Source organism: Peromyscus eremicus, chromosome 3 (assembly GCF_949786415.1).
Source record: "Peromyscus eremicus chromosome 3, PerEre_H2_v1, whole genome shotgun sequence".
NCBI lineage: Eukaryota > Metazoa > Chordata > Mammalia > Rodentia > Cricetidae > Peromyscus > Peromyscus eremicus.
In genome coordinates, this window is record NC_081418.1 from 52,466,389 (window position 1) to 52,538,477 (window position 72,089).

The 72,089-nt window shown below is 39.0% G+C and overlaps 1 pseudogene and 4 gene segments (V, D, J or C); all 5 read left to right on the top strand.

Annotated features, from left to right (window-relative positions):
* The first annotated feature begins 1,505 nt into the window (after positions 1–1,505).
* Positions 1,506–2,095, top strand: LOC131906259 (probable non-functional T cell receptor beta variable 23-1). The segment is given in 2 exon segments: positions 1,506–1,554; positions 1,665–2,095. Coding segments are annotated over 2 exon segments (480 nt in total).
* A 2,117-nt stretch (positions 2,096–4,212) lies between these two features.
* Positions 4,213–4,739, top strand: LOC131906260 (probable non-functional T cell receptor beta variable 23-1; annotated as a pseudogene).
* Positions 4,740–6,147: 1,408 nt separating this feature from the next.
* On the top strand, positions 6,148–6,748 carry LOC131906262 (probable non-functional T cell receptor beta variable 23-1). The segment is given in 2 exon segments: positions 6,148–6,241; positions 6,357–6,748. Coding segments are annotated over 2 exon segments (486 nt in total).
* Positions 6,749–17,080: 10,332 nt separating this feature from the next.
* LOC131906263 (T-cell receptor beta chain V region 3H.25-like) lies at positions 17,081–17,687 on the top strand. The segment is given in 2 exon segments: positions 17,081–17,129; positions 17,251–17,687. Coding segments are annotated over 2 exon segments (486 nt in total).
* Positions 17,688–40,829: 23,142 nt separating this feature from the next.
* Positions 40,830–41,334, top strand: LOC131906264 (T cell receptor beta variable 27-like). The segment is given in 2 exon segments: positions 40,830–40,878; positions 41,012–41,334. Coding segments are annotated over 2 exon segments (372 nt in total).
* Positions 41,335–72,089: the final 30,755 nt, after the last annotated feature.

Here is a 72,089-nt window from a genome sequence, read left to right on the forward strand (position 1 = left end):
ATCATTGGATGGGATGTAGGTAGACTAGCTATCCATTTTGGAAATCAACTTGGCATTTTTCTTGTAAAGTTACAGATGTGCACATGCACCATCCATTGATCCTACCTCTGATAAATTATTTCCTCATATGTGAGAATAAGACAAGAAAACTCAGTTAACATTACTTATGACAACAAAGCATTATGAAAAAACTCAAATGCACATTGACTATACAATAGATAAATACATGATGATAATTTGCATACAGACATGAAATGAAAGTGAAAATTAATGAAAACTGGGCACATGAATATGATAGACTTTCACAAATTTGAATGAAAACTACAGTCAAGTGTCAAGAGAACCAAGGTCATCCTCAGCTTCATATTGTGTTTGAGTTTGAGGTCAGTCTGAGCCACAGGTGACACTATCTCACAAAACCAAAATTGAGAAAGGGCTGTTCTCAGCACAAAAACTTCAATGTTACTAGAAAACAGAGAGCATGGATGCAGGAAAAGAAACAAGAGCTTTCGAAAATCATGGTAACTATTTCTTAGCACAGATTAATTACTTAAGTGTTTACTTTGTTAGTGTATTATCAAACTGTGATCAATATATTCAATATCAATTTAGAATGTAGAGGAACTTTTAGTTGAATGAGTAAGGAAAAATTCATGGAAATACATACGTCAGACTGTTAACCTACTTTCCTAGAATGAAGATAGGAAGGGAGAGAAGAAAATAAAGACAAAAAAGTTATAAAATGATTGTACAACTTAAAATAAACAGTGATTGGAAACTCAGGCAATAAAAAGTGAGGTTAGCAAAAACAAACATAGTGAATAAACAAGCTGAAAGGCAAAAGAAAATAACCACAGTAATAACTATTTTCAAAGCGGTGGTCAGTAACAAAATTATAAAACAGCAGTGATAGTAGGAATCAGTTACATAAAGTTAATTAGATGATAAGTAGCCAGAAACAATGTCCATTTGTAAGATAGAAACCAATGTACAAGTTAATGAGAAAGGATATTAGGAGTCAATTGAGAACATAAGTTAAATTATACATAAAATGGATATACATTGACAAGGAAGGATAATAATTAGCTAAAGGGGATTATAAGAGAGCAATTAGAGATCATTTAGTAAAAAGTATTGTGTCTCAGTACATATATGTACATATGGAGATAAGCATGCTTATACACACATGTATATGCTTTTGGAAAGGGGGACTGAGACAGAGAACATCAGAGATTATCACTGGTGCATGAACAGTCTTGTCATTGTCTAGTAGTGGTAAGATGCTTTGTACTGTAACTTATTTTATTTTTTGCTGTCTAAAATATATATGAGTTGTTCATATTAGTAAAAAAAATTTATTCACTGTGTTAAAATTTTCCTTCTATACTGTGAATTGTGTCAGTAACATGTGTCTATAACATGACGACTATGAATCTGAAAAGGGATGATGTCATAGGAAGGTCACTGTCAAGGTCTGACGCCTCCTTCTGCTAGTCAATGCAACTATGAACACAAGGCTTCTCTGCTGTGTAGCCCTTTGTCTCCTGGGAGCAGGTGACTCCTGGTTGGGGGATTCCCGACAGTAGCTCCAAGCCTTGTTCCTTGTCAAGATTCCTCTTGGGCCACTTGGGCTTTTTCATACTTTTTGTTTTCCTATCTTTTAGGATCTTTGGATGGTCAAGTTATCCAGACTCCACAACATCTGTTCAAAGCAAAAGGACAGAAAGCAAAGATGAGCTGTAGCCCTGAAAGTGGACACACTTTTGTTTATTGGTACCAACAAAAGCAGAACAAAGAGTTACAGTTTTTGATTTCTTTTCAACGCCAAGAAGTTCGTGAAAGAACAGACTTGGTCAAGGAGCGATTCTTAGCCGAGTGTCCTTCAAACTCACCCTGCAGCCTGGAAATCCAGTCCTCTGAGGCAGGAGACTCAGCACTGTACCTCTGTGCCAGCAGTCTGTCCACAGCACTGAAATGTGCATTCTCCTTAGTGCACAAACCCTCCATGGAACCAACGCAGGAAGCAGGTGCTGCTCTGGGTTGGAAGGAAGTGACAGAAATGAACCGGAGCCAGTGTCAATCACGGCGAGGCTAGAAGGTGCCTAGCAGAGGAGTGACAGCCTGACAGTTCTGAAAGACCGTGGGGCCAGAACTGGGGAGAATGATCTTCATACAGTGTGCTTCTCCTCTTTCCTCAGCTTTATCAGTTTCTGATGGTGTTCACTACCTGTCTCTTTTCATGTGGTACTCATGGTGAAAATAAGGTGGTCACCAAAGATCTCAAATTCTCTCTCAGCATTCCACCATGCTGATAAAGATCAGCCTGGCCCTTTCAAGCCTGGGCATAAAGATCTCAGAAGCATATGTGTGTGTGTGTGTGTGTGTGTGTGTGTGTGTGTGTGTGTGTGTGTGTCCAGAAATGTGATTATTGAGAAAAGAAGTATATATTTTATATATTTTCAGAATGTGAGAGGACTCTTGAGACTGACTCACTGTTGGGTCCACTCTTAATGTAGAAGTTCAAAGCCTTTCTCCCAAAACTCATATCTGCCCATAACGTTTCTCACTGGCCTAGGATGACCAGTCAAGCAGTGCCAAGCAGAGATTTCACAATCTCTTTCTCTCTCTCAAGATATTATCAGTTTTATCATAAAGTTGAAGAGGATGAATTCGGAAACATAGAGTCAGTACTTCAATAGAAAAGGGTGGAAGAAAGAAGAGAAGAGGTGCTGTGGTAGCTAGGGCCCGGGATCCAAGCAAGCAAGAAACAGGAGGAATCCAAGTGTGAGGCCAGTTATAGACTAATATAAGTTGAATTGCTTTGGTGGTACACGAAACAGTACTGTAACAACTGTGTTCGCAGTGGTCACTTCACTGGAAGGTTGCAGAAGAAGCCTGCAAACACCTCATCATTTAGTGGTTTCATGTGACTCTTTTTCTCTGTCTTTGTCTGCCTCTTGCTTTTGTCCCTCAGCTTACTTTCCTTCTCATTAATCCAATTTTCATGGGACGAATAAAACAGTCACCAAAGATGACAAGTTGTATTGACCTCCTTCCACCAGGCTAATCAAACATGAACATAGTGCTTTGTTAGCTTAGGCTTAAAAATCTCAAGAAAAAATGGATTTGGGTTTGTGAAGATCGAAGCACAATTGTGTCCCAGAAAGCCCATTGTAGACACATACATATCTATTTTAACCCCACATAAAGGTTATTTTATTAATGGTACAAATCTGATTCCCCTCCTCCCTAAGCTGAAAATGAGTGAGACACCCCATGTTTCTATGTACATATCCTACCTGTTTCTTCTCAAAGGTGCACAATACTCCCTCCATGTCACCTTTTCCAGGAAATAAACCAGTTTTCCTCCAGCTCACTGACAGTGTTGAAACCCCTGAGCTGAAGATGTCACGAACTTTTATAATCTCCCAATAGCACTGTAGAGTCAGAAACATGAGGTTTGAGTCAGGGACTACTGCATATGTGGCTCGCTTTATATATCTTGAAAGTTACTCTCTACCTCTGGTCCCACATAGCAGAGCACAGTATTTCTCCCAGTCCTCGTCTCTGCTCACAACCCAGTAGCTAGGTGAAGCCAGTCTAACATGACATTAAGTTTAGTAGATTGCACAGTCTTTGACTTTATCAGATTAGTTTTATGATAAAGATGCAAATGGTGATTTAAGAATGAATAAACAAAATTAATAATTCAACAGAAAAGTAAAAGGGGAAAGAGGAATGTACTTATGTATACAGAAGAGGAAACTCACTGGTGTGGTGGCTCAGGTCTATAATTGATAGGCTACATTGCTGATTTTGACAGAGAGAGAGAGAGAGAGAGAGAGAGAGAGAGAGAGAGAGAGAGAGAGAGCACTAAAATACTATATTATAAAGAATATTATTAATGAATTAATTGTTTAAACATATCTAACAGTAGCATGATATTTTAAATTTGATATTCTGTTTATTTTATAACTTCTTAAAATACAGATGTACTGTTATAACAGCAAAATCTATGTAATTCTTTTTAAATGAGTGAAACTTTAACAAATTATATTTACTGATTAAAGAAAGGCTCTTTTGGTAGCATAGACTGCTTTGGTGGTAACACAAAGCAGTAACATAAGGACTGAGTCAACCAAAGGATGATGTCACAGGAAGTTTAGTGATGAAGCATGAAAACACCACATCCTCTGCTGCTCCAGTGTGGCCATGGGTGCATGGCTCATCTGCTAGGTAGCACTTTGCCTCCTTCGGGCAGGTGAGACCTAAGCTCGTAAAATGAACTCTTGTTTACAGTTCACCAGCAACAGACCCAAATAGTTTTCCTTGTTAGAGTTGCTGCTGGCCTGTTTTCATATGTTCTGTTTTATTTTCTTCTAGGCTTTTTTGATGCTGCAGTTACTCAGACTCCAAGACATCTGACCAAAATGAAAGGACAGAAAGCAAAGATGACGTGTAGCCCTGAAAAGGGGCACACTGCTGTTTTTTGGTACCAACAGAGGCAGAACAAAGAGTTAAAGTTCCTGATTTACTTTCAGAACCAACAGCCTCTTGATCAAATAGACATGGTCAAGGAGCGATTCTCAGCTGAATGTTACTCAAATTCATCCTGCAACCTGGAAATCAAAACTTCGGAACTGGGAGACTCTGCACTGTACTTCTGTGCCAGCAGTCAGTCCACAGTGCTGAAATGTTCATTTCCCTCAGTTCACAAACCCACCGTGAAGCGAACTTAAGAAGCAGGTGATGCTCTGGGTTGGAAGGAAGGAAGAGAAATTAACCAAAGCCTGTGTCAAGCTCACAGACTTCATACAGGATCGAGAGAGTTCAGAAGAGAGAGTTCACAAACAGCATGTTCACACCAAGTCAGGGATGGCTGCCCTTCATGTTGCATTTCTCTCCTCATTTTGTCTGCTCTGTTCTTCTGACCCTGCGCAGTTCATTCCTGTGCTCTTCATGGGCAGAATCAGGTGATTACCAAGATCATAAAGTCGGTTGGCATCATTTTGCCACACTGATAAGTCTAGTTACTCCTGAGCCTATATTAAAAATCATAAGAGGAAATGGGTTTGTAATGTTTTAGTCATGGTTTTCCTGGTGAACTCTCAGCTCTACCTACATATGGAGTATCTTCAGATCAAATAATACAATATTGCTGCTTGGATTTCCCCCTGAGCTCAACTTAAATAAAACACTTCAGGTTTCTGTGTGTTTGTCTAGTCTGCCCCTTCTAAATGAAAGAAAATATTCAAAATCTACTTCTTTTCCAGAAAAGAAATAAACCACCAAAAGCTTCTTTCCAGCATTGAAATCCTTGTACATAACACATGATAACTTCATAGTACTACATGTCCTGGCATCTGAGTACTGGAACCACAGGGATATCCATGACTGATGTATGTTCTAGTCCCCCAGTGAAGCACACAACCCTTCTCCCGTCCTCATCTTTCCCACTGGTGTTATCCAGTGACCAGATCAAGCCTCTTCTAGCACTGACAGTGGCTTCACTGTATTCCACAACCCCTCTTGCTCTAGCCCATGACAGCATCAGTTTTATGATAAAGATGCAGATGGACACTTAAGAATAAGTGAATAATGTCAATAATTTAATAGGAAACAGTAAAGGGAGAGATTTTGGTGCATTAATATACACAGAGAGTGAGAGAAAGCTACCATGGTGATTTGAGCTTGTAATTACAGTAATGGCGTGGCTGAGAGAGAGAATCACTAATGTATTAGGAAAACAGAAGAGAGACTTGGGAAGAAAAATAGGTTCATTGAAGCGGCAGGAATATAATCAAAGTAACGTGTACACACATGCATATATGTACATAATGGTTACATATGTAATGAGTTGTCAAAGAATAAAACACAAAACACATAGTGTAAGCATTATCTAGCAGTAGCATATTTTAATCCTGATATTCCTATAATTTGATGACTTCATTGAATGAGAATGTAGTGTTAATAAATGGGAATTTATGTTAATAAAATACCCATAAACTGTTTTTGCATGATTAGTCAATGAGTTCTATTTATCAAGGTGGAAAAGCTTCTCTTCTGATACTAAGAACTTCCTCAGTGGTAGCATGAAGCAATAACAGAGTTGAGTCTACAGACGATCACGTCACAGGAAGGTTGCAGATGGACCGTGAAGACAGTGCACCCTCTGCCTCCCCTAGTGTGGCCATGGGTGCAAGGCTGTTCTTCTGTGTAGCAGTTTGTCTCCTTGAAGTTGGTGAGTACTGAGAAAAAAAAAAAAGCCCTGTCCTGACACTCCAAACTACAGAACCGAACCTCTTTTCTCCTCAGAGTTCCTTCCGGCTGTTCTCATTTTTTGTCTCTTCTTCCAGGATCTTTTGATGCCAAAGTAACCCAGACTCCAGAATATCTGGTCAGAGAGAAAGGACAGAAAGCAAAAATGAGCTGCACCCCTAAAAAAGGACATACTGCCTTTTACTGGTATCAACAGAACGAAAAAAGAGAACTTAAACTTTTGATTAACTTTCGAAATGAAGAAATTATTGATCAAACAGACTTGGTCAAGAAACGATTCTTAGCTGAGTGCCGCTCAAACTCACGCTGCAACCTGGAAATCCAGTCCTCAGAGGCAGGAGACTCAGCACTGTACCTCTGTGCCAGCAGTGAATACACAGCACTGAAATGTGCATTCCCCTCAGTGCACAAACCCCATTGTGGACAGACCTCAGGAAGCGGGTTAATACCAGACTCTAGAAGAAAGTAACAGAAATTTACCAGCTCTGATACCAAATGCAGCAGATTTCACACAAGGCTAGAGGGTGTTTAGAGGCACAGGAGCAACAGCCTGACATCTCGGAAACAGACCTCTAGGACAGGTCTGAGAGAGCTGCTCTTCATACCACATTACTCTCCTGTTTTTCCTGCCTCATGCTTGCCTGTACCTACCTGCCACCACTCTCCTTTCACACCGTGCTCATGGCTAAAATAAGATAATCACTGAAGATCACAACTTCCCTTTGGCATCCTATTATGCCTTTGATGTTGCTTAGTATCATTTTTTTTTTTTAATTTGTATTTGAGGTTTAGGCTTTTAAAAAGAAAAAAAAGTTAAGCGTGTGTGTGTGTGTGTGTGTGTGTGTGTGTGTGTGTGTATGCACAAATGCACACACGTGCACATTTGAGTGCAGACACCCATAGAGTCCAGAAGAGGGGGGTCATATCTCATGGAGCTTGAGTTACAGACAGTTCTGAGCCTCCTGATGAGAGTGATGGGCTCTGAATTTGTGCCCTTTCCCGGAAGCCAGATGCCCTTAACTGCTGATCATCTCTTGACCTTCCTGAATTTGTATTTATACCTCAAGAGAAAGAAACAAGTTTTGATGGTGCAGTCATCGTCTTCTTGATGAGAACCCTGCTCTAGCACATCTGTATGTGCTGGAAGTCATGCAAATATTTGCTTATTATGGATGCAGTTCTGGCACTCCATCTCTGTTTTAAGTCTAAAGTGAACAAAGTCCTGCTTCTGTGAGTTGTGCAGTCTCTCTCTTCTAATGACCCATAGCATTCTGTGACCTCTTCTGGAAAAGAAAACACATTTCCTCCAGTTTCTGCCAGCATTGAAAACACTCACATGGAGCAATTCATGCAGTTACCATGTGCCTTTATAATCACATCATTGTATTGCATTCCCAGAATCATGATTATTGATACTTGGAGGGCTACTTTATTTACTTTATTTTGTTTTATTTATTGGCATGGCACCAGAGAGTGCTTGAAAATTACTGTAAAATTTAAAATATCACTTTAAAGTACATCAGGGTCCCCCTTTAGCCTCATATCTCCTCATGAAATTATATAGTTATCTGTCGGGGACCAAACATGGACCATGGAAAAGTACTAGCTAGGCCAGAAAGCAAGCCCCTGCCCTAAACCAGATGCCCACAAAGATAAAGAACAGGTCAGGCAGGTCAGGTAGCATAGCAACAGAACAATGGGCCCTGACCAGTGACCTTACCACCTAGCAGCCTCATGACTTGCACGTAGTTCTTCACCTGCATGTCCCCCCCTTCACCTGCACGTAAGGCACATCGTGCACCCCTTCCCTCCTTCCCTCCCCCTCCCATGCTATATAAGCCTTGCTGAGGAGAATAAAATTTGCAGCTTGATCAGAACACACTATCTTGCTGTCTTCTCTCGTGTCTCCCATCCCTTTCATTCTCTCCCACAGGTGGGTCATCCCCATTGACACCCGGCTGGCTGGGGCAGTTATCCAAATCAAGCCAGTTTTGCACTGTCTGTATATTAAGGGATACCAGCCTTTTGTCCTTTCCCAAGACATCACTGGTTTTATCATAAAATGCAGGTGAGAACTTAAGAAGCAATAAATAAAATCAAGTTTTTAATAGAAAAAAATGTACAAATAAAAGAAAAAGAATGAAGTATGGTGTCCAAAGCCTGTAGTCCCTGCAATGGGCATGTGGAAGACAGATCACAGTCTGAAGTCTAGTATGGCTGACAGAAAGAGAGAGAGAGAGAGAGAGAGAGAGAGAGAGAGAGAGAGAGAGAGAACAAAGAGTATCACCAATGAAGACTTTGTTAATAGTATACTGTTTCGTTTTTATATTTGTTGTATTACTTAAAATATGAATTATTATACATTTTAGAAGTCAACAAAAGTATTTTGCAAAGTATACTATATGCAGCCATATATGCTAACTTCATATAGATGATCAGCTACACGACAATTATGAGTCTGTTGGGAGCACATCACAGGAAAGCTACTAATAAGGTGTGAGACCCTCAACCTTTTCTTAGCTCTAAGGCATCATAGCTGCAAGGCTTTGCTGCTGCACAGCCCGCTGGGTCCTGGGAGCAGATGAGTCATCGGGACATGTGCTGAGATTGCTTACTATCCATCCTTGACTTTCTTTGCCCTGATCCTTTTTGGTTTGCATTCTGTCTACTGTTTTCTTCTCTTCCAGGTTGTTTTGATGCCAAAGTTATGCAGATTCCAAGTCACCTGGCCCAGAGGAGAGAACAGAGAGAAAAGATAAGCTGTAAAAAAAGGACATATTACTGTTTTCAGGTATCAGCAGGACCAGAACAAAGAATATCAGTTTTTGGTGTACTTAGAGAATCAAGACATTCTTCAACAAACAGACATAGTGAATGGAGTGATTCTTAGCTGGATGTCCCCCAAACTCACCCTGTAGCTTGCAAACACAGTGCTCAGAAGCGATGGACTCCACGCTGTATTCTGTGCCAGCATTCGGTCCAGAGAACTGAAACGTGTGTTCTCCTTTGTGCACAAACCCTGTGTGGAGTCAACTCAGGAAGCAGGTGATGTTCCTGATTGGAAGGAAGTAACACAAGTTAACTGGAGCTAATGCAAGCGGCTGAGAGCTTTGTTTCACACAAGTCTGAGAAGTCAAGGACTGATAGGCTGAGAATTCTGAAATAGTTCTTACCCCACACCCAGGATCTGGTCTAGGATAGTTGTTTTCATATCACAATTTTCTCCTTCCTTGTGTCCCTTATTATTTTATCTTTCTACCTACAAACATTTTCTTATAATGCAGTACTCATGGTGATAATAAATTGTCATCAAGATCACAAATAAGCCACACACTACTCTACTCTACCATACTGATAAATATCAGGCTGTCCACAAAAAGAGACACAGAGACCAGTGAATGCAATAGAGCACCCAGAAATACACTCACCCATATATAACCTCCTGATCTTTGAAAAGACATGACAAGTATGAACAGAAAAAGAGATTACCCTTTTAGTAAACAATGCTTAGAAAACTGAATATCACATGTAAACGAATGAAACAACCCATGTCTCTTTACTCAAAAAATCAATTCAAAATTAATCAAAGACCTCAATGTAAGACCAGGAACACTTAAAATACTAGAGGAAAAGAGAAATAAAACATACAGGGAAGGCCTTTCTGAAAAGGATTCTAACAGCATAGGAAATAATCCCATGAATGTCATGGAATTTAGATCTTCTCACAGTAAAGGAAATAATCTCTAAAGAAAGAGAGTACACAACAGGAGAAAATCCTCTCTCCTGTGTATCTGAAGGAGATTTTTATCTATAATCTATGTAAAGTTTTGAAGGTTAAACATTGCCTCACATAAATTACCAAGTCAATAAATGAATCGAGTATACATTTTCAAAGGAATAAATACAAATGGCTAATATAAATTGAAAAAGTCTTCAAAACCCTTCACCATCAGGGAAATGCAAACTAAAACCACATCGAGGTGTGATCAGAGTGGCTATGGCCAAGAAGACAGGTGACAAGAGACACTTGCTGGTAAGGATGTGGGAGAAGAATCCTTCCATGTCACTGATGGGAACACAAACCGATATAGCCATACAATAATTGGTATGAACCCCACAGTTAAAACCCAAAGTATCATGATCCATTTACACCATACACTATGTGCATGAATCAGTTGGATTTAAACTAGCATGCCATAGAGAGATTTGTGCACCATTTTTTTTAACCTCACTGTTCACAATGGCAAAATAGAGAACTAGGTGAGAGTTCCATCAATAGATCAATGTGCTGCGTATATACAGTAGAATTTTGTTCATCTGTAAAGAATGAAAAAATGTAAAGAAGAAAGAAATGATTATGGCAAGAAAAATTATCCAGGCTCAGAAAGAAAATATCAAATATCATGTTTTAACTTACAAACAGAAAAGTACCATGTATTCTCTCATACGCAGAATCTAGGGTTAAAGTATCTATATGGCATGAAAGCAGTAAAGGGACTGTGAGGGGGAGGAAAGAACCTAGAGTCGAGGAAAGCATGGGAGGATAATGGAGAATGTGCAACAGGAAAACAAGAGGGAGTGGAGAAAGGAGGAGGATGAGGAAAGGGAGGAAAGAAAATGTCAGGGTAGTTTTTAAACACGTTTAATGATAGACATATATGAAAATGAAAAACTCATACTGAAACACTGATTTGTATACAAAATTTTTTTCTAAAGATAAGCTTGTCTCCTTCTAAGTCTGGCTTAAAATCTCAAGAACACAAATGCTTCATCATAATCCAACTGTAACTTTCTCAGTGAGCTCCAAATTCTAGCCATGTGAATAAGACTTAAAATCACATCAGTGTTACTCTATTGTGAATGAAATTCTACCTCTTAGAGTTTCCCTCCGAGCTCAAGTAAGTGAAACACTTTTGTTTTGCTCATGCTGTCTCTTCCTTCTAAATCATGTACAGTATCCCCTCCATATCCACATATTTCAGGAAAGAAACCAATTTTACTCCAGTCCCCTGCCAGCATTGAAACCCTTGAACAGAATGCTTCATGGAATGTTATAATCTCTTAATAGCATAGTATAGACAGAAACATGAGGGTCGAGATATGGTCTATCACAACATGTGTGTTTCATTTTATATAACTGAATATTAACAGAACATTCTTCAAAATTGCTTTTTGTCTCCATTTCCACCTAGAGGTGCACAAGCCTTTCTCCCATTCCTTCATCTTTCCCCCCGACACTCTCCACTAACTGGAATGAGCCAGTCTATCAGTGACAGTAGGTTCAATCTACTCCACAATGCAGTCCTCTGTCCCAAGACATCACCAGTTTTAGGATAAAGGAACAAGTGGTTTAAGAAGTAATAAAGACAATGATGTAATTAGAATAGAGAATGGAGAGAGAGTTAGAGATATGTTAATGGGAGAGAGGGGGGATGAATATTATTAAGAATAAGAAAGCAGGAAGGGGTCTTTTGGGGGGGAAAGGGGTTTTATGTGAGAGGAAAAAGGGGAATAGGGTCACAATGGGAGAGAATATCATCATATTGCATTGTATATGTGTAATAGAACAGGGAAAGAACAAAACAAAACAAAATAAATAAAGAACTTAAGCTTCTGAGGCTCCACCCTTTGCTGAGGAGCTACTGTTAGGACTGCCAGGTGAGAGAAAGTCTCTTTCCTTTGGTGGGTGGCCATTGGGAGGGTATTCATACCCTGGTGGATGACTTCATGCCCATACGTGTATGGATCTCACTAACTGAGCTCAGTGGATTATAATTAATTAATTAATGAAAATGGGAGGAATATGTGTTGGCAGGTCCTGGGAGGATGTTGAAAGTGAAAGGGGGAAAACACATTATCCACGAACATGAAATTTTCAAAGTATAAATTAAAATATTCTTTAAAAACAAATGGGTAAAAAGTAATTAAAAGAAAATATTATTGTAAGCATTATCTAGCAGTAATGCAATATTTCAACTCTAGTATTTGTTGATTTTAGGACTTCTCAAAATATAGCTATACTGTTTATGTTAGGGAAATAGTTGTAAAATACTTTTCTGTGGATAAACCATCAACAAATTGTAGTTACTGAGTAGGGCAAGTTCTCTTTCTGTTACCATGAACATTTTGAGCGTAACATGAAGCAGCAACATAACCATTGAGTCTGCCAAGGAAACATGTCACAGGAAGCTTGGTGACAAAATTGAACATATTTCATTCCTTCAATGCTCCAGTATGGCCATGGGTGCAAGGTCCCTTTGCTGGGTATCCTTTTGTCTCCTGGGGCCAGGCGAGACCTAAGCTTAAAGAAAACTTTCTGGTCAACTCTTTATCTTTGTCAATATCCATACTAGGCTGTGTTCCACTTCTCATTTCTTTCTCTTGCAGGCTCTTTTGATGCCAGTGTTGTCCAGACACCAACAGGTCTCCTCCAAGAGAAAGGAGAAAAAGCAAAGATGAGCTGCAGTTCTGCAAAGGGGCGCACTACTGTTTATTGGTACCAACAAAGGCGGAACAAAGAGCTAAGTTTCGTGGTTTACTTTGAGAGTCCACAAGTTATTGAACAAATAGACTTGGTCAAAGAAAGTTTCTCAGTGGAGTGTCCCTCAAACTCACCCAGCCCCCTGGAAGTCAAACCCTCTGAGACAGAAGATTCAGCACTGTACCTCTGCACCAGCAGTCAGTCCACAGTGCTGAATTGTGCACTCCCTCCAGTTCACAAACCCACCACGCAGGGAGCCAACTTAAGGAGCAGGTGACACACTGGGAAGGAAGTGCCAGGAATTAACTGGAGCCAGTGCAAGTCACAGCAGTGGCTAGAGGATGGTGAGAAGTGAAGGAATGACAGGCGGCAAGTGAAGCGTGGGAGCCTACTCTTCACATCACACATTTCTCTTTTGTCTGGCTCTTGCCCACCACCCCTCCACTCTCTTTCTTTTGCATCCAATTTTTATGGTAAGAACTAAATGGTCACCAAAGACCATATATCTCCATGGTGTCATTCTACCATGGAGATAAGCGTCAGTATGGATCTGTCTGAGCTAGAGTTTAAAAATCTCAAGAGAAAAAAAGTGATATGTGCCAATTCAGCAATGGGTTTGTCAAGGGACCCCCCAGTTCTGGCCACATATCAAAGTATTTTAAAGTCAGATAATTGTTACTCTATCAGTGATTCAAATCTTCCACTTACAGTTCATTCACCCCAAGCTCAAAGTAAGTGGAACACTGTATTTTGTATGTGTTTATCTAGTCCTTCCCTTCTAAATAATTCACATCATTATATTCTCTCATGTAACAATTTCAGCCTTGTGCCAACATTTAAAAACTTTGTGTAGACCTTCCCATACAGTGCTTCATATACTTTTACAACCATCTATAGTCCTATATATCAACTCAGAATCATGATTTTTAAGAGATAGAGGATGTGTACTTACGTTATTTTATGTGTTTTCCTAATCACTGTGGGGAGGGTCTTCAAAAATTCTAAAATTCCACTTGAAATTGTGTTAGACTTTCTCATTTTCCTTCCTATTTCATGAAATTATACTGTGATCGAGACTGAGGGAGTCTAGCAGTGTCAGTATACCATGACATTCCAGATGCTCACTTTCTCTAAAGAGTCATTTGAATATAAAATGCAGATGACAATTTAAGAAATAGTAAGTAAAATCAGATATGTAGTTGTAAAAGTAGCTTGCAAGAGTTAGGATGATAAGGATGGAAGATGAGAAATTTGAGTCCAACCTGGGCTAAATAGAAAATCACACAGACACACAGACACACAGACACACACACACACACACACACACATACAACACACACACACACACACACACACACACACACACACGAGAGAGAGAGAGAGAGAGAGAGAGAGAGAGAGAGAGAGAGAGAGAGAGAGAGAGAGAGGAGAATATGACCAAATGACTGATGATTATATTGTTAAGCAATATTATGAAATTTTTATTTTGTTATCTGCTTTATAGCTTTTTACAGTTTGGATTTTTATGATGTCAGTATAAAATATGTAAATTATCACCCAATCTATTTGATGGCTATCCTATTGACAACATAAAGTAGTTCAGTAAATAACGAGACAATTATGAGTCTTCAAAGGGATCGTGTCACTGGGAGGCTGCTGCTGAGGAGAGAACTGGGAGGCTGCTGCTGAGGAGAGAAACACCTCATCATTTTCCTAACTGTATGCTGCCATGGGTGGAAGACTCCTGTACTATGCAACAGTCTGTCTCCTGGAAGCAGGTAGGTCCTGAACACAGAAGGACAATCCTTGTCTGGAGACTGCCAACCGTAGAGCCAACCCTTTTTTGTCAGGATCCCTCCTGTGTTCACAACCTTCTTTTCCTCCTTTCCAGGTTCACTTCATGCAGACGTTCCTCAGACTCCGAGACCATCTGGTCTAAGAGACAGGACAGAAAGATGAGCTGTAATCCTGAAAAAGATCATAATTTTGTTTGCTGGTATCAACAGAAAGAACACAGAGTTAAGTATGTTAATCAGTTTCCAGAGTCAACAAGTTTTGGAACAAATAGACTGGGTCAAGGAGGGAGTCTCCAGAGTGTCCCTCAAACTCCCCCTGCAGACTGGAAATTCAGTCCTCAGGAGCAGGAAACTATGCACTGCACCTCTGAGCCAGCAGACTGTCTACACAGCTAAAATGTGCATTTTCCTCAGTGCACAAACCAGTCACAGACTCACCAGGAAGTAGGTGATAATGTGAATTGGAAATGAATAACTGCAGCCAGTGTGAGCTATCACCTGCTTCACAAAAAGCCAGAGTATGTTCAGAAGTCAAGGACTGACAGACTAATAGCTTGAAAACAGCCGGTGTGGGAAGGCTACTTTCCACACCACATATTTTTTTTCTTCTTTTGTCTGCAATGTGCTCTTCTCCATGCCCAGCATCTCTCTTCTTTCCTACAGTACTCACAGCAGGGATAAGACAGTGGCTAAAAGATTACAGATTCTGTTGGTATCATTTCACCAGCCTGATAAAGATCAGCCTGAGTCCTTCTCGGCCTGAATTTTAAATCTCTAAAGGCAGAATCAATGTGTAATGATCTTACGGTGGACTTCTCAGGGAACACCCAACTCTGGTGACATTTGTATGTGTTTTAAAGCCACAAAGAAGTTATTTGACTATGGATGCAACTCCCCCATGTAGTGTTCCCCTTAGATGCAAGGTGAGGGAAGCACTCCGCATTTCTCTGTGTGCACTCCTGTCCTGGTGCCTGGTTTTCCACATCCATTTCTTCCAGAAATGAAATGAATTGTCTATCAGTCTCCTGCCAACAGTAAAAACAGCTGTGCCAAAAATTTAATACAGTTCACCACATGCCTTTATAATCACTCCATATTATTACATTCCCAGAATTCTGACTATTAAGACATAGTGTGCCATTTATACTTTTTTTTTGTCTTATGTATTTCCCCATGTATCACTAAATGTCTATTCAATATTACTGGCAGTGTTGAGTTACTATAATGCTTATCACATTACAAGGAACTGAATTTAAAATCAAGAACCCACACTGAAAAAAAAAAAAAAAGCCAGACCCAGCGGTATATACTTACAGTCACAATGCTGGTGAGGTGAGGACAGGCGTATCTCGAGTACATGCTCTTTAGGTCTCTTAGCAGAATCAGTGAGCTCCTGATATAAGTGACACACTGTCTCGTTGCAACCTCCTTCCCCCTAAAATAAAAAAAAAGGTACAAGACAGGTGTCGTGGTTTAGTGTGTGAAGATGTTCCTTGCCACCAAGACTGAAAATCTAAGTTCCATTCCTGAAACCTTCATAGCAGGAGAAAAATGACTCTTGAAAGTTGGCCTCTGACTTTCTCACACATGCCATGGTGCATACATACCTCCAAGGCCAATACAAAATAAATATATAAATTCATGTAATTTTTAATTTAAATTAAAATAAGGTACAAGATTGAGAAAGATATTTGATATTGCCCTCTGCCCTGCACATGCATGCATACTCACATGCATATGTACACGTGAGCACATACAAACATATATGTGTGTATATATATATATATACATATACATATATATGTATATACACACATACATACACACACACAAACACACATACATATATATAGTTACTGGGTATAGCAAACTTCCTCCCTTATCCTTATAACTTTCCTTGACTTTATCCTGCAATCTAGATTGAGGCCATATAGTAAGAGGTAACAATGTTTTGCTTTCTCCCAAGGCACCATTGGTTTGCAGATGATAACTTAAGAAATAATAAGTGTGATAAAATTTGTAATCAGAAAAGTGATTTTGAAGCACAAACACTGAGGTGAAATAGAAGAACTTGGTTACCATTACTCATCCTGCAATTCCAACAATTGGGGTGTCAAGGACTGGGGAGGAGAACAACGAGTTTGGTTTGTATTTTGATGTTTTTATTGTGTTATATTTATAAATAACATTTATGAATATAGGATGCTGTTTATGCTATTAGAAATAGTTACAAAACACTTTTGGAAGTACTGCGGGTAGAACCTAGGGCCTCATACACTTAAGGCAAGCACTTTACCACTGAAATATATACAGTCTTAGCTCTATCAAATAAATTTAAACACAAAAAATGTCACGCAGCCTGTTTGCAGTCTTAGGGTAAAAGATTTCCTGATGTACCATGAATGGCACTGGGAAGTGACACGAATTAGGAACATGACAACTATGAGTCTACAGGGGTCACGTCACAGGAAGGCTACCTCTGAGGGATGAGAATACCTCATCCTTTTCCTGCCTCTCAGCCACCATGGCTACAAGGCTCCTCTGCTACACAGCCCTTTGTCTCCTGGGAACAGGTGAGTTTTGAGCACAAAAGGACAATCCTTGTCTTGAGATTGTCAACCCATACCCAAGTATTTTTCCTTGTCAAGGTCTTTTCTTGGCAGTGTTCACAACTCTGGTTTCCTTCTCTTCTAGGCTCTTTTAATGTCAAAGTCATCCAGACTCCAAGATACTTGGTCAAAGAGAAAGAGTGGAAAGCAAAGATGAGCTGTTACCCTGAAAAGGGGCATGCTGTTGTTTTCTGGTATCAACAGAATAAGAACAATGAGTTTACATTTTTGATTAGCTTTCAGAATCAAGAGGTTCTTCAACAAACAGACATGGTCAAGAAACGATTTTTAGCTGAGTGTCCTTCAAATTCACCCTGCAGCCTGGAAATCCAGTCCTCTGAGGCAGGAGACTCAGCACTGTACCTCTGTGCCAGCAGTCTGTCCACAGCGCTGAAATATGCATTCCCCTCAGAGCACAAACCCTTCACGGAGCCAACCCAGGAAGCAGGTGCTGCTCTGGGTTGGAAGGAAGTAACAGAAATGAACTGGAATGAGTGTCAATCACAGCAGATTTCATACTAAATGGGCATTTCACAGTCTAGGAGTGGTAGGCTGCCAGTTCTGAACTAGCTCCCTTTGGGTCAGGCCAGGATGGTTGCCTTACAGCTCTCCTTTTTCTTCTCTTTCATCTGCTTTGTGATTTTCTTATCCTGCACAGTTTCCTCCTTTCATCCAGTAGTCATGGCAAGGATAGTATTGTCACCAAATATCACACTTCCAGTTGGCACCATTCCACCGTGCAGATAATGAGAAGTATACTAGCAAAAACAGACTAGTCTTGTGTAAGAGAATAGAGGACTCAGACATAAAGTCACACAGCTATAGCCACCTAATCTTTTTAAAAGGTTACAAAAATACATTTTTGAAAAAAAGATAGCTTCTTCAAGAAATGATATTAGGAGAAGCTTCTCTGATGGCAACTGGGCTAGGCACCAATCTGGTCACAGGAGACGGCCAGGTCAGGCTATGTTTCTTCCATTTGCTAGGAGTCTAAGCTAGGGTCTTCCTTGTAGATTCCTGAGAGATTCTCTTGACCCAGGCTTTTACCTGACCCCAAAATCCCCTGCCCCTTTCCAGTAGTCTCTTTCAGTACTCTTCTCCTCAGCCCTTCCCCAACCTGATCACTCAGGTTCCTGTCCTGACCTGCCCTCAGTCCACTCATGGAATCTCTTCTATTTCCCTTTCCCAGGGAGATCTAGGTGTCCCTCCCTCCCCATGAACTCTTCTTGTTATCTAGTCTCTCTGGGGCTATGGATTGTAACATGGTTATCCTTTATTTTACAGCTAATATCCACTTGTGAGTGAGTACATACCATATTTGTCTTTCTTGGTCTGGATTATCTTTCTCAGGATGATTTTTCCCCCTATATTCTATCTTATACCTGTCAGAATGGCTAAGATAAAAAACAGAAGTGATAGCTTATGCTGAAGAAGACATGGAGTGTGGTGATATTTTATTTGTGCTTTAATAAATAAAGCTTGTCTGGAGATCAGAGGGAAAAAAACAGCCATTATAAGTAAACAAAGAAGTCAGGCAATGGTAGCACATGCCTTTAATCCTACCATTTGGCAGGCAGGGATCTGTCTGAAACTCTGTGAGTTCAAGGCCACACTGGGAACAGAGCCACGCATGGTGGCACATGCCTTAAATTCCAACACTAGTTAACTATGGAGGTCTGGAGGTCTGTACAAATAGGCAAGAAGTGACAGAGCTGGGCAGGAAGAGGAAGTGATGTAGCTGGACAGAGAGAACAAATCAGATGGCAGAACAGCAAGGCATATAGGTGTGGGTAGACAGGAAGTTGCTCGCATTTGGAAGCTGCCGAGTTGGTGAGGTAAGGTTAGCTGTGGCTGTTCCTATTCCTCTGATCTCTCTCAGATTTTCACCCCTATATCTGGCTCTGTGTTTTTTTATTTAATAAGACCATTTAGAAATTTACCTACAATGGATCAAGGGGAATGCTCCTCCATTGTTGGTGGGAGTGCAAACTTGTACAGCCACTTTGGAAGCCAGTGTGATGGTTCCTCAGAAAAGTGGGACTCAACTTACCACAAGACTCAGCTATACCATGCTTAGGCATATACCCAAAATATGCTCAATTATACCACAAGAACACTTGCTCATCTATGTTAATAGCAGCTTTATTTGTAATAGCCAGAACCTGGAAACAATTTAAATGTTCCTCAGCTGAGGAATGGATAAAGAAAATGTGGAATATTTACACAATGGGGTATTACTCAGCTGTTAAAAACAAGAACACCAGGAAATGTGAGAGCAAATGGATGAAACTAAACTGTGCATTTTTTTGGTAAAGTTCATTTAAACTATTTTCACTGTTTTTTTCCCTAATTCTATTCTACTCTCCTTTAGCAAGGGATCAACAAAGCCTCACACTTTTTCCCCCCGTAAAGACTCAGCTTTTGTCTGTACATTGTCCCTTCCATACTCCAATCCCATCTTCCAGCATTGCTAGTCTCAGTGATTTCTTGAGTGGCAGCTGATCCATTTTGGTTCCATGGATCCTTATGCAGTAGCTCTTACTGCATTAGAAAGACTGGAAAATCTCTAGCTGTCCTACATAGGCTGTCAGTCCATGTAAGAAAAGAGGGGCAAGCAAAAGGTGCCAGGAATAATGTACTTCAAATATGTCATGATGACAAAAGTATGAGTTTTCAATGAAAATCTGTCCCATTCTCTGTGAGAGAGATTTATCACTAGATAAAATAAAACAATGTCTTGAGGCCGAATCTCCTAGGGAAGGAAATAAAAACTGTTACCAATGTTCAGTCCACACTCTAGTTCTGAAATGAATAAAAGCATTCCCTGCTGTCAATGTCTTCACCAGATCAGATGACGAGGCACTCCCAGGGATGGATCTGTAACAGAGTCCACAACCACAGCCTTGCACATGTGCACAGCATGTGTACAGCTTGTAGATGCAGGCTTTGTTTGGACTGAGTCCTGTTCTAAGAAAGAATATTTAATTTATAACCATAAGTTGTTGATGGATGGTGGTTTCTTTGGCAAGTGTTTGTGGAAAATTGTGTAATTATGTTATCCAGCCACAAAGATTTGGAGATTGCCACAAAGTAAAAGTTACAGATTTCTAGAAGGGCATACTACAAGTTAGGTAAAAGCCCTCCCCGCACCCTGTGTGTGTGTATGTGTGTGTGTGTGTGTGTGTGTGTGTGTGTGTGTGTATGTGTGTGTGTGTGTGTGTTTCTATTATCTAGAACAATTGGTTCAGAAATACAGATTATTTTTCAGAATAGATTTCATATCAAAGAGATTCCTGCATCTAAATTGGCAATCTTGCTGACAATAATACATTCAGAAGACAGCAGAACTGCTATTCATGTCTCTTTAGATTTGGAGCACAATCTTAATGACCACATGAAAATACCAAAAAAAAAAAAAAAATGCATTATCTGGGGAAATTGTTCCAAAATAGTAGGATGTTCTGTCTGTTTCTCAACTGGCACAAAGCCTGGGGACTGTGGATCAGACGTGTGTGTATGTTTGAGTAAGCTAGATACTCACCTCATGGATTCAAACACCTCACATATTTCAGACGTCCATGCAAATTACTGAGGTTGTGTTTTCTCAGTTTGCCACTCCAAACAGGTAGAGCAGGCTATTGTTGTAGATATTAGCATAGTCTGAGATCTGAAATGCTATGCAGATATAGGGAAAACATTAAAACTCTCGTCCTTGGAGAAGTGTGGGTACCAAACACATCTGAAAATAACAGAAATAAACAATATTTTTGTTCATTCATTTGAAGCATCTTCTAAATCCTGTAAACATGCTGTTGAGGTTTGTGTTGCCCAACTATAGCTGACTATATCAAATGTCACTTTCATAGACTCTGAAACCTGAAGAAGCTTATGAGAGAAAACATGGATGCAGAAATGAAAGCCAATACCTAAGTTCCTTTGAAGGTCTTGATAAATATGAGACAGAAAGGAGAAAAGATAATTTTTTTTAAGATTAATCATTCACTGAGTAAATGATACTGTCTGGCTGAGAAATATATAGTCCTTCATATTTTTCACAATGCCAGTGGTGAAGAGATCCATTAGCCAGACACACTGAGATCATGCTGTACAGAGTCCAAGGCAGTCTGACAAATATAGCCTCTGTGGTCTATCACATATCTGCTTCTATATTTCAAGAGAATATGTCTAGTTCTAAACTTGAATAATTTGACTCTAAGAAAAGTATGAGATATGGTAAGAAATAGGAAAGTATAACCATACATAAGAACCCAAAATAATCAATAGAAAAACTACGAAATAACACAGAAGTTGGGAATTTCAGTCAATGAACCGTTGTCCACAGTAGTTAGAGGATAATATTCTCATAACCTGATCAACTGGTAACATTTGTTGACCCTGGACATCATGACAAGGCAGCAAAGATGCAAACTGCCATACCTATGAGGCAAGATGGAATTTCTTCATATCTGCAACAGACATGAAAATGATGATAGGGAGTCACAAACAAGTATGTGCCAGTTAATTCTGTGTAGAGGAAAGCATCATTGGAGAAACAGAACTTAAAAATAGACTCACATTGAGATCTATGAAGAACTATGTGTACAGGAAATGGAATTATTTATCAAAAGTAATTTCTTTTAAAGAAAACTATAAACGCAGATTCCTTTCTTGATGAACTCCATCACAACAGCTGAGGATATTTGCACAAGACCAAGCAAAACCAAACAAGTTACAACTCCAGCACAGACTGGGGAGGGACTGGTGAGACCTCTAACTGAAGAGATACAGTCAGTCGATGGTGGCTGGGGAACAGAGAGGGATTTTTCTTTGGGGGTTTGGCCACCGGTAGGTTTCTCATGAGCCAGTGGATGGCCCTACATATACACACCCATGCTGGAAGCACTAATTGGACACAGTGAGATGTGAAGAGGAAATAGAGGGGGAGTGGACCTGGGGGAGAGGGGAGGTGTTTGTCCAAGGTAAATGCCCTAAGAAAACCAGTCACAAACTCAAACTTTCTCAATCTGATGGAAGTTATTGACAAAAATTTGTAACTAGTATCATATTTAATAGTTATTGAAAACTTTCTTCATATAGTAGGGAATTCAGCATCATATTTTCTTGCTACTGTTAATCAAATTTTAACCAAAATGACAAGGCAACAAAAATGAAATTAAAAAAAAACATTTTGCAGATTTCAAAGTCCTTTAAATCTAAAAGCCCCAAGAATCAGTAAACAAGTAGAAACAATTAGTAAATTTAGTAAGATCATAGGGTATCAGATCAATATTTAAAAAATTAAATGTTGAATTTACTGTTTCAAAGACGTGGAAAATGGACTTCAGAAAATAACAATATCTAGAATAATATCAATGACAAATGACTTAGGAAGAAATTCAACAAAATACATCAAATAAAATCTGCAATACACTGCTAAGGAAAATTAAAGAAGACATCAAGAAGTGAAACCTATATTATGCTTCTCAATTGAAAGTTATAGTTCATTAAGATGGCTAGTCCTTAACAAATGATACAGGGACAACCAGACAAAAAATGGATTTGAACTGTCACTAACACCACAATGAAAATAAGTGAGATGTAGCATAGACATAACTGTAAAAGCCGCAACTCAAAGTTCTAGGAGAAAGCAGAGAAAGACACTTCTGTAAGTGAAGAGTAGGCATAATTTTCTTCTTTGGCATGCTGTGAACCAGAAGTTGTGTGTGTTATAAAGATAAATAATTCCCAAATGGGGAAAGAATGTTCAGCAATCATTTAAAAGCCAGGCAGGTGCAAGCAGTGTCATGTGTCATGTGTGAGTAAGTCTGAATTAAATGCACAATGCCTATTGTAGATGGAAAGTGGATTATAAGTATGAGTTAAAGGATGGGTGTGCCATTCAGGAGTAGGAAAAATATAGGCCCACACCATTAAGAACACTATAGGTTGTCTAGAAATTGGGTTGCCTTTTTAGTATCTTCTCCATTCATTTCTCTGATAATGTTTTCTCATTTATCTTTGGCTATAGATTCTCCTCCTGAGATGATTTATGCTTCTTTTCTTCTCACCACCCATTTAAAAATTTCTGTCAAGCATGGCTGAGCAGTGGCCTTGTAATTATGAAACCAGAGTCCTGTGTTCTCTACTAGTATGGCATCCCAAGACAGTTTATATTCTTCCCAATCTCACCTCTATCTAGTTGACTCTACAGCAAGGACAGCAGAAACAGCAAATCTACTTCAGAAATTTCACATCAGAGAAATGCTATTTTTTACTGATACTAAGGACAAACTCCAAAACAACAGCCTTAATTAATCAAGTACCCAGACAAGCAATTCACTGAAATAATTTATATTTTTCCTTGTGCTATAAATGGAGTATTTTAATGAAATTGAGAAAGAAGGGGGATACTTAAATAAGTTACATGGAAAAATGTATAATGGCAGTAAAGTGTTCTTGAATACTCTAGAATAAAGAAGAAACTAATCAAAGTAGTACAGCAGAAATAAAATGGTACTGGGGATAGATAAAGCAGAGAGTCCAAGAGTGGGTTTTAAAAAGCTAAGTAATTTGGTTAAATGTCCTGCTTTGAATATGTTCAAAATTTTCAAGTCATTTTATAAGTATTAAAAATGAAAATGTGAGGACATTGTGAGTGGAATGGTTTAAATAGAAAAGGGGTAGGCGGGTGGGAAAGAGGAGAGGAGAGGGGAAGAGAGATGTAATCTAAACTAAAGATATATTAAAAAGCCATATGGAAACCTACTAGTTTATAAGTTTATTGAAAATATAATTTAAGACAACAACAACAAAGATAGCAGATATGGCCTCCATGGATAAATAGTGTTCTCAGAAGCCATGGGTCTTGAAAATCCCACTGCCAGGTGGAGGATACTGCCCTATGAGTTAATGGTCAAATAGGCCCCAGAGACCCACAAAACAATACAAGCTATTGTAATTGCTCTTGATTTCCTAAGACCCTATTGCTGAAGACACCACATACAGTGGTCATAGGAAATAGATAATTAAAGCTACACTGATTTGTGACCTTTTTCTTCCAGACTATCTTTCTTATTCCAAAGTTTCCTCTGAAGAGTTATGAGGAAGAGGAGTCATAAAAAGTCTTACTAAGCTCTGAATCCTGTGAGCTCTAATAATGACTAGAAAGGCAAGGTATGTCCTCTAGTGTGATCATGACATGGCTGTTAAAGCATGGGCCAACTAGTTGCTTAGATTAAATTTGAGACCTGATCCACAGAAAATAACTCATACCTAGTTCTGTAAATTTCATGCCTGTGGTTATGGGGGTCATTGACCCCATGGAGAACTTAATAATGCTGCTTTGTTAATGGTTATGTTCTTAAATTACCTTCTAGGTACTCATGTTTACACCCATAGTTTATAGCCATAATCCTGTATACACCATAGCTATGTTCAGCTTCATCACAAGTGCTTCTTACTTCAGTATGATTAGTGCAGAAATCCATAGTTGTCCAAAGGGCTGACAATAAAAAACAATGGAATATTCAACTCTAAATGGGACTGTTATATCACCCCAAGGCTTAGGAATGTTGTGGAAGAGGAAACAGGAAGAATGTGAGAGCCAGAGGATGGAAAGATATGCAGCAAAAATACACTCTCTGAACGAGACACAGCCTTGCACTCACAAACTCCCTGCAGTGTGGGAGCTCGTTCTCGGGTTCCTCGTGGCTTTACCCAGCAGGTCCGCATAGAGGATGATTAGACCACGGGCCTAAGTGCAGGTGTCTGGGATGGTCTGCACTTGGCTGTGCTGGGGGAGGAGGTCTTTTGCTCCACCCCTTGGCGTCTCTATAAAAACCCTGGGGCAGAGACAGTCGGGGCCCGTTGGAATAGGTTCCAGGCCCTCTCGAGGCTATCCTTTATTTTCTATCTGTTTATCTCCGCGATATTCTCCGCAATAAATCCTTCTATCTAATATTTCTTGCTGCTCGCACTCAAGAAAACTCTGGGGAACTGTGGGGGTGGTTGGGTAAACGCCCCACACTGCAGTTCTGCTCATCTGCATGTGATTGGGCCATCAACCCTTCATTATGTATGGGGTAAGGGTTCATGAAGCATCACTCCTCCCTGATGGGTGGGAGTGTCATTTTATTTGGTGGTGAAGTTACTGATAAACTGCCCTTGTTTTAGTAAATAAGCTCCCACTGTGCTCAGACAAGTAACCCAAACTAAATTAAGTTATTCACACACACGAAGAAGTCATCAAAGTAAGAGCAGAACTTGGCAGAAAAGAGGGTTTCAAAGGAAGTAGGGAGATAACAGAGAGGAATGAAGGGTGAAAACAACCAGAACTCACTGTATAAATGTCATAGCTGTCAAAGAGTAAACATGTTTTAAAGGAACATGGTGATGAGAAGACATTGGTTAAGACACCATGAAAACTAGATAGGAAGAATACATTCCTGTGTGTTATGGCACAGCAAAATGATTATAGTTAAAATAAAAGATTTGATTGTACTCACCATTAGCAAATGATAAAGGCGAGGGTGATGGATAGGCTAATGACCTAATGTCTCTATAAAGCAGGATATTACCTGGAACTTCATAAATATGCTTGAAGATCATTTGTCAAACTTAATTCATTTCATTTAAAATATTAAAAATAAGCAAAGAATAAAGGAATGCTCCCAATTCAATTTGCAATGAGATTGATGAATATGTGATATGAGGACATATCTGTAGATACAGCAAAGCTAGAGGAAGCATAGGACCTGAAGAAGCAAGAAGCCAATTGATTGTTCTATCTGACTAGGTTTCACACAATAACTGTAGCTCCGAAGTACTTGAATTGAATTGCAAAACATTTTCTCTCAAAAGTTAGGAATATTTTGTTGTAATAAAATTATCATTTTAATAGATTATTTTCAGTTACCTGAAAATATGAGTGGATGTATTAAGCATTTCCTAGAAATGCAAACTCACTTCTTGTAATTAGTCAATATTTCTAGTAACTATCTCCACCTAGAAAATATTGACTAAAACTGCAGGCAGGAGTCATAAAGAAATGGGAAATTTGGGACCGTCAGTCTGTCAGTCAGTCATTATGTGCTCCTTGAAACAAATGAAAGTCTCTTTAGAGAGCGTATCCCATTTGCAAATTTCACCTAGAACTGAGCTGGAATTGATTTTTAAAAAAATGGAGAGAAAAGTTAGTCTCCTAACATGACAGTGAAAGTGGGTTCCTCAATTTGAAGGTATTCTGCTCCCCTAGATCAACATGGACTTTACTATGGATACACTTAAATACCTCAATAGCTTCAGTTATTTACATATTATAACTAGACATGTTGTCACATGACCTTTTTTTTTTTTTTTTTTTTGCAATACAATTCAGTTCTACATATCAGCCACGGATTCCCTTGTTCTCCCCACTTCCGCCCCCCTCACCTTCCCCCCAGCCCACCCCCAATTCCCACCTCCTCCAGGGCAAAGCCTCCCCCGAGGACTGAGATCAACCTGGTAGACTCAGTCCAGGCAGGTCCAGTCCCCTCCTCCCAGGCCAAGCCAAGCGATCCTGCATAGGCCTCAGATTTCAAACAGCCAACTCATGCAATGAGCACAGGACCCAGTCCCACTGCCTGGATGCCTCCCAAACAGATCAAGCCTATCAACTGTCTCACCCAGTCAGAGGGCCTGATCCTGTTGGGCACCCCTCAGCCATTGGTTCATAGTTCATGTGTTTCCATTTGTTTGGCTATTTGTCCCTGTGCTTTATCCAACCTTGGTCTCAACAATTCTCGCTCATATTAACCCTCCTCTTTCTCGCTAATTGGACTCCCGGAGCCCCACCTGGGGCCTAGCCATGGATCTCTGCATCCAAATCCCTCAGTCGTTGGATGGGGTTTCTTGCACGACAATTAGGGTGTTTGGCCATCCCATCACCAGAGTAGGTCAGTTCGGGCTGTCTCTCGACCATTGCCAGCAGTCTGTTGTGGGGGTATCTTTGTGGATTTCTGTGGGCCTCTCTAGTACTTTGCTTCTTCCTATTCTCATGTGTTACATGACTTTTTAAAGTAATATTTTTATTATTTATTTGACAGTTTTGTACCCCTTCCCTCAAGGTTTAGGAAGCTTTTTAGAAGATAAGTCAGAAAGAGTATAAGATCCAGAGGTGGTAGATACCTTCAAGGAAACAATATTTTCCAGACAGAAGATGGCAAAAGCACATATGAACTCACAGGAATTGTGACAATATGCACAAGGCCAAGCCAGCCAAAGCCAACATGGAAGAGAAGATGTGGGGCAAAGCCCCATCCTTAGCTGAGAAGCTTTGGAATTTGATTGCTGCTGGGGGAAAAGAGTCAATTTTCTCTAGTGGTGAGGAGTTCTGTAAGTTCTTCATGTCAAGAGGGTGGTGTTGTCATGTGTGGCTGAAATAGACCCTGGGAAGATGAAGAAAAACAACTCTCTGCTAACTATTAATGAAAGACAAAGAGGAAAGAATGGAGTGGATAGATCTCTGCTACCACCAAGAGCATTTATAATATACAAGCCAAAATGTCTACTTCTTCCTGAATCATACAGAGGTACAGAAAGGTTCTGGTATAGGGTTGTATCTCCAACCACCTATCAGCCCCAGTAAAGAGGAGGGATTTACCTTGAATGTGAATATTTTCCCTTTCCTGTTTCCATGTCCTCACTCTCCAAACGTTTAGAGCTAGAAACACCTTCATCCTGCCTCTTTTTGCCATGGGCTACATAATACTCTTGTGTGGGTTTTTTGTTTCCTTAGGACAAGTAAGTTTAGAAAATAAATGGAGAAATCTTTCATTTTTTCAGGGTGGGATTAAGCTTTTCCCTAGAGACCATAGAATACAAACCTTCTTCAGCTCTGTCTCCACTTCTCTCTTGTTTCTCCAGAAGGGTCTATGGATTCTGATATTACTCAGATCCCACAGAACAAGATCACAAAGATGGGGAAGAGCCTTGTTCTGGAATGTTCTCATGCTAAGAATCATGACTGAATGTATTGGTATCAACAAGACCCAGGACAAGGACTATGGCTGATCTACTAGTCCCTTTATACCAATGACATCAACAATGGAGAGGTCTCTGATGAGTACAGTATCTCTCAGAATGAGCAAGATAAATGTTTTCTGTCTCTAAATGATGCCGCTCCTAATAAAGCATCCCTTTACATTGGTGCCTGCAGTTATTTTCACAGAGCTTCTGAGACACCTGCTAACTGAACAAAAAGACAGACAAATGGGTAAGTAATTTTCTCAGAACTTAGAAGCTTTCCTTAATGTAAGATATGGGATAGCTAGAATTTTGAACAGTCCTAATTCATTGAGTCACATCTAAGTGTGACTTTAGGTCAATGTCTGTAGACAATGCTGTGATTCTGAAACCCCATTGCTTCCTTTCTGTCAGATGATAAGTTCCACAGTGAAACTCCAAAAAGAAGGGTAATCCAACAATAGTCTTTTAGAATAATCAACTCAAATATTTAACAATATTTAATGATTTTTTCAAATAATAAAATAAAATATAACAATACTTTAAAAAAAAAACTAACACATTGGAATTGAACAAAACAAGCAAACAGGAGGAAAAGAGCCCAAGAAAAGGCACATGAAACAGAGATTCATTCGAGAATCCCATGAAAACACTAAATTGGAAGCCAGAATAAATAAACAAAGGATCTTGTGCAAAACCATGCCAGCCCCATGCATGCTGCCTCAGTCTCTGTGAGTTCGTATGTGCATCGATCATGTTGATTTAGACAGCCTTGTTTCCTTGGTGTCCTCCACACCCTCTGGCTCTTACACTCCATCTGCTTTCTCTTTCATGGAGTTCCCTAGCCCTGTGGGGAGGGATTTGATGGAGACATCTCATTTATGGCTGAGTGTTCCAAGGTCTTTCAATTTGTAACGTCTCGCTGTGGTCTCCATATTTATTCCCACTTGCTTTAGGAAGAAGCTTCTCCAGTGATGAGCAAGGCACTGTTCTGCTTCCCTGGCCTGAGCAGTTTAGTGATTTTTCTTAATCATCTCAAATACACTGTGATTTTTAATAGTTTCTTCTATTGTTTCCATCTATTTTGCAACGCCTCCCACTGCACTATCTTCTGACTAACAGCCCCCATATTCTGTGTTCCATTTCTCTATCTCAGTTCCTCTAAGTTCAACCACATCCCTCAGCTGCATACCTGCTTGTCTGTATATTAAGAACAAACTGTCTTGAGTTTTAAATTTTAACTCTAAATAAATTTCATTATCATTGTACCTGAAGTTAGATACTAGAGAATTTGCTCTACAAAAAATCATTATTCATCTAGGGTCCCACACTTTGAGCTACATCAAGAACAATTTTAGTTTATAAGAGAAGATAGATCTTTGTTGTTCTCTACATTTGCTGAATTAAAACTATCATCCATCTTCCTATTGTGGGGATAAATAGGAGCATGGAGATGGCCTTTCAGAATTGTCACTGGATTAATCCCATGATTCCCTGGAGAGGGGACTCTTCTAGAAGCCATGAGGTTCAGTCACAATAGTGTTTGATCAAAGACTGCCAGAGCATAGAGCAGAAGTGTGCTTCAGAATCCAGTTAAGAGCTTCAGCATGTGCTTTGCCATCTTTCCCCATAAGTCTCAATCACACCAGCAAAAGAATTGGCTGAATTTTGTGGCTGTTCAGAAAGAAAGGATCCAGCTGGTTTTGTTTTCTACCTATTCTCATCTGAAAAGAATGCCACTGTCTTTTTCCATTCTCTCCCGTGTGCTCTACATCATTTAATTGATCTCTTTTAAAGAACTTTCTCATGAATTTTGTCCTTACTTTCTAGACAAACTTCAACAGTAGTTTGGTCTATAACTGAAATTCTCTCATGAGCTACTAACCATTCCATTTAATTATTCTCTGATTGTTACATGTTCCCATCAAGTTCTCCAACATTAGTCACCACATCTTCTTTCCATGCTCCTAGTTGACAAAATCAGCTGTAGAGTGAACAATGCATGCTGGCTTCCCCACAGGCAGCTCAAACTCAAGGACTTTATTCCTGCATTTATTCCGTTCTCCTCTAAACTCTAAATAAGTTTAATTATCATTGTACCTGGCTCAGAAGTTAGAAACTAGAGAATTTGCTCTACAAAAATCATTATTCATCTAGGGTCCCACACTTTGAGCTACATCAAGAACAATTTTAGTTTATAAGAGAAGATAGATTTTTGTTGTTCTCTACATTTGCTGAATTAAAACTATCATCCATCTTCCTATTGTGGGGATAAATAGGAGCATGGAGATGGCCCCACTTCCATTCTGGGTACACTGCATTTCCATCTCAATGATTGAAACAATGATTCTGGGCCCCTCTTTTCCTACATAAATCTATTAGTTCACTGTCACACCATGTCATAAGTTAAGTTCTCAGAATAAGGTCAATAGTTGCTGGAAATACCCTGGCAGTCAACATGGGTAAATGGGAAAGTAGGATATGTGTTTGAACAAGAAAGGAGCTGGGCTTGCTTCAGCAAAGGACTTTTCTGACTCTTCAAGGAACTCTGAAGCTAGACAGCATCTGGAATAATTCTAATGTGAAGGAGACAGGATTCATGCCTACTTTCCATGAAAATACATCACTGGACATGGCTACACTTAGACATTTTGCACCTGACAAGGAGAGGAAAGTCTTCTCTAGGTAAGACAATTCACCAAGGTGATAGCTAATGTCATGATTACCAGAGCAAATGTGTTCATCAGATTCAATTTCTTTTTTCCCTCACTCTTTCTGATCTATTGTAGACTTTCACTATTCACTTCTGAGAAAATAGCATGAAACTCTCATACCTGGTCCACCAGACTCGTAACTCATCTATTTGCTATGATACACACGGCCACCAGTGTATCTATGTTTAATATTCTTTATGCAGCACATGAAGCCTTTCTTCATAAATATTTTCTTGCAAGAAAAATCTTTCCAAATGTTCTAAGTTCCCTCCAGCACTTTGGATTTCAGCTTAGTCGAACATTTTGTAATTCCCCAAATAGATCATGTTGAATTGGGACATCTGTACCTTTTCAAAAGTTCTCTCCTGTATCTACTTCTTTACCTCCTACACATTCTCCCATTCTTCAGCAGAGAAGAGCTATCTACAAAAGCTTTCCTAGACTTTATAGAGAAAAGAACCAGCTTTTCTCTTCTGCAAAATGATTGCTTAACATTGTGGCTTTTTTTTAATTTAAGAAAAATTTCCACTCATTTTACATATCAACCACAGATCCTCCTCCCATTCCTCCTCCTGCTCCCTCTCCAACTTCTCCCCCTCAACCCACCCTCTATTCCCTCTTCCTAAAGGATAAGGGTTCCTGTGGGGAGTCAGAAAAGCCTGATACATTCAGATGAGGCAGGACCAGGCCCTGCCTCTTTCCCCTGCATCAAGGTTGAGCAAAGCATCCCACCATAGGGAATGGGCTCCAGAAAGCATGGCTTCATTTTTGTGACTCTTTAATTTCTGGTTCTTCCCAAGACTCTTTAGATTTGAAGTGATATCCTGCTAAGTTTACACCCCAGTTTCTGACTATAATTCCTGGAAGATGGCATGTGGAGAGGAAGCAAGAAGTGAGGAAGGGACAAAAGTAGGCTCCAGCACGTCTTCAAGTCGTTAGATCTTCAAGATTCTCTTCCAAGAACATATCTTCTGACTTCTGGTTAAGGTCTATTTAAATTCTCCACACCTCTTACGTCTAAGTCCCTTTAAAAATAAGACATGTTTGGTTCTAAGAATATTGGCTCAGAGAAGTTTAAAAATGGAAGCATGCTTCACTGGACCCAAAATGTACATGCATTTCTCACAATTCTATCTGATGGTGACATATGATTAACTGAGAATCAGGGAGAAGTAAATATGGAAAAAATGATGTTGGGAAAAAGAAGTTGTTTTCCTTAGTAGACTCTGGGTTTTGAAACAAAAGTTATGGAAAGAAAGGGGTATATATATATATATATATATATATATATATATATATATATATATATATGCATAGATACTCACCATGGTTTAATTTTGGCCAATATTACAAAATTATGTTCCAGGCAGAACTGCAGATTGGGATGTTCTGATATCTCAGTGTTTGAAACTACTGCTAAAAGAAAGATGAACTTAAAATAATCATAGGGAAAGTCTAATAAAGCCCTAACAAGTCAGTGGAATGGGGCTGAGATGTTTGAATGACAACCGCATAATCACTTCTATATTTTCTGAAAAATCAGTGATTGTCAGTTGTTGCTCCAGATCCTTCATGTCTGGTGTATAAATAGATGGTTGATTTACTGTTTACAGTTCTCCTGGTATTGGTCTGATGTAGCAACTCTGTTGATGGCTCTTTCTATTGAATAATCCTCTCTTTCAGCTTTGCAGAGTCCATTCCTGTTGGTCTTTCAGAACTCACACTACATTGCTTCCTTTCTAGCCTTCAAAATTTGGTCAAATCCTGTTATTACAGTCTTTGAAAGCTCTGCAGTATATTCATCCCCAAATTTTGTAAAACAGTTGTAATAGAAGGTTTCCTAAGACTAGGAAAGACTGTGGAAAAATAAACAGGGTGCCAAGCCTACTTTGGATAAGGAAAACAAACAAAAACATCTTTCCTTTGATGTGAAAAGTAATGTAGATGAAACTGTTGAATAGGATTGATGTAGGGACCAGAGCAATTGACAGGATTATGCCATGATACACTAACTTCCACAAGAACTCATCATATTGCCCTGGGACTAAAAGTTCCTGCTCTAGCCCAGCCTGCATCATGGCCTTTAGTCATCTGGGAGAAGGTAAGATGCAGAATTTCTAAACTCAGGAAGGAAATTTTTTTCTGTGTGGGTTTTATTCTTGCCATATTTTTAAACCCTATCCTGGACTCTGCTGCCAAATGCTCTAATTCTGTAGGCCTGTTGGTTGCTGGTATCTCTCAGACCCTAAAATACCGCATTCTAGAGATAGGAAAGAACATTACTCTAGGATGTTCTCAAGCCATGGATTGCGATAAAATTTACTGATATCAGAAGAGCCAAGAATAGACCTAGAGCTGATCCATTGCTCATATGACATTAGTAATACAGAGAAATTAGAGCTTTCCTTTGTCTCCAGGATAAGGAAAGTACATTCTGCCCTCACGCTGAAGTCTGCCAGACCCTTGCATAGTTCCTGGTACTCTGTGCCAGTAGTGAGGACACTGTGCCACACGAGCACATACACACTGCACAAAGAGGACAACCGCCTTTAGAATCCTCATCTTAAATGGAAGAAACCACTGGAAATCTTCCTAGACTCCTCATGCCCATGGTACAAGAATGGTTGAGTAATGATGTGGACTAGAAATGGTCCCTGGCTCATTTGCCACGTGGAGAAATGTCTAGCTCCACAGTCAGTGCTGAGCTTTTTTTGCATCTACTGCAAGTTCTGTTGAGGGCCTCCCACATTGTCTTTATTGTTGTTGTAAGAAACGGGATGTGATTCCTTTTATTTTCCCTGAAGCCTGGTTCATGGATCCTTCTTCATGTTAAATTAATTCCTTCATGCACAGAGCTCCACATTCCTGCCTCTTTCCAACCTAAATACTATTACCCCAGCCTCAACTCCTCCTTCTATGACTTTGATTTCTGAAAAGCTGAAGGACATAGACTGTGGTCCTTCTTAGACATCCTTGCAAGATACCTGTAAGGTTGACGAATCCTCCTTATGTGACCCTTGGCCTTAATTGCCTTGCCTTTTCCTGGCTGGGGAGATTTCTTCATGGTGGTAGCTCTTACTACACAGACACAAAGAACTGAATTAGGATCTCTGGAGCCTTTATATTAAGCTGGATATGGCTACGAACACCTATAACTCCAGTGCTGTGGGGAGGAGGGTTGGAAACAAAATGATCACTGGACCTTATTGGCCAGGCAGTCTGTGTTCTAAAATATTTCAATAATTTACTACAGTTTTAGTGTTGAAAGCTGTTGCAACCTGTGGACATGTCACCATTTTTCATCTACCCACTTGTCAAAGGTACATTTGATCCTTTTCAGTTTTTATGAATGAAGCAGTTGTGAACTTTTATGTACAAGTCTGTGAAGATATAGACTTTCTAGAAATGTATTTGCTCAGTCTTGGTGGAAGTATATATAAAATCTTTTAAGCATATAAACAAAAATCTTTGCAAAATGGTTTCTTAAATTTAACCAATTCTCGGTCTTATCTTCCTTCTGTTAGCTAAAATAATGACTCCAAAAATATTTATCTCTTCTTTCTCAGACATCATGAATGCATGTCTTTATACAGTAACAGAGAATGAAGTTTGCAGGTGCAATTATGTACTAATCTAACCTTATACAAGGAGATTATTTTGGATTATATAGCTGCGCTTTGTCTAAACATACAGGTCTTTAAAAGTGACTATTGTCAGTGTGATGTCATTGTCTTTGAAGATAAAGAAGAGGGACCAAGGAGTGAAGGAGGTCCCTAGGGATTGTAAAAGTGAAGAGAGGAGGACTCAAAAAGGAACACAGTCCATCCTGCATCTTGATGTAAACCCAGTGAGGACTATGCTTAATCTATAATATGTAGTATGCTACATGGTAGGTTTAATGTTTTATGACATGAATTTTGCAGTGATTTACTATAGCAGTCACAGAAAACCAAAAGAAGGCAAAGGCATTGTGGGAAGTAATTCAAGGACAGGCAAAGGGGCTGGTAAGGTTTCCATCAGGTGCTGCTACTTCTAAGAGCAAATGTCACTAATTTCTGCCTTTAGCCTGTTATGTTTCTGAAAACATCTCATTACAGCTTATGATCAGAGCGTCCCATAAAGCATCTTTCTAGTCATCTCTACCTCAGAGGGGGACTGTTCTCATAGGAAGAGTTCCTTCCTCCATTTTGTTTGGCAGTGGCCAGCAGAGAATGTGTTGGTCTTTGCTACATAGCTGCTGCCCAGACAAGAATGTTGTGACAGAGGACAGGAGCAACTCCTCAAACAGCAGATGATTAGAATGTGGTTGGTTCTTGCAACGATGAATCTCAAAAGAAAACACATTTCCTTCCACTGTCCCAAACAGAAAGGCATCTTGTATAAGAAAGTAGCACACCACTTCTCAGGAGTATCCCATGATGCTCCCATAGCAATCATTTAGTAAAATTAATGGTTAAAGGAAAAGATGAACAGTTACAAAATGTACACAAAGAGGATCAAGGTTCAGTAAATAGAAATGGGTATTTATTTCAATTTAGGGTGTCAATCTTACACAAAATATATTAGGTTGTCAGAAGAAAACAAAACAAAAACCCTGCTTAAAAAAAAATCTCACTTTAAAAAGCAAAACAAAGGAAGACTATCAAAATGAAAGACAGCAGGCACTTATTTCAAAGTTGTTTCTTCTGCTAACACAGGGATTACACTTTGCCTGTCAGCAGAGCCAACCTTGCTGGAGAGACCCACTCACCTCATCCATGGCTCACAAGGAGCAAGACAAAAATAACGTAGAACACATGAGTATGAAAAGTGACAAGAAATAAGGCATCAAAGGAGATATATTAGGTATGCTTTAGGTGTGAAAAACAGAGTCAATGTGGGAACAGTTTCTATAGGGAAAGTTAGAGAGGCCAAATTGTTTTCAAATCAGAGGATTTATTGTTCACCTAACCTAAACATGTAAGTAGAGATACTGAAATATTCAAAAGCTATGGTTGAGTGCAGCAGGATCCACAGTCAGGCAAAGCTGGTCACTTCACAGCTTTAGCAATGCAATTACCCCCATAAGGCTCCAATTTCACATCTATAAAATGAAGTAGCTAACATATGCATCTCAGAACCGAGGAGAAATTTCAGAGAAACAATATGTGAATAATTTAACGCTGAACCCTCACTGAAATAACACTTCAAAAGTGCTGTCATAGAAGCAGCAGTGAGCCGGCACTTTGAAAGCTGTCTGATTGACAAAGCCTTGACCTCTTTCTTCATTCGCTCATTTCATCATAATCACCTTAACAAACCTCTGAAGTCAGTATTATTTGTATTCACATGGCTACAGGATGAGATACATAGATGTGCCTATCTGCTGAATTTATATGATGAAGTCTCAAGCTAATGTTTCAGACTGTGTCTTACTTGGAGATAGTATCTTCAAAGTTGTAATTAATAAAATGAAGTCATTTAGGTGACACCCTATCCTATATGCAAAATGATCTGGACACAGATACAGGAAAGAAAGACCTTGAGAAGACACGGGGAAACTATGTCCATCTACAAATTAAGAAGAGAAGACTCTGAGGAGACTGGCTCGGTTGACACCTTGATCTTAATCTCCAAAACAGTGGAGGAATTAATCTCTGTATTTAAAGCAGTCTGGAGTACTTTGTCATAGTAATAATGCTAGTAAACTGGCAACACCCAGTTACAAAGAACTTGGCCACACATTGCATAAGTAAATTGCCCAAAGAATGGGATTCAAGTTTAAACACGTAAAAAATCTGTCTCTCTTACACAGTCATGATTATCTTAAAGAGTACACAGCTTGGCAGACAAAGATGTGCAAGAAAAGATGCACAGATATGAAGGGAAATGTGGAACGGGAGATGTTTTTCCCAGAATTGAACTGGCCTAAGGAATATGAACCTTGTTGAAGTTCTGTTAGGGGAAGAACTGGTTGGAAGGAAAGCATTGGGGACACTGGTCTGTGGGGCCTTAAGGGGGGCAGAAGTGGTCAACTCAGGTCCCAGTGTCTCCAGCTCTTAATTGTTGTCTTCATATAGGTTTTCTGGTGGGGTTTACATTTTGTTTCTAGACCTTTCCAACACAGGCCTCATAGACATCACCATAGGCCCTGAGAACCTAGCTCAGAGAAGCAATTAGAATGTCAGCCTGGACATTCAGATTAATAGATCCAGGATGAGGAATAAAGTTTATTCAATATTTCTCTGATATTAACATCTTTGAAAATGATGTCCTGGATGAAAATTGTCTTAGTTAGGGTTTCTCTTGCTTCGAAGAGACCCCATGACCACAGCAACTCTTATAAAGGAAAATATTTAATTGGAGCTGGCTTACAGTTCAGAGGTTCAGTCCATTATCATCATGGCAGAAAGCAAGGCAGCATGCAGGCAGACATGGTGCTGAAGAAGGAGCTGAGAGTTCTTACATCTTGACTCATAGGCAATAGGAAGTGGTCTGAGACACTGGGCATGAACTGAGCATATATGAGACTGCAAAGTCAGCCTCAGTAGTGACACACTTCCTCCAACAAGGCCATACCTACTCCAACAAAGCCACACCTTCTAATAGTGTCACCCCTTTGGGGCCTATTCTCTTTCAAACCTTCACAGATACATTTTTCACAAAAACAGTGAGGTCTTGGAGTGTAAGTCAGTGGTAAAGGACTTACCTAGCATGCATGAGGCTCTGGGTCCTATTTGTAGCATCACTACCACCACCACCACCACAACAACAACAACAACAAATAAAAAGAATTATTGCCCAGAATTTTTAATCTTTCAGCATTAATAAGGCACTTAGATATCTCTGTGCTAGTTTGTCAATGTAGCAACATCTTTTCTGTACAAAAATTATAAACCCAAGGTGCACAATGCCCATCGCTTAACTCACAGAAGCCACCCACATACAAGGACCGTCCCTGTCCTTAACTATTCTCCTTCCCTTTATTCTCCCCTTCCTAACCATATTCTACTGCAAGTTTACTTGCCTTTGTGATTGTACCAAGTTTTGTTGATACAATACAAATTAATATACAGCGTGAGTCTTAAAACAACCTAGTCCCTCCTGACTGAAATTTAGGTAGTAGGGGAGCTGTGTTCCTTTCTGAAGGATTGAGGGGAGAATCTCTTTGCCTGGTTGTTTCTTTCTTTCTGCTATCTTCAAAGCCAGCCACATTTCATCTATCTGACTCTCTTCTGTATAACTATGGCTCCCTCAAAACATAGCTAAGGGAGGTTCTATACTTTTAAGGACTGGTGTGATCAGATTTGGACCATCTGGATGGGAAGGATATTCTCCCTATACCAAGATATGCTGATAATAGCTTCAGTGACTTTTGCAACCTTAAGTCTCCTTTGCATATTTAATTAAGTATATTTATAGATTACAGAGTTTAGGCCTTAACTTGGTTCAAGTGATATTCACTGTGATATTCCACTAGAGGGCACTAACACATTCTGTAATACATACATCACATTTTAAACAATAACGTGAGAGTAAGTGTGACAAAGTTGAATGTGTATGCATAATTTTTAAAACACATTTTAAAAAAATATTTACATTCTCAAGGGTTGGTAGTAGATAACAAAGTGATATAAGGTAGAGCACACTTTTCTATGGATTGCCCAGAGTCCAGGGAAGACACTACATCTGGCATGGGATATCTGAGGGAAAAAAATCTACATACACTATGCTCTTATGTCTGTTAACTTTATTTCTCTGAGATGAAATCCTGTCTACATAGCTTCAGTTCCATGCTGACATTCAGTTCCTCTTTGTTCCCTCATTTACTGTCCTCTCATAGTCCTGCTAACAACTAAGCTCTTATGCTTCCAGCCTCATCTTTGTCCTCTGTTTCGTCGCCCTCCATCTCTACTTGCTCTCTAGTCCTGGCTCTAATGAACTCTACAAGAGTTCTGCCTTACCATCTACAAAACCTCTGTGTTCTTCCCTTCTCCCTAAGTCTTGTCTGTCTGTCTCTACAGAAAACACCTGTTTTTTTCCTCCTTTGACCACTCGGTTCTCTGCCTCCTCAGGAATGTTTCTCCACCCTACCTTCCACCTTGATATGTAAAAACTTAATTTTTCTCAGTCAAATGCTCTGGAGAGCCACTAGGCCTCAAGGCAAGGGGATTGTCTGAGCGTCATTTGCACAAGAAACAAAGCTATTCATCTACCACCTGCTTGGCTTTGCTTACATGACCTTATCCAAGTACTGGCTGGAGCAGAAAGTTCACACACACACATTCTATGGGAATTGTGAGCACAAGAAATTCATAACAAGGAACAGCTGAATATTAAGCTGTGTAACACCAAATAGTCCATGCTAGATGGCTTTCCACTTGACTGACCCTTGGTCTGGTCAAGATATAGCTTTAATACACAGCTGGACTCCTTATAACATATTCTATGGATCACCACACTTTTCAGAATTGAAATCACCTGAGCATAAAGTGAAATGGGACTAGAATTATAATGATAATTCTGTTAGCCCATATCTAGACTCAAAGTCATATAAAAGGAAAGATGGCTGTGTAGCTGAAGGGTAAAGCATGTGTTCTCATACAAGGGTTTAATAAATGGCTCCCCCACTGAGGATGAGACACAAGCATAGTGCTTTGTGAAGATACTTTACCGGGACAGGTAGATAAGAGATAAGGCCTAGGTTGTGCCTTGAAGGAGGAAGAAGATGGCAGATATAGATCATATTCTGCCCATATCCTCCTTTTTTTATAAATACATACAATATTACTCATTAGATATACTTTAATTTTTTTATTGTTTTATGTCTAGGTGTGTTTTCTGCTTGTATGTCTTTACCACACATGTGTACCTGGTGCCAATGGAGGGTAGAAGAGGACTTCAGATCCTCTAGAACTGGAGTTATACACAGTTGTGAGTTACTATGTGGGTGCTGAGAATCAAGCCTAAGTCCTCTAGAAGAACAAGTGTACTCTTGACCACTGAGCCATCTTTCCAGCTCCTATACTTTAATCTTCAAAAATTAGGAAGAAAAACAAATCCCAAATGTGCTATGTTTCTCACTGACTTCTCCTGGAGAAGAAGAGGAAAGAAGAAAGGCAAGAAACATGATATAACAAATACCAGGCAAGTGGGTGCTGGCTCTGTCAGCAACAAGGTCATCTCACTTCTAAAGAGCAAAGGATAGGTGTTCTAAGATTGTGAATGGGATATACAATGGCAAAATAATCTGTGGTGTGAATTTGACTGAGTTTTTACACCTTTGCATCTTTTTTTTCTTTTTCTTTTTTTTTTTTTTTTTTGGTTTTTTTTCCGAGACAGGGTTTCTCTGTGTAGCTTTGCGCCTTTCCTGGAACTCACTTGGTAGCCCAGGCTGGCCTCGAACTCACAGAGATCCGCCTGGCTCTGCCTCCGGAGTGCTGGGATTAAAGGCGTGCGCCACCACTGCCCGGCACCTTTGCATCTTTTAAAAGACAGTGTCTGGAAAAAAAAAAAAAAAAAAAAACACTAGAGGGTAGGCTAAGGAAGATGCTTGAAGTCTTTTCTGCAGAGTACAAATAGCTTCTAAAAATAAAATGCAGTTTTGATAGTAGAGTAAGCTTTCTGTTCTCACATTTCTAGGTGATAGTCACACGTTATTCCCGTTCAGATTGTGAGGATCTAAAATACATAAATATTTGACAGTTTTTACAAGAGTGTGCTAATACAAAAACACTGCACATGCATACAGACACACAGCCTCAAAGAAGCTGAGGAAATGACACGGATCATAAAGGCTGCTTTCGTGTCTATGTCACGGCAAACTGCTACCGAAAAGGGGAGGAGCTTTCCCCTCTCAACTGTTCCTGGCACCCACGTACTGAATGTGAGAAAAACATCACATAAACTAATGGTAACCTCAAAGCTAGCAAAGAACTGACTGAGGCAGGGGTTTTATTATGATATCGCCATGGTCACCAGTCTCCTAAGCTGTGTGGTCCTTTATCTCCTAGGAACAGGTGAGTCCTGGCACACAGGAGTAACCCATTGCTACATCTTGTAAACCAGGGCTCAGATCTTTTCCTGGAAGGCTACAGAATTAGCTCTTTTCACATAACTGACTGTCTCAATCTCTCTATTCTTCTTTCACAGGCTCCGCAGAGGCTCAAGTCACCCAGACTCCAAGATATCTCATCACAGAGACTGGGAAGAAGTTGATAATAAATTGCTCTCAGAATATGAATCATGACTCTATGTTCTGGTATAGACAAGACTTAGGTCTGGGTCTGAAGCTGATTTATTACTCAATTAATGTTGATATTATTGATAAAGGAGAAGTCTCTGATGGGTATATTGTCTCTAGAAAAGAAAAATCAACTTTTCCTCTGACACTGGAATCTACCATAATCAGCCAGACCTCCTTGTACTTCTGTGCCAGCAGCGAACACAGCACTGCACAGCCAGCTGTTCTCTGAACAAAAAGGACAGCCACATAAGCAAGAAGCCTCCTCCCTCAGGAGGCTCCCACTCCAGCCAAGAGAAAGTAACATCTTTTCCCAATGCCAACAGCCAAGGAAGCCCTCTATGACTCCTCAGCCTCAGGGCGTGCACTTCACTTAGTGAGTGACTTCCATGCTCTAGTTCTCAACTTCTTACACCACAGAGCTTTTCAAAACTCAGACAGAACAAGCTCCTTGTGTTAGGTCTAGAGTGCCAGGGCATCAGTGTTTCTTTCTCCCTGTTGGGCTTAAATCTCCAGATGCAATGGAGCTGCAGCCCAAGGCTAATGCTCCTAACAAGTTTGAATTTTCTCATATTACTGGCTTCATTATTGATGTTTTTGTGTGTGAGCAGGAATGCCATATTCTGTATTATTTACCAAATCAAACTTGGTCATCCACTAATGTGCAAGCTCACAATGTAGGAGTGATCTCACTGCCCTCTGCTGTCCTTCTACACCAAATCCATACCCATGTTTTGCATACCTCTAAATATTAAGTTCCTTGCAATTTTTACAAATTTTCTTCACCCACGCTGTTACTGTATAATCTCTCACCTGGATTCCTCTGACCATCATTTAACCAGCCACCCTGACTGCCAGCTTGTCAGCTGTTCCTGCTCACAAATCTCACTTGAGTTGACAAACTTCCAGTTTCTTTAATTAACTATCTGGTGTCAATTATTTTGTGTACTTGTATGTCTCCATACCTTTATGCTGTTGACTACTGGTCCACCTTTCTGATAGAGACTTATACTTTCCTTTAGCTACTCTGAACTGCCTGAATTATCAAACTGAAGTTTCCCAAAGTGTGCCCTATGCTAACTCACTCCTTATTCTTCATCTGCGATGCACCTCCACCAGTTCACCTCTCTAAGTAATTAGATTCCTCTTGGCATCCTGATGGGTTGAGTGCTCTTACAACAGCATGATGAGTTCTCTGCCATGTGCTCTTGTTACAGACTGAGCAGAGTTAAGAGAAATGTCTGGACCCCATCCGGAGCTTACCCACCATGGCCGTGGGACTCTCATTGTGTGGCCCTCCGTCTCTTTAAAATAGATAAGTCAGAGGCATACGTATGATGTTGAACTTGGTATGCCAGACCCTACAGTTACTAGTTCTTATGGAGATACATTACTGCCCTTCCTACATTATCTGTATTTTGTCCATAATATCTATGGGTCACAAGTTCACAGAAAAATCTGTTAGATCATCTCATCATCAGGACAGAAGATGAGTCTGCAATGTAACTGGAATATATACCTTGGCCTCCATGTGTGGATCTTGATATAGGACAGTTAAATACTAGTCATTTGTTTCCTGGAGTGCTAAGTAAACGCAATTCTTTAAGAGACAGAGTGTTTCTTTAAATAAGAATAAGTATTTCTCCCACACTCTAAATATGTAGATGCTCTGCCTTCTGCCATCAGTTAGACCACAACCCTGGAAATCACATCCTCTGTGCACAACAATGGTTGTCACAGGGAGGAGGTGACCCTTACTTCCTGAGCCCTACCCTTACTGGGAGAAAATACTGTTCCCACAGAAAAGAAGCACTTAGAAGCATTTCCCGTCTCCCCACACAGGAACACATCTGAAGTCCCAGGTGCCCTGGTGGTAGGAGTCACAAGGGACCACTTTGGCTTACAATCTGAGTGGTTTTCAACCTTCCGGCTGCTGACACCCTTTAAAGCAAGTTCCTCATGCTGTGGTGACTCCCAACCACAAAAATATATCGTTGCTTCTTCATAATTGCAATTTTGTTACTGTTAGGGATTGTAATGTAAACAGGTAACTAATATGCAACCCCTGTGGGGGCTGTGACCCATAGGTTGAGAACCACCGCAACTGTCAGTGTTTTCTTTCCACTTTTCTTTGTTGGCTCTTTCGATGGGGATTCTTCAGTCAGTCCTGGTAACAGAATTAGCCTTAGTCCACCCAGTATGCTTCACCCTACCTCCAGGGAAGATCTGCATTCTCCACAGTGATCCTCCAGGACTGACAAAAGCTTTCCTTTAATGTCTCACTCTGCATCAGAGATCATTTAAATATTAGTGTAACTCTTCTCACTTAAGCATGTCATGCTACACTGTGCATTTGCCGACTCTGTTAACATTTGCACAGATGTTGTATGGAGTCATCTATCACCAACATTGCTAGGAATTTCTGGCACAGGACAAAACCAGAAACATTTTAAGTATGTTTTTCAAGTTATTTGCTGAAAACTCACACTTCATTGCTTGCCCACATACCCACTCTTGGTGCACCATTGTCCCCATCAACCTTCTTGGTAAAACTTTAGGTGATATTTACACCATTGCTGTCACTATCACCAGTGAAACTTGAAGAGGACAAGATACTTTGTGAGGGGAACTAGTCTATTGCATATTGAAAACCTCAACTCCAGTTACCTCCATCCATAAATACAGCTCAGCAACAATTAGAAGTATCTAAAAATAAATACTTTCAGCAGACTAAATTAGTGTACTTCCAGACACGCACAATGCCATTCCACAAGCACGTGCATAAAAGTGCACATACACACACACACACACACATGCACACATGCACACGCACGCACACACTTCCGTGATGCCATCTTTCCTCTCTGAAACGTCCAGATGTTTAAGTCTAGATGAAGGAGGCAAGCTCATGAGTGTGGTCAAGAACAATGACATCATAGGCAGTCAGTCTAGAGCAGCAAGAAGACCCACACTTTCCTCAAAACTGCCATGAGAATTAGGCTCATCTCTGCTGTGGTACTATGTTTCCTGGGAGCAGGTGAGTCCTGGATACTGTACATCCTGGGTATTGAGGGCAAACTGTATACTGTTATTTCTAGATTGTGCATACCAGATTTTTCTAGTATTGGGCTGATTGATAGCCTTGTTTTCACTTCTTCTTCACCAACAGACCTTGTGAACATGGAAGTAACCCAGACACCAAGATACTTGGTCAAAAGAATGGGAGAGGAAGCTTTGCTGGAATGTGTACAGGATATGGACCATGAAAGAATGTTCTGGTATCGACAAGACCCAGGTCTGGGGCTACGGCTGATTTATTTATCATATGATACTAACAGTAACAGTGAAGGAGACATTCCTGCAGGATATAAGGTCTCTCGGAAGAAGCGGGAGAGTTTCTCCCTGATTCTGGAGTCTACTAAAACCAACCAGACATCTGTGTACTTCTGCGCCAGCAGTATATCCACAGCTCTGCACAGCCACATCCTCTTCACACAAAAAGAGCACCTATGGAAAGGGAAGGAGGTGGCTCTACCTCATGGCAGATGCTGTCTTTCAAATCACATAGTGCCGGTTAGAAAGAGGTGGCCACTAAAGAGGAACCTCTGCATGGGCCTATCAAAGCAAAAAAAAAAAAAAAGCATAATTTAGAAGACAATGTGAACTTAACATGCCCCAAAATATGAGCTATCCCTAAACTAAATTCATGAGATTGATACCTTATAAAATGTTATCTTTCATATTAGCATTTTAAATAATTTCATCCTTCCATTTCAAGCCCTGATCCCTTCCAATAGACTTTGCTTACTTTGTTCTTTGTGATATATCACCAGAAGGCACTAACACATCTCTGCTCTTTAGATAGGCTGTACTGTGTCCAGATCAAACGGTTTATAAAGTTTGAATTTATTTATTCCATTTAATACCAAACAGTCTGATTGATCAGAGACACAACTTCAGATTCTCTTATCATTTCTGTTTCATAGGACAGTCTTTAATCAAGGCAAGAGTAAACTATGGTGCAGGTGGTCAGGCTGTACACATCCCCACAATCACCTGGTTAGTGTGCTTGTTTGGAAGAATGAAATACAGAAAATACAAGCCAGGTCTCAAATTACAAGATTTTTTTAAAAAACACTAACGAGACAAAACAAACCTGAAACAGCATATTTAAAATTTTTAATTTCACTTTTTGTTTATTTTTGCTATTTGTGTGTGTGTGTGTGTGTGTGTGTGTGTGTACATGCATGTTTTCATGAGCACATCCATTCACACATATATCAGAGGACTACTTGCAGGGATTAAACTCAGGTTGACAGGTTTGGCTGCAGGTGCCTTTACCCACTAAGCTGTGTAGTTGGTTCTGTGACAATGTAGCAATATTGGTGCATATAAAGGAAGTCAGATATGAAAAGTAAATATGTATTATAATGTTTAGGACTATTTTTACATGAGAAATTGGACACTAGCTGATGTGGGATAATGGCAGGCAAGAACAGAAGAACTATCATTTAAAAAAAAAATAGAGAGAGAGTATTCTGTTTTGTGTGCAATCCCCTGCAATGAAGGGATAGACTATCCAGGAATGAAAAGTCTCCTGACTGAAGTTAACATCCAGAACAGAGACAAGGCATCCTCATAATTACTTAGCAGGACCATATACAGGGATCTTTGGTGTATGTGCAAACCTCACATTACCCACAAATCTACTATTGCCCACAGCAAACGTTGCTGAAACTCAGATCAGATGGAGGAAAAAGGAGCAGGTCTAAGTGGTGTTTGCATTCCTATTGCTAACAGGGATCATCTGCATGCCATCAAAGTCAAGTCTCTGGTTCAAAGTTCGCCACCTGAACCTCAGGTCCTGCGGTAGCTACCTCTAGCTTCCTCCACCATGTATTGTAGACCAAGCAGAGGGTAAAGTAACTTGAATGAAATGAAAATGTGCAGAGATGAAATAGCATTCATGGGATTAAAAGATTGTTGAAATAGGTTTGAGTTTGTGCATAAATTGAAAGTAATATTCTAAGAAATTTTGAAATATACCTTCTTCGAGGCACATAAAACCTCACTAATCTTCTGAAAATACTGCCTATTATTTCAACACATATACATCATTTTAAAATAGAAGCTTTCCCAGAAAAAAAGGCTACTTTAAATCTGCCCAAGGAAGCGCAGATTTTAATTATAAAATTGGGCCAATCTAACAGTAAATTATTCAATACTAAATGGAAGCTTCAAGTGGAGGGGTATATTTGACCAAAACACATTATATGTGTGCATGATATTCTCAAACAATAAAAAAAATTATTAAAAAAATCACAGAATATATTCTGATCATGCCTTCCCCTCCCCAATTCCTTCCAGATTCTTCTCACCTCTCCACCCACCCAGATTCTGCTATACCCATAGGTCAGTGCCTCACTTACAGAGAAGCTTCCTCTTACAGTAGATGGGACTAACACAGAGACCCAGAACTGGACAGTATGCATACCGTGAGAGATTTTGGAACACTCAGTCCTAATTAAGATGTCTTCACCAACCCCTCCCCTCAGGTTTCCGTGAGATATGCAAAGGGGGAAGCAGAAAGATTGCAAGAGCCAGAAAGGATGGATGACTCCAAAGGAACAGAAAGAAAAAATGTTTAAACGCAGACACTTCCATAGCATTCTTCACTGGGACACAGTGAGGCAGAGCTTCCCCTGCAGAAAACAAGGACAGTGAGAGCAGGAAGTAATTGTTTCTTCTCTAGAGATATCTCAGGCAATGTAACACAAATGACTCTGACAGACACTCTTTTCTTACAATTAACAACAGGGAACCTGTATTAAAATAGCATGCTCCTGGCCACACAGCTTGTGAACCTGGTCACTGTGCTTTATGTTGTTTGCTCTGAAATTCTATTTGTGATTTGTTAGCTCTTAGATGAGTCGCTGCACAACACCCTGCTTGGCTTCACCTTTTAAACATCTGCCCAGTGGCCATGGACCCTTTTGCTCTGGTTCCTTTCTGCACATGATGTTTCTGAAGACTCTAGATTCTTTTAACAGGCTCACTTTCCCACTGTGGCTCTAGGGTTTTGCAAGGCGATGAAACCTTGTTTTGTTTAGTGGCCACACAGCCTGTATTTGGACAACATTTGTGTTTCTGGAAACCTCTGCTCCAGTCTGGCCTGATTGCTCATCACTTCTATGGTCCCCTTGTCACCCTGAGACTTTCATCTGTTAGTCTGAATTAGATTCTCCACTTTGCAGGGTCCATGGTCTTTTGGTTCACTGTATCCATCTGGTAGGGAAACATTACCCAGTAATGTCCTAAGAAAAAAATGAAATAAAAATAAAAGCTTTGTTCTTAACGTAAATAAAAATGTCTTTTTTATATCTTTCATATCTTGGGTTAATAGGGAAATCTGTGTTAAAAATTACACCCTAGCTGAATTTTACAGACTTTTGCACGCAATTTTATAATTCACTGTTATCAAGAAATTGATGACTGCTGGAAGAAGAGTCAGTTTTCTTTAGGGATGTGGGACTTAAGAGGGTAGCCACAGCCCAGTAAATGATCCTATACCCACACACACCACACACACCCAGACAGCAATAATTGGACTCAGTGCATTTAAAAAGTGTAGAGCATATGAAACTGGGAAGTAAAAACGGTGTGTGTGTGTATGTGGGGGATTGTGGGAGTAATTGTGGAGGTAAGAATGAGAGGAGTAGACTTATCCAAATATGCATGTACGGCATTTTCATTCAATAAAATAATCTAATGTTATTTACCTTTTCAATCGTTTTAAAATTTTACTTTATAGTTTTAGTTAATAAGTGTTCTTGTACTGAGTATTTTTAATTCTTGGGATTTTGAAATTCTGTGAAGATAAACCTCTAATTCTTTTGTTCTACATTCATTAAGCACACAGGTGAATACATGTGTGTTATGTACACACACACACACACACACACACACACACACACATTTGAATATAAATGGTGAGAGAGTGAAAGGGAGAGTGAGAGCATAATTTTAAAACAGAATCCAGGAATCAGGAGAATGAGATAGGTAAGTTTTGCAAGAACTTCTTCCTGGGTTCCATATTTACCTTAGGAAGTCAGACTCGCCATTCTCAGTTGATGGTTAGAAAAACACATTAAACTATAAAAATGAGGCCATCTTTGGTAGCTCCGATGCTAATCCATGGTTCTGAGATTATAAAGAAATGAATTTGAGTCCTAAATTTGTCACTTCTTTTTAGATTCTGTGCATTTGTGTAAGTTACGTTCTCTAGGTCTTACTGTAAAAATTTCCAAATCATCAACTACAGTGACAGTCATGTCCAAATAATGCAGCCTGTGGCAGAACAGATAATGCAGGGGTTCAGAGCATTTGTTGTGCATGCAGAGGACCCAGGTTTGGTTCTTAGCATATACATTATTGCTCACAACTATCTGCAATATAGTTCCAGTTAAAGAGGATCTCTTTTGACTTTCATGGGAACCAGAACACTCATACACATAAAATAAGATAAAAATTATAATTTTAAAAATATCTCAACCCCTAAATACACGAATATTTCAGGAAAATAAAAAGAAAATTAGTTCTGATTATTTTCCATAAATAAACTATGTAAGTAGTTGTATGATATATGGAATTGGTTACATAATAATGACAAATTATAGTACTGTGATAAAACTTTAGAGAGAAATGACCTGGTTTATAGTCTATACTGAACTGAATTAAAATAAAATAGATATTATTACAAATTTCCAGGAACTATTTAAAATATTAATGATTGTGATAATATTGTACTAAGGTAAGATATATGAGACATATAGACATGCATAACTTCATCTAACTTTTGATTAAATAAATGAGGCAGGTGAAGAAAGTACTTTAATGACTTTCTGAATATAAAAGACAAAAACAATGGAAATGTCACTTATTGGAAGGATTGGACTTCAGAAATAGATGTTAGTTTAGTATTGCATACATGTTGGGGGAGAAAAAATAAGTTCAATTAGGAAAAGTGTGATGAGAACAACAGAAAGTTGAAATTCATTACAGCCAATGTTGCGTCTCATTTGTGATTGTATACTCAAAAAGTAGCACAATCATGATGGATAGACAAATGATGTACAGGTGGCAAGTGCATTCTGGGATGCCTTTTGAATGAATGACTCATCCCATGTGAACAGCTGAATAGTTCCTCTAGGGGGCAGTGCATTTTTTTATTTTTTATTTTATACATTTAGCAAAAAGCCAGCTTCCCACAAAAAGAAATTAACAGAATAAGTAAGAAAGCAATTATACTGTGGAAAGGAAAGTTGAGTGTGAGTTTGACATTTTAGTGCCTTTTCCTAGGAAAGAGACCACTGCTTAAGGATGTGGACTCTTCTGCTACTTCTCCTGGGTCAAGGTAGGAGTTTGTCCTAAGCTGAGCCTCGGGTCAGTGTTAATGCTGAGTTGAGGTATGGGGACACTTTCTTCACCCAAAGCAGAATATACAAGCTGGAGGACAAATAAGATGTCTTAGATTAGAGGATTCTGTCAAAGACTGTTGATAAAAGAAAGGTGTGTGCTACATGATTTTGGGAGTGGGGTGATACCAGAGTAGATAAAGTAGAAATCTTTGCCTTCAGACATGTCTGACTCAAAACTTGTTTGCCTTCGTGGATCTTTATGTCTCTTAAACTAGGTTCTGTGTTGAGTGTCCTTGTCAACCAAAAGCCAAAACGGGACATCTGTCAAAGTGGAACCTCGCTGAAAATCCAGTGTGTGGTCGACAGTCAAGTAGCTACGATGTTCTGGTACCAACAGTTCCAGGGGCAGAGCTTGGTACTCATGGCAACTGCAAATCAAGGCTCAGAAGCCACATATGAGAAAGGATTCACCAAGGACAAGTTTCCTATCAGCTTCCCAAACCTAACGTTCTCAACTTTGACAGTGAGTAATGCGAGGCCTGAAGACAGCAGCTTCTATTTCTGCAGTTCTGGAGACACAGCGCTGGCTGCAAGGGGGAGATCTCACCAAGAACCCCTCTCCCTCCACCCAGCTCTCCCCAAATGAGCCTGAGGGCCCTGCCAGTGTACTCAGTGTAAAAACCACAGCTTCTGAGTGACACCTGTGCAATGTCTGTGGGCACCATGGATGTGAACAGAAGATGACAATGGAGAGAGAATCTTCAAGACTCGCTAAAGAACAAATGAGAGACTGAGGGCAAATATTCACCAGAAATATGCTTACAAAAACTCTGTTAATTCATTTGAGTAACAAATTCAAAATCACCCTCTCGCTGTTTATCTCAATGATATATTTAGCTTATTTCTTCTATATTGTGTAGATGTAACCAACCGTCTTATTAAATAAGAAACACAGAACCAATGCAAAGAAGAAAGCCAAGAGGTCAGAGCTAAGAGCTAAAACCTTACCCTTCCTCCTGCGGTGTTCCTACCTCTCCGAAAGAGAGCTACTTCCTGTGTTAAAGTCTTTATAAAGACTTCGGTTCTGCCTTCTCATTGGTTGTAAACTCAACCACATGATGGCCTCGTCACTGCCTGTCTGTACAGACATCCAGGTCTTCTATGGTTAGTATTGAGATTAAAGGCATGTGTCTCCAATGCTGGCTGTATCCCTGAACACACAGAGATCTACCTAGCTCTGCCTACCAAGTGCTAGGATTAAAGGCATGCGCCACCATCGCCTGGCTTTCCTATGGCTTGATAATAGCTCTGACCCCCAGGCAACTTTATTTATTAACATACAAATAACATTTTAGTACAAAATAAAATATCACATAATATTGTATCTCACATGATTGAGTATAGTGTTGGTCTGTGTTAATGTTTGTTGACTGATCTTGTTAAATAGGACCATAATGTACACCAGACATCTGACATGAAACATGAATGTTAGATCAAAGTAAAATTTACAGAATTTCAGGAGCCTACTCTATTGGTGAGCTTTGGAATATTCCAAGAGGTCTGATTCACATTGCATTATCTCCTTTAATAACAGTCAGCACATTATTGTCACCACAAAGAAAGAGGCACAGTGCTCAATTCTTCCTTTGGATGTGCTCCATTTGGTTGGACTATTTTTGTTTGTTTGTTACATAAAGTGCAAAGCTAAGATGGTGCTTTAGAGGTGAAATAGTGAAAAAGCCTGTAATGGAAGCTTCCTGCTGCTAAGGCATAGCCTAACCGGACACAGACTGTCTTAAGAGTCTATTGCCAGAAGCAAGCTGATTTATGTGAGTTTGAACCAGCCTACTTTACATAGTTCTAGGCCAGCCAAGAATACATAGTATGACCATGTTTTTTTTTCTTTTAGAAAAAGGAATCTATTATAAGACAAATGTGGTGGCACAGCCTGCAGCCCAAACCCCAAGGAAGCTGTGAGTGTAGGAGGATTAGAACTTCAAGTCCAGTCTGAACTGTATAAACACAGCTGAAAAATGAAAAATCTAGAAAGACAAAACAAATTAAAAGGGCCTGTAGTAAATAGGGAGTCTTATTTGGATCCCTCTATCAGTTAATTTTCACAAGAGGAAACTGAGAAGAAAATTCACTGTGTTCTGTGATCACTTCAGGTTTGCCACCTGGGCTATGTTTTAGGACTTGCCTGCCTCCTTTGATATAGAGCACTCATACAGACAGGTTATACTGAGTGTCTGCTGTTTATGGATAGGCAGTGATGGATAACAGAGGACTATGATTTTCATCTGAAGCCTGGGATGGATAGGGCCTTACCTGTATATGCCTCACTTATACCAAACAGAGGGAGCCTAGAAAATAGCTCTCCCTAGGTTTTATAATCTGTAACACAAATCTTAAATGGTCTTATTAATAAAAAAAAATACAACTCAGTGTCATTTACTGGAATAAATTCTGAAAGATCAGAGAAGCAGAACAAGCCATAGCTAACCTTACCTCGCCAACTTCTCAGCAGATCCTGTTTCCTCAAACTGGAAGCCTCCGAGTCCTCATCCAAATGGATCTCAGCTGAACTCCTGCTAAAGACCTAAAAGCTTAAAATGCCTCTAGTTCCTAGTCCTCACACCATATATACCTTTCTGCTTCCTACCACTGCTTTCTGGTGTGTGTGTCAGCATGCCTGGCTGTTTCCAGTGTGGCCTTGAACTCTCAGATCAATTTCTGGCCTCTATGTCTATCTAGTGGCTGATCTGTTCTCTGACCCCAGATAAGTTTATTAGGGTGCACAATATATTGGGGGACACAATATCACCACAATACCACAAATGACATGCGAGGATGCTGTGCTGAAGGAGATTCTGATTTTAGGGGGACACAAATAGAGCTCAGGTTGTTCTGGCTAGTACTTCTTTATTTTAAGAATGTTGGATTTTCTGCACATTCTAAAGCTATGCTAGTGATCATGTATGGATTCTGTGGTGGCTCCAGGCTACCTGAAGAATTTTGTTGGAGGAAGATCTGATCTGTGAGCTGCTTTTTTTTTTTTGTGGGGGGGGGGGGGGCGCAGAGCTGATGCTGGCTCTTTGCAGCATTTACGTCCAGATGTTATTTGATCTGAAAACTTGTGAATGGATAACCAAGAAAGACCTAGCCAGAAAGAGCAATTCATTTTCAAGAGTATATTCCTGAATTCATGATATTCATGTTCCTTTGCTTTGATATATAGAAATGCCAGTAGCATAGAAATGCCTTATGACAGGAGGATACATGGGTCTGTTTTCTGGATGACTGTGCCCATTGTTCTGGAATCATCATTGTGGTCTAATTCATTTATGATTCTGAAAGGCAGTGGTGAACGGAAGCCATCTGGGGGCCAATACTCTGTCCCATGAATTCAATTGCTCACAATTCACCTGAGAGATGGCCTATGTTCAACTTTCCTCCACATTTTTATTTAGTTTTTTAAATATTTCTAATTCTGCTTTTCTACTTTTGGCATTTTATTTCTGCCTCAACCTGATCAATTGTTTTTCTTTTCTTAAAAAGTTAATATTTTGTTATTTTTAAAGCAGAATAAGATTCCTCTGAGCACATGTAACACATTTTCATTACCTGATTAATTTCTTTAGAACCATTGATCTGTTTGTTTATTCACACATCTACTCCAAATTGCCACTGGTTATCTCAACTACCTCTAAATTAAATTAATCTTAATTTCTAGAAAATCTACTTGGATAGTTTAGAAATATGAATGATCATTTAAAAATGCTTTCTCTTTAATATTTTTGAATTGTTTTATTTATTTAAAGATATTAAACATCCATTTGGAACTTTCTATGATGATGATGAGAAGGATGATGATGATGAAGAAGAAGATGATGATGTCATTATGTGTCTGTTATTCTGGCTTTTAGAATCTGCTGATTTTCACCAAGGTGGCTTATTGTCTTGTGTATTATATGACTAGATATTTTTGAATCACCCTTGGGAATTCTTTAAATAATGGACTAGCAAAGATTTGTTTCAGGAGATATTTATGTTTTCTCTGGCAAACACTTGAGGGTTTTAAAGACCCAATAGCATTTTACTTATAATTCTTTTTGTGCTTCCTGGTCAGAGAAAGGTCTGTGCCCCAAATCTCAAATAATATGCAATAACTGTATTTTAAGTATAAAATGCATTATATACATTATATATAGATATATGTTATATATAATACAGATAAAACACTGTCATCATGATTATACAGAGGAATTTTTCTAAATATTAATCCTAAATTATGGCCAATTATAATTCTTGCCAATATTCTGTGTTTCTGAAACTTCCTGACTTGTCCTCTCATTTTGTGTGCAGCTCTTCCTACATCCTATCCATGAAGAAAGAGTCTCTTCCAGCCTCTGGTCCTACACAAGTTCTGACAGGTGTTCTTCTGCCTTCACGAGCACTGATGCTTTAGAACACTGTGGTTTGTGTGCTTGTGTGAGTTTTGTTTGTTTAACTGATGGGAATGTTGTCAGTCTATCTTCCTGTTTCACACTATCATTTCTTAATAAAACAGATTTCATCTCTTCCTATGTTGATGGTCTATTATTCCGTGGAATGTATTTCCATATTCAGAGGGTTCACATTCTTCACAGTTTGACCTCAAATTGATGATCATTTTTCCCCCAATTAAAAGATACTAAAGTAAACAGATACAGACACAGGGAATAAGGACAAATTCCCAGCATCTACATGGCAGCTCACAACTGTCTTCAATTCCAGTTCCAAGGGTTCTTATTCCCTCTTTTGACTTCTGCAGGTACTGTGATGCTCATACATGCACACAGATGAAGCATCCATATACATAATTTTAATTTAATTTTTTTAAATTTTGGCTCACACTGCTTTAAAGTTGCTTCTTAGAACTTTGTTTGGGACTTCCTTGCCGGGCGGTGGTGGCGCACGCCTTTAATCCCAGCACTCGGGAGGCAGAGCCAGGCGGATCTCTGTGAGTTGAGGCCAGCCTGGGCTACCAAGTGAGTTCCAGGACAGGCGCAAAGCTACACAGAGAAACCCTGTCTCGAAAAACCAAAAAAAAAAAAAAAAAAAAAAAAAAAAGAACTTTGTTTGGTTTACCAAAGAAATCTTTCAGATGAATTTCATTTTAAAGTTTGCTCCTAGGAATATTTCAATTTCTTCCATTATTTCACCAAAGACCATGTGGCCATCCAAACATCCTTTATTAAATTTCTATGTATTCATATTGTGTCTGTTTTTCATTGATTCTGATGTTATTCTGTTCTGAAAGAATGCAGGAGACTTTTTATTTGTGAAGATTAGTGTTATGGCATAAGATGTGATGTATTTTGGAGAAAGTTTCAGACATTGTTGAACAGAATGTGTGTTCTTTGGGTGGATAATTCATAAATGTCACTTAGATCTATTCAGTCTATGTATCACTTGAACTTTGAAGTGTGAAATATCTACTGAAATGGCATAGGCATTAAGAGAATGGGATGCTGTAATTAATCACTATCACTGTATCTGTTCCTATTTGTCCTTTTATACACAATAGGTACTTTTATATGAAATTGAATTCACAAATGTTAAGTACATATATCTTTATAATAGCTTAATATTTGGAGTTCATTATTCATTTTATTAATATGTAGTGATGTAACCTATCTATTTTATAAAATTTTCATTTATGTCTACTTTGAAGGTATGTGTCTAACTATTTCTGCTTGTTTCCAGTGTCCACTACTTGATACACACTTTTCCTTTCTTTCACTTCTAGTTTCTGATTGTCTTTTCCAGTTAGGTGTGTTTCTTTTATACAAATACGAATTGCCATTCTACATCATTGAAGTGGATAGTTAAGACTATTTATTATTAATGAGTACTTGATGATTCTTACAATTTTGTTGTATTTCTCCCTGATGGTCCCAGTCTTGTAATATATGTTCTTTTACCAAATTCATCTTAAAAGTTTGCTTATTTATTGAGTTGAGTTTGCATTTGATTTAGTTACTAATTTGTTCACTTCTCAACTAACAATACCTCTTGTAAACTTTATTTTTCCTTAGAGCTCCTGTTTGTGAGTTTTTTTCATCTGTGAAAAAGATTTTCTTAAATATTTTCTGAAATGGTAGAGCAGTAATTATGAATCACTCATTTTGTCTGTGATTATCCTGCAAAGTCTTTGTCTTTTCATAAAATTGAAGAAATAGCCTTGTTGGATATAGTAGCATTTCTAGTCAGGTATTTATTTTTAGTGTGTGAAAAAGGCTTTTAACTTTGTTTTAGATTTTACGGTTTCTGCCAAAAGACTGGAGATAATTGCAATGTTTATGTATTTTAGCAATTTCTTATTACTATGATATAGTAGACTATGGGGGTCCAGCCCCTCGAAGGCCTTCCCTAGGGTCTAGGAATAATCCACAACCGGCTGAATATCTAATCTTTGATGATAATAAATGAATCTAAGTACATGAAACTCTTTAGTCCATACACTATATTCTTCTGAGTCAATTTTCTCTCTACACAGCTTCACTTCCGTCCTCACATTCAAATCCTGTCTGTCCCTTCTTTTCTTTTTTTCTCCTAGTCCTAGTTATAACTAAGCTCTTATGCTCTCGACCTCATCTTCATCTTCCATTCCTCAGTCCTTCATTTTTCCTTCCTCTCTTACTCTCTTGACCTGACTCAAATCCACCTAAAATCTGCAAAAACTTTTCCTTCTGCTTTTTCCTAAGGCCCAGTCACTCTAACCCTAACATGGAGTCAGGAATTACGCTCCATTCATTACTTGCACCTGGTAATGCAAAAAATCCTTTTGATCTCAGTCAATAGCTCTGTACTGCCACTAGGCCTGTCAGAGAAAGGGATGGTCTTTGCTTCATTTGCACAAGAAATGAACCTATGCATCTACATACCCACCTGTTTCCTAGGAATAGGAAACAGGCATTTTCTCTGTAGGGGTGTTACCTAGTTCAGATCAGTAGAAGGTCTGAGAAGCTTATACTGTTTGCTGTATGAAGGAGGAGTATGAACACACAAGAAATTAATAGCAGGAAACAGCTGATATATTAAACGCCAAATAACCTCAAATATTCCTTGATATTTGACTTCTCCTCTAGAAGGATTCCTTGATCTTCCTAGGTATAGCTTTATCATATACAGCTGACTGTTATTTCATATTCTTGCAGCCTGTTGCACTCTGTAAAACATGAAACTTTCACTTGAGTTCAAAGTGGGAAACAGGAAGCAGAGGAAGGTGATATGAGAGTGTGTATTAGTCCCTCTTATTACTGTGTCTGAACACATAACATGAAGTACTTAAAATAAGGAATTATTTATTTTGGAGCACAGAAGAAGAATTTTCATCTCACAGTCTTTGGCTCTGTTCCTTCTGTTCCTATGGCAAGTCTGAACCTCATGAAGAGGAAGCAGAGACCCAGTGTGTGACAATACCTGGGAAAGACATTGGCACAAGGAAAAGACAGTGATGTAGTATCTCCTACATAGAAGTTTCATAATTTACCTTTTCCAGGTCATCCCTAAATAATATCACCAGGTGTACACAGTGTCTTCCACAAGGAGCTTGGGTGAGATATTTTATAGTCAAACTGTTATCTTCCAACCCAGGGCCTTCAATCACTAATGTTTTATCATTCAAACTCATTCAGTGAATCTCAAAGTATCCTAACATCTACAATGTTTTAAACTCCCAGGACAAGTATCTCTTCAGAGACTCAAGACATTCTTTTCTATAAGACTTAATACAGTTAGGATATTCACTAGTCTTTTTTCTGGGGTAAGCCAGTTCAGGCACCCTCCCCACTATTGCTTGTAGCTAGAGTTTTCCTGCCTGGCCCATAGTCAGGAAAAATCTCTCTCACCTGCCAGTCCCACAGCCCCTCAGACCCGACCAAGTAAACACAGAGACTTATATTGGTTACAAACTGTATGGCCATGGCAGGCATCTTGCTAACTGTTCCTACAGCTCAAATTAATCCATCTCCATTAATCTATACCTTGCCACATGGCTCGTGGCTTACCGGCATCTTCACATGCTGTTTCTCATCGTGGCAGCTGGCAGTGTCTCTCTGACTCAGCTTTCCACTTCCCAGCTTTATTCTCCTCCTTGTCCCGCCTACACTTCCTGCCTAGCCAATGGCCAATCAGTATTTCATTTATTGACCAATCAGCAACACATTTGCCATACAGAACATCCCACAGCAATTGCTAGTAGTCTAAGCTTGGGTCATCTTTGTGGATCCCTGGGAACTTCATTAGCACCCAGTTTCCCTAACTGTCATCATAGGGCCTTTCTCCAGTAACTGATGAAAGCAAGTAAAGAGATCCACAGTCAAATACCAGGTGGAGCTCCAGGAGCCCAGTCGAAGAGAGAGAAGAGGGATTCTATGAGCAGGGGGCATCAAGATCATGATGGGGAAACCTACAGAGACAACCAAACCAAACTAATGGGAACTCATGAACTTTAGACCAGCAGCTGTGGAGCCTCCATTGGACTCTACTAGGCCCTCTGCATAAGTGAGACAGTTGTGTAGCTTGATCTGCTTAAGGGGCACCCTGGCAGTAGGATCAAGATCCATCCCTGGTTCATGAGCTGGGTTTTTGGAGCTCATTACCTATGGTGGGACACCTTGCACAGACTTAATGCCAGGGTAGGGCCTTGGACCTGCCTGTACTAAATGTACCAGGCTCTGTTGACTCCCCTTGGGAGGCCCTACCTTCTTATAGGAGTGAATAGGTGATACATGAGTAGGGGAAGGCTGGAGGGGTGGGGGAGGAAGGAAGAGGGGGGTCCATGACTGATATGCAAAATGAATAATAAAATTTCTTAATAAAAAAAGACCTAATACAGAAAAAACACCCTAAAATTTTGTACTTCCCATAAGAAAAATAACATTGTATACATTCTCATTATAAGAAGATAGTGAAGAAGGAATGTGATACATCAAAAACAAGCTCTAGAAAGCCAAATAGTAAATCTAGCTCCAAGGTCAAGCATTTGGGCCTGTTTGGGCATGAAGTGAACTCTGCACTCCAAAAGGCTTGGGCAGCCCATTCTTTCTAGTTAAACCCCATGTGACCTCTCTGTTGGTCAAGCTCTGATCACTTCCTCCAGCTTTCCTTAGATGCTGCTCTGTATTCATGGCACCTGTAGCTTGCTAGGGTCTTGACTGTGTCAGCTTCACTCTTACAGCATCACACATTACCTTCTGATAAGCTACCCACCATAGATTTTGACAATGGTACACATTGTGAGATCTCTCTGGTCTAATTTTAGAAGTTTTGTTGGAAGCTTCCTTGAAAATATGAACGAACTTTCCTGGAAAGAAGGAACATGTGATGTTGACTATTTTACAGGATAATTAACTAGTGGCATCGTTGGGATGCTGAGGTTCAAAGTCTAATTATAATTAATCTTGGGGGACCTTTTAGTAGTCATTCCTTGCCCACCTTGTGACAATGAGTAAACCTTTTAAATATACTAAGTAGACTGCTTGAGTCCAACAACTCAGAAGTAAAGGATGTCATCAGAGAATCTAAGGATTATAGCTGAGGTTTCCAGGCTTAACTGTAATCCACAATACTGAAGTTCTAGCAACATATTTGAAAAGTGTCTTGACTTATGGCTTTCTTTGATCTTTTACTGAAAAAAAAATCAAGAATAATTACCATGCTGGAAGATCGAATTTGGCTAACTGTATCTGTGATCCGGTCACTCATATTTCACTCTAGAATAAGCTATAAACTTTCATTTATCTCTTTTGATGTAAAGTCGTTATTTATATTCTGTGTTAGTTAATTTTTTTGATAGAATGTTTGGTAGTTTGGGTTTTTCTTTTTTTTCTTTTTTTCTTTTTTTTTTTTTTTGGCTAGATACATTAACATTTATGGGACCTAAATGTGGACTCACCAGAATGAATAAATAATTAAAATAAATAATTATAATTTTGAAAAATAACTCAAAAGTATACAGATAGTTCAAGAAAATAAAAAGAAAATTAGCTCTGATTTTCTTCCCATAAATAGACTATATAAGTAGTTGTATGCTTTAAGGAATTGTGTACATGAAAATGACAAATCATAGCACTGTAATAAAACTTTAGAGAAGAATGACCAGGATCATAGTCTACACTGAACCAAATTGGAATAAAATAAATATTATTGCAAATTTCCAGGGACTTTTTAAAATATTAATTATTGTGATAATATTGAACTAAGGGATGATATATGAGACATATACATACATATACCTTCATCTAACTTTTGATTTAATAAATAAGGCAGGTGAAGAAAAGGACCCTAATGTCTTTCTGAACCTAAAAGACAAAAACAATGAAAATGTCACTTATTGGAAGGATTGGACTTCAGAAATAGATATTTCTTTAGTATTACATGCATGTTGGGGGAGAAAAAAATAAGTTCAATCATGGAAAGCATGATGAGGACAACGGACAGTTTAAATTCATTCAAGCCAATGTTGCATCTCGTTTGTGTTTGTATACTCAAAAAGTAGCACAATCATCATCGATAGAAAAATGTTGTACAGGTGGCAAGTTTATTCTGGGATGCCTTTCAAATGAATGACGCATCAAATGGAAACAGCTACATAGTTCCTCTAGGGGGCAGTGTAGTTTTTATTTTTTATGTTTAGCAAAAAAGCCAACTTCCTACAAAAAAATTAAGTTGTGAAATTAAGAAGGAAGCCATTACACTGTGAGGAGGAAACATGCGTGTGAGCTTGACATTTTAGTGCCTTTTCTCAGGAAAGAGACCATTGCTTAAGGATGTGGACTCTTCTGCTACTTCTCCTGGGTCAAGGTAGGAGTTTGTCCTAAGCTGAGCCTCTGGTCAGTGTTAATGCTGAGTTGAGGTATGGGGACACTTTCTTCACCCAAAGCAAAATATACAAGCCAGATGATGAGGAAAGTGTCTTAGATTTGAGGAGTCTGTCAGAGACTGTTGATAAAAGAAAGGGGTGTGCTACATGATTTGGGGTATCGGGTGATACCAGAGTAGATAAAGTAGAAATCTTTGCCTTCAGACATGTCTGACTCAAAACTTGTTTGCCTTCATGGATCTCTGTCTCTCTTAAACTAGGCTCTGTGTTGAGTGTCCTTGTCAACCAAAAGCCAAAATGGGACATCTGTCAAAGTGGAACCTCGCTGAAAATCCAGTGTGTGATTGACAGTCAAGTTACTAGGATGTTCTGGTACCAACAGTTCCAGGGGCAGAGCTTGGTACTCATGGCAACTGCAAATCAAGGCTCAGAAGCCACATATGAGAAAGGATTCACCAAGGACAAGTTTCCTATCAGCTTCCCAAACCTAACGTTCTCAACTTTGACAGTGAGCAATGCGAGGCCTGAAGACAGCAGCTTCTATTTCTGCAGTTCTGGAGACACAGCGCTGGCTGCAAGGGGGAGATCTCACCAAGAACCCCTCTCCCTCCACCCAGCTCTCCCCAAATGAGCCTGAGGGCCCTGCCAGTGTACTCAGTGTAAAAACCACAGCTTCTGAGTGGCACCTGTGCAATGTCTGTGGGCACCATGGATGTGAACAGAAGACGACAATGGAGAGAGAATCTTCAAGACTCACTAAAGAACAAATGAGAGACTGAGGGCAAATATTCACCAGAAATATGCTTACAAAAACTCTGTTAACACATTTGAGTAACAAAATAAAAAATCACCCTCTAGCTAAGCATCTCAATATTTAGCTTATTTCTTCTATATGGTATCTCACATGTTTGAGTATAGTGTTGGTCTATGTTAATACTTGTTGACTGATCTTGTTAAATAGGACCATAATGTACTCCAGATACCCAACATGACCCATGAATGGTAGATCAATGTAAAATTTACAGAACTTCAGGAGCCTGCTCTATTGGTGAGCTTTGGAGTATTCTAAGAGTTCCGAATCACGTTTATTATCTCCTTTAATAACCTTTAGCACATTATTATCACCACAAAGAAAGAGGCACAATGCTCAATCCTTCCTTTGGACTTGCTCCATTTGGTTGGACTATTCTTGTTCGTTTGTTACATAAAGTGCAAAGCTAAGATGGTGCCTTAGAGGTGAAATAGTGAAAAGGCCTGTGATGGAAGAATCTCCTGCTGCTAGGGCATAGGCCAACCGGACACAGACTGTCTTAAGAGTCTATTGCCAGAAGCAGGCTGATTTATGTGAGTTTGAGACAAGCCTGATTTACATAGTTCCAGGAATACATAGTATGACCATGTCTTTAAAAAAAAAAAAAGGAGTCTATTATAAGACAAATGTGGTGGCACAGCCTGCAGCCCAAACCTCAAGGAAGCTGTGAGTGTAGGAGGATTAGATCTTCAAGTCCAGTCTGGACTGTATAAACGCAGTTGAAAAATGAAAAATCTAGAAAGACAAAACAAATTAAAAGGGCCTGTAGTAAATAGGGAGTCTTGTCAGGATCCCTCTTTCAGTTACTTTTCACAAAAGGAAACTGAGAAAAAAATTCACTGTGTCCTGGTGATCACTTCAGGTTTGCCACTTGGGCTATGTTTTAGGACTTGCCTGCCTCCTTTGATATAGAGCACTCATACAGACATGTTATATTGATTGTCTGCTGTTTATGGACAGGCAGTGATGGATAGCAGAGAACTGAGATTTTCATCTGAGGTATGAAGCCTGGGATGGATGGGGCCTTACCTGTACATGCCTCACTTACACCAAACCGTGATCCTAGAAAACAGCTCTCCAATGGTTTTATACCTCAACTGACATGCCAGGCTATGGTGCTGAAAGAGATCCTCATTTTTGAGGGATGCAATAGAGCTCAGGTTGTTCTGGCCAGTTTTTCATTATTTTAAGAACATTGGATGTTCTGTGTACATTCTACAACTATTCAAGTGACAGTGTGGGAATTTTGAGGTGCCTTCAGGCCATCTGAAGAATTTTGTTGGAGGGAGATACAGTCTGGTATGCAATCATATCCTGAATAATCTATGTGCTACTTTTTTTTTGAGAAGATAATCCAGGCTCTTTGCAGCATTTATATCCAGATGTTATTTGATCTGAAATCTTGTGAATAGATAACCAAGAAAGACATAGCCAGAAAGAGCAATTCATTTTCAAGAGCATATTTCTGAGTTCATGATATTCATGATATTCCTTTGCTTTGATCTATGTCCAGCAGCATAGAAATACCTTATGACAGGAGGATACATGGGTCTGTTTAGTGGATGATTGTGCCCAGTGTTCTGGAATCATCATTGTAGTCCAATTCACATATGATTCTGAAAGGCAGTGGTGAAGGGAAGCCCTCTGGCGGCCAATTCTCTGTCCCATGAATTCAATTGCTCACGTTTCACAGGAGAGATGGCACTTGTTCAACTTTGTTTCACATATTTATTTAGTCTTTTTATCTTTCCAATCCTGCTTTTCTACTTTTGGCATTTTATTTCTGCCTCAACCCGGTCAATTCTTCTTCTTTTCTTAAAAAGTTATTATTTTATTATTTTTTATAGCAGAATAAGATTCCATTGTGCACATGTAACACATTTTCATTACCTGATCAATTTCTTTAGAAACATTGATCAATTTGTTTATTCACACCTCTACTCCAAATCACCAATTTTCATTTCAGCCACCTCTAAATTAAATTAATCTTAATTTCTATGAAATCTACTTGGGTAGTTTTGAAATATGAGTGACCAATTTAAAATGCTTGCTCTTTTAATATTTTTGAATTGTTTTATTTATTTAAAGTTATTAAACATCCATTTGGAACTTTCTATGATGATGATGATAAGGAGGAGGAGGAGAAAGAAGAAGATGATTATTGTAGCTAGAGTTTTCCTGCCTTGCCCACAGTCAGGACAAATCTTTGTCACCCGCCAGTCCCACAGCTGCTTAGACCCAATCAAGTAAACACAGAGACTTATATTGGTTACAAACTGTATGGCCGTGGCAGGCTATTTGCTAACTGTTCTTATAGCTTAAATTAATCCATTTCCATAAATCTATACCTTGCCATGTGGCTCGTGGCTTACTGGCATCTTCACATGCTGTTTGTCATCACGGCGGCTGGCAGTGTCTCTGACTCAGCCTTCCACTTCCCAGCTTTTTTCTCCTCCTTGTCCCGCCTATACTTCCTGCCTGGCCACTGGCCAATCAGTGATTTATTTATTGACCAATCAGCAACACACTTGACATACAGACCATCCCACAGCAGATTATGTCATTTTGTGCCTGTTATTCTGGCTTTCAGAATCTGCTGATTTTCACCCAGGTGGGTTATTATTTTGTGCATTATGTGAGTAGATATTTTGAATCACCCTCGAGAATGCTGTATATATTGGACTAACAAAGTTTTATTCAGGTGATACTTATGCTGTCTCTTCCAAATACTTGAGGGTTTTAAAGACCCAATAGCATTTTACTTATACTTTTTATTTTGTTTCCTGGTCAGAGAAAGGTCTGTGCCTCAAATCTCAAATAATATACAATAACTATATTTTAAGTATAAAATGGATTATATACATTATATATATGTGTTATATATAATACATATAAAACACCGGCATCATGATTATGCAGAGGAATTTTTCTAAATATTAACTCTAAATTATGGCCAATTTTAATTCTCCTTGCCAATATTCTGTGTTTCTGTAACTTCCTGGCTTGTTCTCTCGTTCTGTGTGCAGCTCTTCCTACATCCTATCCACGAAGGAAGAGTCTCTTCCAGCCTCTGGTCCTACACAAGTTCTGGCAGGTGTTCTTCTGCCTTCATGTGCACTGGTGCTTTAGAACACTGTGGTTTGTGTGCTTGTGTATTTTGTTTGTTTAACTGATGGGAATGTTGTCAGTCTATCTTCCTGGGTTTTTTTGTTTTGTTTTGTTTTGTTTTTTGAGACAGGGTTTCTCTGTGTAGCTTTGCGCCTTTTCCTGGAACTCACTCTGTAGACCAGGCTGGCCTCGAACTCACAAAGATCCACCTGCCTCTGCCTCCCGAGTGCTGAGATTAAAGGCGTGCGCCACCACCGCCTGGCCCTATCTTCCTGTTTTACACTATCATTTCTTAATAAAACAGATTTCATCTCTTCCTATGTCAATGGTCTATTACTCCATGAAATATATTTTCATATTCAGAGGGTTCTGATTGTTCACACTGTTTGACCTCAAATTGATCATTTTTTTCCCAATCCAAAGGTACTAAAGTGAACAGATACAGACACAGAGAATAAGGACAAATTCCCAGCATCTACATGGCAGCTCACAACTGTCTTCAATTCCAGTTCCAAGGGTTCTGATTCCCTCTTCTGACTTCTGCAGATACTGCATACACACATGTGATGCTCATATATGTACACAGATGAAGCATCCAAATACATAATTTTAATTTAATTTTTAAATTTTGACTCACATAGCTTTAAAGTTGCTTCTTAAACTTTGTTTGGTTCACCAAAGAAACTGTTCAGATGAATTTCATTTTAATTTTTGCTCCTAGGAATATTTCAATTTCCTCCATTATTTCATCAAAGACCATGTGGCCATCCAAACATTCTTTATTAAATTTCTATGTATTCATATTGTGTTTCTTTTTCATTGTTTCTGGTGTTATTCTGTTCTGAAAGAATGCAGGAAACTTTTTATTTGTGAAGATTAGTGTTATAGCATAAGATGAGATGTATTTTGGTGTAAGTTTCAGGCGTTGTTGGACAGAATGTATGTTCCTTGGGTGGAAAGTTCATAAATGTCACTTACATCTATTTAGTCTATGTAGCACTTGATCTTTGAAGTGTGAAATATTTACTGGAACAGCATAGGCATTAAGAGAATGGGATGCTGTAACCACTCACTTTCACTGTATCTGGTCCTATTTGTCCTTTTATACACAATAGATACTTTTATATGAAATTAAATTCACAAATGTTAAGTGTGTGTATCTTTACAATTGCTTTATATTTGGGGTGTATTATTCATTTTATTAATATGTAGTGATGTAACTTAACTATTCTGATAAAATTTTCATTGATGTCTACTATGAAGGTATGTATGTAACTATTTCTGCTTCTTTCCAGTGTCCACTACTTTATACACACTTTCTCATCCTTGCACTTCTAGTTTCTGATTGTCTTTTCCAGTTAGGTGTGTTTCTTCCATACAAATACAAATTGCCATCCTACATCTTGAAGTGGATAGTTAAGACTATTTACCCTATGGGTTATTATTAATGAGTATTTGATGATTCTTGTGATTTTGTTGTATTTCTCCCTGGAGAAATCTTGTAATGATCCCAGTCTTGTAAAATATGTTCCTTTACCAAATTCATCTTAAAAGTTTGCTTGTTTACTGAGTTGAGTTTGTGTTTGATTTACTTACTAATTTGTTCACTTCTCAACTAACTGTAAATTTTATTTTTCCTTAGATCTCCTGTTTGTGAGTTTCTTCATCTGTGAAAAATATTTTCTTAAATATTTTCTGAAATGGTAGAGCAGTAATCATGAATCACTCCTTTTGTCTGTGATTATATTGCAAAGTTTTGTCTCTTCATAAAATTGAAGGGATAGCCTTGCTGGATATAGTAGTATTACTTGGCAGGTATTTCCTTTTAGTGCTGGAAAATCGCTATTATCTGTGTTGTAGATTTTAGGGTTTCTGCAGAGAGACCAGAGATAAGGTTTCTGTATTTCAGAAATTTCTTATTATTATGTAAAATATTCTTTCATTTGTACTCTTAATATTTTTAACTAGAATGTGAAAGTGTTTATTTTATAGTGCCTTTTGTAGTTGAATGTCTACTTAGTTTGTAGGTTTGGAAAATTTTAGCTATAAATCCACAAAATATGTTATCTTTTACTTTGGTTAGTATCTCAAAATCCAAGGTACCCCTGTGTATCCTAAATTTTGTCTTTTGATCATGCCCCAAGTTCCTGAGTCTTGTGGTCATAATTTCTGTTTTCGTGTCCTTCATTTCTGTCAGAACAATAAGGTTCTGAGCACAAGGATGTTTTCCTTATCCTTGTGCTCAGAACCTTATTGTTTATTTGTTTTCTTTCTTGATTCATCTTCATTGTTGGTCTCTCTTTTCACAGTGCTTCTATTAAATTTTTTAAATTGTCCCTATCCAAAATATCTTAGCCACATTTGGATCATAATTTCCTTGCTGAACCTACTACCTAAGTTTATGAAACAAATATTTTACTTCACCCATTTTTTTTTGTTTTTAAATTTTCTTTGAGCTCACCACTAATTTTAAAAATGAAATATTTGAAGTCTTCATCCATATTTAAATCATTTGAATTGAATGGAATTTAGTTATTGAGGTGTTGAAAACTTTTAGAGTTATTATATTCTTGCCTTTTTCATATAATTTGAGGTTTTACATTGTTATTTATTTGAATGCTATATTGTATATCTTATTTTTTTTTTCCTGAGGTATTCCTAATGAGAATACTGCTCTTGGTGTTCAGATCACCACTACTCCTCGGAGGAGATGAAGCCACCACCAGTAACAAAAACAGTCAACAACAACCAGACACTCAACTGGAGATGTCAACTCCAACATCAGTGTTTGAAAATAAAGTAACTATGATAGTTATTTAAAATCATAGAGTTACACATAAAGAGAATGAAATTCTTTATATTTAAGCAATTAAATGGAAGACAACCTGGTAAAAGAGAAAATACAGAAGAAAACAAGGAGTAGAAAGGTAGCTGGGATAAACATATAAGAAGTGACACTGTTGCTGGAGAAATGGTTATCAGTTAAGTGTGCTTGATGTTCATGCAGAGGACCTATGTTCAGTTTCCAGCACCCACATTGGCAGCTCACAACTATTGGTGAAATTATTAAGGCCACTCCACAGAGTTAAAAGGAAGATTTATTTAGTGGGTAACTTACAAATGAAGGGATAGGTAGGTCGTGGGGTCTGGGGAAGGTGTATTGCAGTCCAGCTGTGTTCTCTGGAGTTCTGCTCGGTCACCCTCCACCGTCCAGGGTCCAGGAACAGAGAGAGAGAGCTGGCCCAGCCCAATCTCGGGTCTCCAGGGTCCTCCCTTGGCCCTGCCTTGTAGGCGTGACAGTTGCTGAAGCCTGAATGGGGGTTGGAACTTCCAGATCAAAGCTGGAATGGCTACCCACTACACACAACTACCTCTAATTCCAGTTTCAGGCAATCTGATGCCCTCTTCTGGCTTCTGTGGGCACTTGCTTTCCAGAATGGCAGTATAATTCATACATGCACAAACACACACATAATTAAAGAGTAAAAAATTTTTTTTGAGACAAGGTTTCTCTGTGTAATGTTGATGCCTGTCCAGAATCTCGAAGAAGAGCCTGGCCTCGAACTCACAGAGATCTGCCTGGCTCTGCCTCCCAAGTGCTGGGATTAAAGGCATGTGCCACCACTGTCCAGCAAAAAGCAAAAATTTTTAAAAGAAGTAATGCTGAAGGAGAATACAATAAGTACAGAGAAGGAGAAAACCATGAAAATGAACTATATCTTTCTTATTGGAAAAAGGATAGATCTATCTTCTCAAGCTTGACATTTACAGTCAAGCTTGTCAGGGGAGAGGGGGCAAGTGGTTATATCCACTACATCCAAATAAACTAAACCAGAAAGAATTGTTTGAAGACTGACCTTCATCTCATCTTCCCAGCCAGAATGAATGCATGTGGAGGAGCCACCCACAAATTGCTCCCACCAAGTCAGCCTAATTAATGCACACCTATTTCAATATCTCCTCCCACCACAGCATCTAAGGCATGTTTTGTGAGAGACATTTTCAAGCAGCAGTTGTTTTCATTGATATCTGTGGCACTCTGAGAATGTTTAAAGTATTCAAGCCACGGCTGTTGTGTAGGATGAGGCTTTGATTGATCTTCATAAGGCCTGGACTCAGAGTTCTCTGCCCTAGCATCTCCCTCCCAACTTGTACTAACACAAAGATGAGTTCCAGTCACTCAACCCAGTTCAAGATTTAGTTCCACTGATGTGCTATCCTTAGCTTATTTCATTGGCCTGGTAGTACTTTTCACTCAAGAAGATATAATGCTTCTGTTATTTAGAAATCAAGTATGTCCCAGTGTCTTGTGTTCATACTGATTCTCAAGATGTTCTCATGATTAGCTGGAGAAGGTGGGTAACATTAAGGGATTTAGATTTTTAAAACATGTCCTAGCCACTCTCCAGCTGAGAGGTTTTACTGCATGTCATCTCCTAAGGCTAAATATACCCATGCATACATGAGCAATCTGTGCAGTGCCAATACATTATTATACCACCTGTCTATTTGGTGGTATATAGATCCCTAACATTAGTGCAGCTTGATACAATCAGTTCCTTTTTCAACATTAGAAACCATACTTCATTAGAGAAATTGATTTATTATAAAGTTGCTTCTCTTTGTATTTGTTATTTTAATTACATTCATTCCAGATTATTAAAATGAGAAATATTGAAATTATCCAGTTGCAATAAAATCAGATCACATGATATAATTATTTGGAATTTGTTCTGTTAACCTAGTAATATTTCTTAAAATTATTGCATTCCAATGTTACTTTTTCATTTATGAATATATTTTACCGTATTGAGCACCATAGTCATATCTTCATGTTTTTATAAGCAAAACCAATGAAAGGGTAATTATTCACATGCTGGATGACAGAATTATTTTATAGAAAAGTGAGTGTATGTGTTGGTATGTTTTTATTACTCAGGATAGAATAAGGAAGGCTTCTTTTATCCTTCTTTTTCTTAGTTACTTCTTTTTTTTGTTTGTTTGTTTGTTTTAAAAGAAGGTTCCTCTGTGTAGTCCTGGCTGTCCTGGAACTTGCTTTGTAGACCAAGCTGGCCTTGAACTCACTGAGATCTGCCTGCTTCTACCTCCCAAGTGCTGGGATTAAAAGAGTGTGCTACTACTGCCTGGCTGTTACTTCTTATACAAGTGTTTATTGTACTATTGTCTCCCCAAAGACTATTTCCCTATCCACACACCCTGAAAACCACATCATGTTGATGTTTTACCCTGCATTAAGAATGCCTAATCACTATTTTTAAAACAAAGTATGTACAGTTAGGTAGACAGATAGATGATATATAGAATTAGTTATACTTATTTATTTTCTGACTTCAGTCACATATGAATATATAAGTTCAATGAAAACAAGACCCTATTTTGTTCACTTTAAGCACAGAAGCCCGGAAACACACCAGGAATTCAGTAAATATTTGTTAAGTAAATATAACTTAAGTAAAGTGAAAATTTATCAAGCAGTGGTAGATTTCCTCATATAAAAAACTTTACATGTTCTTCTGAAGTTAGGTAATCTAAGCCAATAGGAGATTAGACAGGCATGGAGACATAGCTGTAAACCCAGCATTAGCACCCAGGAGCTGAGGCAGGAGAATTGTAAATATGAGTATACTAGGCACTCTTAGAGACTCTGTTTCCAAATAAACAAAAAATTAGCAAGGTTGTTCTCAAAGGGAAGTTCTAAAAAGTATTTATTTGAGCAAAGCTAAGTATTTGATTAAGAGTAACAATTGTGTATTTCCCCTCAGCTGGCTTTCCCAAGATTGTGAAACAGAGCAGATGTTATGGGTTTGGACAGGCAAAGCCAGAACCAGCTCAAGCACAATGATTTTAACGCACAAGTTTTTCTTGTTGGAACTGTACTAGTGCAGGTGGACAATTCTTCTATGGGGCTTGCAAATCTTTACACCTAGATGAGATGAATTTACCAGCTCTCTGTCCTCCAAATGTATGGCAGTCTATACATCTTACGAACAAAGTCAAATGGAAGAAGCTGCTGACTGGTTGAATTTAACCCCAATTTTTACTGGGTGATATAATCAGAATATTATATACATATATATATATATATATATATATATATATATATATATATATACACACACACATACATACATTAACTATTAAACTGTGCATTTCATAGAAGTCACAGTTGTTTCCATTATAACAGTCAATATAAAAACAGTTCCTGGAACCTACATTGGATTTTTCTAGCTTACTCTTCATTAGTCTCAATTCATCTAAGCAGTCCCAACAAGCCAAAAAGTGAGTAAAAAGAGTGACTGTTGTATAAAGGTGAACATTCACCCTTTCATTATACCATACGGTCAATCTTTAATAATCAGAATGCTGTAACTGTTAATCCTTTACATTCACCCCTCTATGATGAATGGTGCCTGAGTAAGGAGTAAAAAAAAATTCAAATATACCTCCTCAATATGAAACTTTCACATTGGTTTTGAGTTTAAGGTAGGAAACAGGAAGCAGAGGAAGGTGGTATGAGGGTGTTATAGTCCCTCTTATCACTGTGACTGAACGTGAGTTACTTAAAAAAGGGAAATATTTATTTTGGATCACAGATCCAGAATTTTCATTTGTCAGTCTCTAGGTCTGTTGCTTCTGTGCCTTTGGAAAGTCTGAACCTCCTTTAGGAGCTTGGGTGAGGTATTTCATAGTCAAACCATAATCTTCCAACCCAGGGCCTTCAATGACTAATGCTTTATCATTCAAAGACATTCAGTGAATCTCAAAGTATCCTAACGTCTACAATGTTTCAAACTCCCAGGACAAATATCTCTTCTGAGACTCAAGACATTTTTTTCTATAAGACCTAATACAGCAAAAAAACTAAAAGTATGTACTTCCCACACATAAAATCACATTGTATACATTCTCATTATAAGAGATAGTGGGGAAGGAATGTGATACATCAAAAACAAGCTCTAGAAAGCCAAATAGTAAAAAAAAAAAAAAATTCAAATATATCTTCTCAATATGAAACTTTCACATTGGTTTTGAGTTCAAGGTGGGAAACAGGAAGCAGAGGAAGGTGGTATGAGGGTGTTATAGTCCCTCTTATCACTGTGACTAAACACCTAACGTGAGTTACTTAAAAAAGGGAAAATAGCTCCAAGGTCAAGCATTTGGGCCTATTTGGGCATGAAGTCAACTGTGTACTCCAAAAGGCTTGGGCAGCCCATTCTTTCTGGTTAAACCCCATGTGACCTCTCTGTTGGTCAAGCTCTGATCACTTCCTCCAGCTTTCCTTAGATGCTGCTCTGTACTCATGGCATCTGCAGCTTGCTAGGGTCTTGACTGTGTCAGCTTCACTCTTACAGCATCACACATTACCTTCTGATTAGCTACCCACCATAGATTTTGACAATGGTACCCATTGTGAGATCTCTCTGGTCTTCTTTTAGAAGTTTTATTGGAAGCTTCCTTGAAACTGTGAATGAACTTCCCTGGAAAGAAGGAACATGTGATGCTGACTATTTTACAGGATAATTAACTAGTTAGAATTCAAAGATGTGGCATTGTTGGGATGCTGAAGTTCAAAGCCCAACTACAATTAATTTTGGACTATCTTTTAATAGTATTTCCTTACCCACCTTGTGACAATGAGTAAACCTTTTGAAATGTACTAACTAAGCAGTCTGCTTGCTTCCAACAACTCAGAAGTTAAGAATGTCATCAGAGGCCGGGCTGTGGTGGCACACGCCTTTAATCCCAGCACTCGGGAAGCA